Source organism: Eumetopias jubatus, unplaced genomic scaffold, assembly GCF_037043125.1.
Source record: "Eumetopias jubatus isolate StellerSeaLion01/CBP00866 unplaced genomic scaffold, mEumJub1_p1.0 scaffold_4, whole genome shotgun sequence".
NCBI classification, from domain to species: domain Eukaryota; kingdom Metazoa; phylum Chordata; class Mammalia; order Carnivora; family Otariidae; genus Eumetopias; species Eumetopias jubatus.
The window spans coordinates 89231641-89284403 of record NW_028274810.1 but is presented as its reverse complement, the minus strand read 5'-3'; the positions used below and the strand labels follow the sequence as shown (position 1 = coordinate 89284403).

The window sequence follows — 52763 nt, the reverse complement described above, 5'->3', positions numbered from 1 at the left end:
AGGCATGCTCTCACACAGAGAAAAGGCCATGTGAGGACAGAGAGAGAAGGTGACCATCTGCAAGCCAAGGAGAGAGGCCTCAGGAGAAAGCAAACCTGCTGATGCCTTGATCTTGGACTTCCAGCCTCTGAAAGTGTGAGAAGTACATGTCTGTTGTTTAAGGCCCCCAGGCTACGGTATTTTGTCATGGTGGCCCTGGCTGATTAAGACAGATTTTGGTACCATAAATGGGGTGCTAATGTAAGAAATAGCTAAAAATGTGAAAGTGGCTTTGCAACTGGGGAATGGCTAGAGGCGGAAAGAGTTTTTGGATGCATGCTAGAAATACCCAGAGTGCCCTGAAGAGACTGTTGATAGGAATATGGAGTCAAAGGTGGTTCTGGGAAGAGCTTGGATGCAAAGGAAGAATATCTTACTGGAAACTGGGGGAAAGGTGATCCTTGTTATAAAGTGGCAAAGAACTTGGCTGAATTGTGTTTTGGTGTTTTGTGGGGACTAGAAGTTAAAAGTGATGAACTTGGATATGTAGCTGAGGAGATGTCTAGGCAAAATGTTGAAGATGTGACCTGGTTTCCCCTTACTGCTTACGGTAAAAGGAGAGAGGAGAGAGGCATGTAGAAAGCACTGTTAGGCAAAAAGGAACCAGAACTGGAAAATTCTCAGCCTATGCCTATGGCAAAAAAGGGAGAAAGTAAGTTCTAGAAGGAACACCAAGGGTCAGGGTGTGGCTGGGAAATCATTTGATAAGGAGATCATGGATGGGGCTCATGGACTTAATTAGCCATCTCAGTAGAAGCCAGGAACAGAGGTGGGATTAGAATTATCTTTCTACCTACCTACCTACCTACCCTACCTACCTACCTACCTACCTACCTACCTACCTACCTACCTACCTATCTCACCCTGTTTAACTGAAAAGATCAAAGTAATAGCTAAGTAGTGATCAGCACAGCTGGCCACACTGTGTTCTTTAAAACCATTTTCTACTAAATGGAGAAATGGCTGATTCAGGTTTTAGGTCAGGGATTGTACAAATGAGCCTGAAACATCTTGGTATAACAGCAGTAAAATAATCAAAACTACTAGCATCAAATTAAAAGGACTCAGGAGCTAACTTGAAAGGATTTTCACTGGCCAAAGATGGGACAATTCAAGCTTTAATGAGTAGACAAGTTGCAATGGATTGAAACCATCAGATGTGTTTAAGTACTTGAGTTCATAAGGATAATAAAAAAAAAATCAAATCAATTGCCTTTGGGAGATGACAGGGAACCAATTCATGATCTTGAAAACTTGCACAAAAAAATCAAGCATTTGTCCTGTTTTGCCTATCTGAATAGTACACTGAATATCAAATACCACAAGAGAGGAAGCATCTCTTTGTAAAAGAATTCCACCTAATAAGTGAAAAAAATAATACAAGTAGAATATCATCATTTTAGAATCCTCACAGATAATTGAAAAAGTATAAAAGAGAAAGACATATAATATCATAAAGGTCTGGAGGATGGACTTTCAACTCTAATCAATCTAGCCCGCCCCACTATTCCCAGCTATGTGACTTTGAGCAAAATATACTCTGGGTGCCTCCATCTTCTGCCCTGCAGGGGGCAGGTACCACGCCCCTCCTCCCGGGGCTGTGTGAGAATAAGGACAGTTAATGTGTGGACACAGTGCCTGACACACAGCAAGCACACAGTACATGTTAGGTGTTTCCTGCCTCCTGATACATTTCTGTACAGTTCTTTCTTTTGAAAGCTCTCTGGCAATCTGCCCTTTTCCAAGGTAGGCCCCCCTCACTCACATCTGGATGCTACAGAAGGAGGGACCATGAAAGAACAGGAAGCACATAAGCTTCAGGGTCAGACAGACTGGGGTTTTTCTTCTGGCTCCATCCCTGGTTTCCTTGGGCAAATCATAGCACCTCTCTGAGCTCAGGTTCCTTGTCTCTAAAATGGGGGAAGTGCAGCGCTCAGTCCATTAAGTGTTCGAGTCTTGATTTCGGTTCAGGTCCTGATCTCAGGGTCGTGGGGTTGAGTCCCGGGTCGGGCTCCATGCTCCCTCTGCTCCTCCCCCTACTCACACCCTCTCTCCCTCAAATAAATAAACAAATAAAATAAAAATAAAAAATAAATATAAGTAGGGGAAGTGCAGTGCCAGCCTGGGTATACAGGGAGGAAGAAGTGAAACATTCATGCAAGACGTTAGCACTGGAATAGGTGGGTCCTGCGTACTCGACACTTACCTCCCCTTCCTGCTTCCTCCTCCTCACCCATCCTAGATGAGTCCTCTTGACTATCTGCTTTCATCATCTTACTCTCCTGCTAAAGAACCTCAAGTGCTTCCTATTTAGGTGCAAAGATCAGCAAATCTGCTTCCACTTTCAGATTTCTCTGGATTAGTCACGGCTGTCCGGACTGGACTGCGGGGTTGAGAAGGATCTCAAGGCTCCGGAGGGAAAAGGGTGATCCTCTAGCGACGCCTACCACAGGCCCTGCAGGAGATACATCTGCCCTCCCTTGTCAGCTGGAACAACTCCAAGCACCTCATCCAGGCCCTGGAGAATTCCACCCTTGGGCCCTTGTAGCTCTAATCGAGCCCTGTTTGACTCTTCTCAAAGATTCTCCCGAGCCCCGGCAGACCCAACACCTGTGCACTGTCCCCTAATCAACACCACTCCCACCTCCAGATCTTTAACAGCGCTCTCTCCAAACACCTGCCACATGCTGTCTCCCATGGGACACAGAGAACCAGGAAGCTGACCACACACCCTCCCAGACAAGTCCCTCCAGCCTCTGCCATCCTCCTCAGGCTCCCAAACACCAGACCGGAGGCTCCCCTCTACCTTTGATAGGCCACAAAATAGGTCACATTCTGGGAGTAGCCAGGCCCTGGGAGCCACGTCAGGTACACGCTGAAGTCCCGGGAGAGCAGCGTCACGTTCTGGGGAGGGGCCAGATGGGGCTTCCCTGTGGGAGAGAAAGAGGTCATGAAGCCTGGAGCTCCTGGCTGGTCTTGACATGGGCCATTTGGAGCTGAAGAGCGGTGTGGTGGGCCGTCAGGTGCCCGGTGAGTTTGAGAACCAGGAGTCATCTGGGGTAGCTAAAGCAAAGGCGACATGATGTAGGCTGGGCACCCAGGGTCAGGAGTCCAGTCACAGCTGGGCCACCGATAGCCTGCACCGCAGCCCCTTCCCCTCCCCAGGCCTCTGCGGTCCATCTGACAGCTGAGGGTTTCCGTGGAACACCTCCGAACAGGAACCATCTACCATCTACTGGATTTGCCGGACTCCAGGAGGGAACAGCCCTGAGGGTCTCAGGAGCAGGTGCTCTGTTCTTTTCTTAGCCATGTCCCCGGAGCTTGCCTGCCATGGTCCCTGGCACAGAGTAGATGCACAATACTTGTTGAATGAATGAATATTGTGATAATTTGGATTATTCCAAAGGCCTCCCAACTGGTCTCCCTGCTTCCAACCTTGTCCCTTCAGTCCATTCTCCACATAGCAGCAAGGGCTAAAATGAAGTCAGATCAAGTCACTCTTCTGCTTTAAACCTTCTAATGGCTTTCACTTCATTCAAGGTTAAATCCAAAATCTTTATAATCTGCCCCCCCCCACCAAGACCTACCTAATCGCACTCACTGCTCTCCCCCCGGGCTCCCTGCTCTCCAGCTACACTGGTCCTTCTGCTGTTTCTAGAGCATGCCAGGCACGCTCCACTTCCACCCCTTTTCAGGAGCTGTTCCCTCTGCCTAGACTGGTCCCCTTCTCTGGATCTCTATCAGACTCACGCCTTTGCTTCCTTCACATCTCTGCTCAGACGTCACTGTCTCAGTGGACTTCCCCTAACAGCGAGGATCCAGTGTCATATTAATGCAGGGGACAGTGCCTTTAGGAAACCTTAAGCAGGACTTTATAAATCAGCGCAGGGGCTTTTTAAACTGCCACTGTCTTTCCCTGTTCACCGGGAGTTGCATTGGCCCTAGGAAACTGGATCAGTTTCGTCCGGGAAAGGAATTTCAAAGACTCTTGTCTCTTTCGTCCCAAGTCCCAGTTTCAAAGACAACCGGTGGTGGCTGGGCGGGGACGATCGCGCCTGGTTGGCTGGCTGCGGGCAGGTTGCGGCCACCGCCCTCCTTCCAGGAGCTCCGCTACCCGGGGTAGGCGCCCCCGCGGCTCCCGGCCGCCCCGCGAGCCCCGCGCTTACCTCGAGTGGACTGCAGCAGGCACAGCAGCAGGGAGACCCACCGCCCGACCCCCGCCAGGCCGGCTCCAGCGCGGCCCGCCGCGCGCCGCCAGGTGCCACCTCCGCGAGCCTCCGGGCTCAGAGGCCCGCAGGTTGCGGCGGCTGGCAGCCAATGGGAGGCCGAGTCGCGGGCCCGGGGCGGGGCCCGGCGGGGGCTATTCCTGGGGCATTCCCCCGGCTGCGAGCGAGCCTGGCCGCCGGCTCCCCGCGCCACCCCCGCTCCGAGACCGCTGGTGGCTCCTCAGGGCCTGCGCTGCGCTTTGTCCGGCCCGACCCCGGGCGCTGGGGGGGTGGGGGGGTGGAGCCGGGAATCAGTAAATCCGTATATGGGGGGAGGGAAGGGAAGGAAAACTGCTTATTACCAATAACCGCAGTTTGGAATTCCAATATGGGACTTTCAAACAGGACTAAGGGAAGTGTTCGGAGCCAGTTTAACAACACAGCCTCAGACACCATCGGCGGTGTTTGAGCGTGGTCTATGTACCAGACACTAAGCCAAGCACTTCCCACACGTTATCTACTTTAATCTCTCTGAAAATCTGGTGCGTCCGTCCTGTTATTCTGTACATTCTTCACCCGGGGAGTGGCAGCCTCCAGAGCTAACGGACTCGTTCTGGGGAAAGTTGGTGCCTCCGACACCAAAGCCTTGGTGCATTACCAGGCACCTGAAGAGTAATCACTTCCAAGCAATGGAAACAGCCTCACCGCGGAATAGTCTACTCTCATTAAAAAGGATGTTGCCCAGGGATATGTAATGACTCGGGGATGTTTGCAACATACTCAGTAGGAGAAAAGCAAGTAGCAAAATATGGCCCCATTAAAAAAAATCTGTATGTTCGTAGGCATGGATAACAGATCGAGGATCTATACCAATATGTTTGTGGTTGTTAATTTCTGGGTGGTGAGGAGATACATATCATATATATGAGATATAGATATATATATATATATTTAAATTTCTTCTTTCTGCTCATGTTTGATTCCTAAGTTTTTCAATAATTTATATGTATTGCTTTTCCAACAAGATTCTAAAAGCAATCATTGCTCTCCTTTATTAAATGTTATTTTTTCTCTTTCCACCACTCTCCAAGGAGGTATGGCCTCCTCTTTACAGATGAGGATGCTGCCATTCTGAGGCCCAGAAAGCTGATGCAGGTGCTGGATTCTGGGTTCAGGCCCAGGCCAGACTCCATGACCACAGCAACTCTGGGTAACTGCTTTGTCCACTCTCTGGGTATCAGTGACAGATGGGGTAACCGTTGGTCAGCGTGACCATGCCCACGAACTAGGAGTAGACCCAGAGCAGAGAGAATCCTGGGCTCATCTCTGTGGCAGATGCTGGCTCTCAACTTGTAGCCCAGCAGTTCTTGGTCGAGAGAATGCGTTTTCACAGAACTTGGTAGATCTAAAAGTTGCCTTGAGTTTGGTCCTGGGTGAAAACATTCAGAAATTTCTGGATGGTTCTGAGATTTGCCTCATGACTTCGGCTCAATTGGCACGTCTTAACAGGGTCTCACAGGGACCATATTTGGACCTCAAAGGCAAGGAAGATGAAAGGATCCCTACGTATCTTTGAATCTCCTTTTGAGTCAGAGATTCTGTCTTCATCCAACCCACTGCAGCTCTTTCAGGCCCAGAATCCCACTGAACTGGGAGTACCTTGGCAGTGGGGACAGGGTGGTGGGGAAATGTTTTCATCTGCCACCTGTTCCCCCCACTTGGCTTGTCTGAATCTGGCACCTGTTCTTTTTGACGAAATCTGCCACATGCTTGTTCTCCGCTGTTCCCTCTGATAAGGAAAATCTGTGTCCTAAGATGGCCAGCCGAGCCAGCGGGAGAGTCCTAGTCCTTGCTCTGGGGCTCTTCCAGGTTCTTCTCCCTGCTCCGCTTCCCGCGCACACCAGTCCGGGCTCTTCTCCCTGCCCCGCTTTGTGCACGTGCCAAAAGTGCCAAGTATGTGGAAGTAGAAGTGTATAAATTGCCCCCTTTGTTTGTGCTCCGTGCTCAGACCTTTGGAGACCACTTTCCTCTGAGCCCAGCAGAGTTAAATAAACCTCCTGTCCTCCAAGATCTCCTAGTGCCCCTTGGTTCTTCCGTTGGGGGAGCCAGTCCAGGTTCTATAACACCCCCCACCCCAATCTCAGGTTAGGAAATCGTGTGTCTGGTTGCCTTGCTGTATCAACGTGAAAGGACATTTTGAGACCACAAAGGTCAGGCTCGTTGCATTTCTCAAAACCTTCAAAGAAGTCATCTTGGTTGTGGGCCAGAAAATCTCAGCCAGTGACCACAACCTAGCCTCTACACAGGTCCTCAAAGTGCTGCTTCAGTTTCTTTCCACTCTCTCAAATACTGAAAATGAGGCCATTCTGGAATAAAATGAGCATATTTCTATTGAGATCTCTTTATCAAAAACAGCATTTGAAGGGCACCTGGGTGGCTCAGTTGTTAAGCGTCTGCCTTCGGCTCAGGTCATGGTCCCAGGGTCCTGGGATCAAGCCCCGCATCGGGCTCCCTGCTTGGCAAGAAGCCTGCTTCGCCCGCTCCCTCTGCCTCTGCTTGTGTTCCCTCTCTCGCTGTGTCTCTCTCTGTCAAATAAATAAATAAAATCTTTAAAAAAAACCAGCATTTGATAGCATTAAAATTTATTTGAATCCTTGTTACACAGCAGGTACCACAGTTTAAGTATGTTTTAGTATTTGATCCTCACAACAACCCCATGAGGTGGGTGTTAGTACCCTTTGAACGGATGAAACTCTGGGAGGTTCCACTGCTTACCCAAGGTCACACAGCTAATTAGTCACAGGGCTGGAATTTGGACCTTGGTCTGGCTGTCCTCAAAGCCTGTGGGTTTGAACTTCTGCTATTCCTCCTCCAGATGGTTAAGGGCAGACAAAAATAAAATTCCCCAAGCTTGATCACTTTCTGATTTGCAAAGATCACAGCATTAAACTCTCATGAGCGCTGGGATGTTGGCTTCCTCCTTGGATTAGATTATCAGGTAGAAGGGGTGGTGGCAAGGTGGAGGTTGGGAAATGTTTCACAACGGGGCTTGGCAGGTGGGAGGAAGCCCTGCTTGGTAGCTTTTGTGGAGGCATGAATACCTCTGCCATAGTCCATTTCAGTGTGAGGTCACTGAACAGAGTTGTGAAGAAATGCTCCCAATTGGTTCTTCTGGGACTATGTAAGCCGGCTTTTCCTCAGGGTGGAAGAACTCTCACAGAGCTTCTCCACGTTTAGAACAAAGCATATCCCAAACCCTAAGTGGCAATGTGGGGCTTATGGTCCACAGCTGGGGGCTCAAGATCTCTTACACAAAGTCTAAGTTTACAACATGGCCTCCATGTCCGCTTTGAACCTCTCCTCTAGTTCTCCAGACTCCAGCCTCACAGACAGTCCTGCTGGTTTTTTTCTCTCTCCTTTTCTCCCTCCCTCCCTACCCCCCCCTTTTCTCTTTCTCTCTCTCCTTCCCTCCCTCCCTCTCTCTCACATCTCCCAGCCTTTGCCCTTCCCAGGTTTTTCTCCCCCCCTTACTCTTCCAGCCAACTCCTAATCCTGCTTCCAGTCTCAGCTCCTATGTCACTTTCTCAGGGTGCTTTCCTTACTTCCTGACTTTGATTTGTTCTCAATCCCCATATATGTCTCCTTTGTAGTACTTAATCACCATTTCATAGAAATCATCTTTGCGCCTTTAATCTCTCTCTTCCTGAATCCTCATCCTCAGAGCCTGGCACGTGATAGGTAAGAGCAACAGACCTTCAGCATCTAGGGCTCAAACAAATTCTGTATGCCCCAGACAACTCAGCCTCACTCCTGGCTCTTAGGTGGCACTCGGTAGCCACTCACTAAATGTTTACTAAGCTGAACTTGACATTGACTCAGACTTAAAAGACCTCAGTATCTCTTCTGAAAGTATGACTTCACAGTCATGCCTCCCTTCATAGGTGAGATTTTATAATCACACCTCTTCCACTGACTCTGAGAATAAAGTGTATAAAACCACATTGATGAGGATTCACAACCTCTCCCTCTCCTGTCTGGGCCAGCAAGGGGTCCAGCAAGACTGAATCAATAAATGCTGAAAGAGGCAGGACAGGAAAAAGTTAAGAACCAACTGGGGCTTGGACATTTGGAGAAGAAAGGAGCAAGTTTCGGGGCCAGCTGCTGAGAATATGAGAGGTATGAAGGGAGAGGTGGAGAAAATGGATTTTGGAACTTTTTGCTCTGTGTTAGGACTGGAATCCCTTGTGGCATTTCCCCCCCCAAAAGAATAAAGATTATAAATGTCTTTAAACTACTGGGATTTTTTTGTTAGTTTGTCTTGATCTCTAACCCCAACGTGGGGCTCAAACTGGGGGCCTGAGATCAAGAGTGAAAAGAAAAGAAATAACACTCAGAACAATAGGGGTCGCCTGGCTGCCTTGTTTTGAGTGTTATTTCTTCTCTTTTCTGTTCTTTTCTTTCCTTCTCTTTCTCTTTCTCTCTCTCTCTTTCCCTCCCTCCCTCCCTCCCTCCCTTCAAGATTTTATCTATTTATTCATGAGAGATGGTGAGAGTGTGGCAGAGGCAGAGGGAGAAGCAGGCTCACCCTGGAACAGGGAGCCAGGTGGAACTCCATCCCAGGACCCCAGGATCAAAATTTGAGCCAAAGGCAGACGCTTAACCCACTGAGCCACCCAGGTGCCCTTGAGTGTTGTTTTTCTTATTATTGTTTTAATGCAATGCTGGAGGAAGACATGCTCCAACACCAGAGGGCCCCTTTCTATATGGTATATTTAAGACTTCTATCAGTGGCAAGGACAGAGACCCCAGAATGACCTAAGCAAAAAAGCAAGTCTACAAGCTCACCAGACTGGGAAATTCAAGGGTGGGTGTGGCTATGGGAGGCTCTAGCAAAAAAAAAAAAAAAGATTCTGATTGACCTCGTTTGGATCACATGCCCTCCCTGAACCAATCAGTGTGTTCAGGGAGGATGAGATGCTCTAGTTGGCCAGTCTGGGTAATATGCCCTCCCCTGGGGTGGGAGGGATGAATAGAGCATCCTGATTGACAGCTCTTCTTACCAATTCCACAGGAGGGTGGCTCTCCAAAAGTGGATGCCGCAGAGACAAACAGCTCGTGTCTACTACAGCCGGTTACATACCAGGAGACCTTAGAGATCACCCCTGCCAACTTCCTACCCTGAGAGTCTCTCCTGTCCAACATGCTGGAAAGATGGGCATCTAGGTGCTGCTTGGGATCTTCCACCGATGAGCTCTCACTATCCTTTGGAGCTGCGAATGCTGTTTCTGAACCATTTTAGTCAGGAACATCTCGCTTCAATTGACCTACTCCCTTGTAACATCCCGCAATAACCCAGCTCTTCATTTTGGGGCCTCACGGAATAATACAAAACCCTCCTCTCCATGTGACCCTTCCAGATGTTAAGTTTTCTGGATTCTTCTGACCAGGTGGTGTAGGGGTGACTACCAGTTTCCTGGGGGATAAAAGACCAGCTTGGAAATCAGGAGGCTTGAGCTCCAGCCCTCATTCTGCCTTTAATGCAGAGTAGGCCACCCTGGGAGTAATTGTACACTGTTCCCATTTTACAGATGAGGCTACTGTAGCCCCGCAAATTCAAATGTTGAAATCCTAACCAACGCCCCAAAAGATAGTATTCTGGGGTGGAGCCTTTGGGAGGCAATAAGGTCATGAGGGTGGGGCCCACATGAATGGGATTAGTGCCTTTATAAGAAGAGACATAAGGGATTATTTTTTTCTCTGACATGGGATACAAGGAGAAGACATCTGCCATCTCTAAACCAGGAAGAGTGCTCTCAGCTGGAACAGAATCGGCTGACACCTTGATATTGGCCTTCCCAGCTTCCAGAACTGTGAGAAATAAATGTTTAAGCCACCCAGTCTATGGTATTCTACTATAGCAGCCCCCACGAAGACAGATACTGTAGTAAAGGGAGGTTAAGAGACATGCCCAAGGTCACACAGCCAGAAATGGGGAAGGTGGAATTTGCATCCCGGACCACATCATTCCAAAGTTTCTGTTCTTTTCACTTTATGTCCTCGAGCAAGTTACCTCATTTTGATAAGGAAAATCTGTGTCCTAAGATGGCCGACCAAGCCAGTGAGAGAGTCCCAGTCCTCGACCCAGGGCTCTTCCGGGTTCTTCTCCCTGCCCCGCTTCGCGCATGTGCCAAAAGTGCCAGTACGCGGAAGTAGAAGTGTATAAATTGCCCCCTTTGTTTGTGCTCGGCGCTCAGACCTTTGGAGATCACTCTCCTCTGAGCCCACCGGAGTTAAATAAACCTCCTATCCTCCAAGATCTCTGATTGCCGCTTGGTTCTTGAACTGGTCGGGCGACCCAGTTCAGGTTTTATAACATTTGGTTCCCTGACCGGGGAAACCCAACCGCGCTGGCCCGTTGTGGCCACTGGTTTGGGGGCAACGGTGGGGCGGTGACAGAACGAGAGATCATAACGGAGAAGGCGTGCCCTGCTTATCTTCGGCAGTCTCCCACCCCGGTCACCTCACTCCGCTCTGCTGTTCCCGCTGGACTCAAGGAGACTTGGCAGGTGAGGACCTGGTCCCGATGTCAGATTCCGGTAAGCCCTGGGGCCCCAGGACCCAGACAGGCCCACCCCCATTGGGGTGGAAGGGGAGCCTGATCACCTCCCAGAGACCCCTTAGAGGTCTCCCAGGTAGGGATTCCCAGGGAGGGAATGTAATAACTTCTGGAGTGTGAATGTGTGAGTGAATGTGCAGTCTGACCTGGCCTGCTCAAGTGGACTGATTCTGTGACTCCACGGGCGGGCACCCTTAAGGTCCCCAGAAGCCTACGGAGTCTGAGTGGGCCCGTCTGCGATTCTGTGGTGAATGGCCTACCGTCTATGGCGGCATCGGAATAGTTTCCGATCGTAAGTCACAATGCGGAGACCACTACGGCTAAGCCTCACCTAAGCTCCTTTGGGACCTGGCTAGATGGGCATCTGATTGGTTTCCTCACCTACAGCTCCTGTCAGACTCGGGGTACCGAGTCTCATGGAAGAAGGCACACATCTGCCAACAACAGGTCCGATACCTTGGTTTCCTCCTCACCCAAGGGAACAGAGAACTAGGGCCGGAGAGAAAGAAAGTCATTGTCTCCCTGCCACAGCCCCAGACAAAAAGGGGTCTACAAGAATTCCTGGGGGCTGCAGGATTCTGCCGCATCCAGATCCCTGGGTTCTCAGCAATAGCAAGACCCCTCTATGATCTGTTAGCGGGACCAGATCGAGAACCCCCTGCCTGGACTGAGGAAGCAGAAGCTGCCTTCACAGAGATAAAGACCGCCCTGGGGCAGGCTCCAGCCCTGGGCCTACCAGATATAGAAAAACCCTTCAATCTCTTTGTACATGAAAAAGAAAAGATAGCACTCGGGGTACTCACCCAGACTGTTGGGCCCTGGCAATGGCCAGTTGCATATCTGTCAAAGAAGCTGGACCCCGTGGCAGTGGGATGGCCACCGTGCCTCAGGGTGCTGGCAGCCACAGTCCTACTCATCAAGGAAGCAGACAAGCTTACCCTGGGGCAAGGACTTAACGTCAAGGTCCCTCATGCAGTTGTGTCCCTCATGAATGCACAGGGACACCACTTCCTTTCCAACTCTCAGCTAGCACAATACCAAGGGCTCCTCTGCGAAAACCCATGGGTCACCCTTGAAACAGTAAGGACATTAAATCCAGCAACATTTCTCCCCACGGAAGAGGGGGAACCAGACCATGACTGCTCCGAGGTGACTGATGAAGTCTACGCGAGCCATCCAGATCTGCAGGATCAAGCCATAAAGAATCCAGAGCTCACACTGTTCAGCAACGGCAGCAGTTACCTACAGGAGGGTGCCCGGAAAGCGGGTTATGCAGTAACCACAACCACTAAAGTCCTAGAAGCTAAGGCATTACCAGCTGGATGGTCAGCTCAGTGGGCTGAATTATATGCCTTAGTCCGAGCCCTCACCCTCGGTGAAGGCAAGCGAGTCAACATCTATACTGACTCTCAGTATGCCTTTGCTAGTGTACATATACATGGGGCCATCTACAAGGAAAGGGGCCTCCTAACCGCAGCTGGAAAAGTTATCAAGAACAAGGAGGAGATACTGAGACTCCTTGAAGCCGTCTGGCTTCCAAAGGAAGTAGCAATCCTGTACTGTAAGGGACACCAGAAAGGAGATGACCCCACAGCACGGGGAAATCGTCTGGCAGATGAGGCAGCTAAGACCACAGTCAGTGAGGACATGGACAGAGCCGCTTCCCTCACCATGGCCCTAACACCCCGGAAGAAGTCCCTCTGCCCAGTTACACTAAAAATGAAAAGGAATCGGCCATGGCTGAGGGGGCCGCCCCAACTGAAAAGGGATGTGGATGATGCCAGATGGGCGCATCTTTGTTCCAACAGCAACTGGAGGGCATCTAGTCAAGGAACACCACCGACTCACTCATCTGGGAAAAACTGCATTAGAAGCCCTTCTCAAGAAGCACTACTACAGGGGCACCTGGGTGGCTCAGTCGTTAAGCGTCTGCCTTCAGCTCAGGTCATGATCCCGGGGTCCTGGGATCAAGCCCCGCGTTGGGCTCCCTGCTCCGCGGGAAGCCTACTTCTCCCTCTCCCACTCGCCCTACTTGTGTTCCCTCTCTCGCTGTCTCTCTCTGTCAAATAGATAAAATCTTAAAAAAAAAAAAAAAAAAACACTACTACATCAGTCAGCTGCTGGCACTATGCCAAGCAATGAGTGACTGGTGCATAACATGTGCTAAAAATAATACTCGGATGGCACCGCGGTCCCCGCCAGGTGTCCAGAGGGTGGGAGCAACCCTCTTCAAGGATCTAGAGGTAGACTTCACAGATGTGCAGCTGAGCAGAGGGTTCAGATATCTCCTAGTAATAGTATGCACATACTCTGGGTGGGTCGAAGCCTTCCCGACTAGGACAGAGCAAAGCCAGAAGGTAGCTAAAGTCCTCTTGTGGGAGATTGTGTCCCAGTTTGGCCTGCCATTAACAATCCATAGTGACAATGGACCCGCATGTGTAGCAGACATTGTACAGGTCTTGACCAAATCTCTCAACATCACCTGGAGACTGCACACTGCTTACTGGTCCCAAAGTTCAGGGAAAGTAGAGTGAATGAATAGCACCCTCAAGGGAACCTTAGCTAAGTTTTGTCAGGAGACTAACCTCCCATGGCGGGATCTGCTACCCCTAGCTCTCCTGCGTGCTTGCTGCACGCCCGGGACATTAGGTTTCTCCCCATTCGAATTAATATATGGATGGCCTCCCCTGTGCTTGGGAAGCCTTCCAGGAAACTTATATAAGGTTGGAGATAAAGGGATAAAGGAGCAGCTTCAGGCCCTGGGGGCCACCCTACATAAATTACAAAAGTACACCATTGAGAGGGCCCCAATCTCCTTAGGGTCTCAGGTACACTCCTTCCAGACAGGGGACTCAGTTTGGGTCAAAGATTGGAAGAAAGACCCCCTCAAACCACAGTGGACAGGGCCCCACACTGTTGTTCTAACCGCCCCTACTGCCCTCAAGGTCTCAGGTGTCACCCCATGAGTCCACCACTCCAGAGTGAAGAAAGCTCATCATCGGATGAGGAGCCGTGCCAGTGGACAGTCCAGCCAGACTTCACGAACCTGCTCTGGCTTCACCTTTGATGAGACCCCACCGACTGATGGACACCTGCTCACCGTGGTCCCTGGCTCTCATCAGCGTGATTTCCCTCACCTTGGGAGTCGGACTCTACACTGTTGCCCCTCCTGACTGGACTTCCTCCCAGAGGCTTGCTATTGTCATTGCTTATTGGGTGTTCCTAAGGTGTATTACTGCACTTACTTGTCCACGGGTTTCATCTGCTGATGGGTTAGCCATCATGGCTCCCTCTACCTAAGGTCATAGACCCCACTTTTACTGGCCTTCTGCTGTCTACGCCCGAGCGCATTTCACCATGGTTTTCCTGGGCCCAGTCAGTCCCGGTCTTCTACTACCTGGTGTGCTGTTCCTCCTCACTGCCTCTAGCTTGCCCAGCCCAGCAAGAGGGGCAAACTCTCGTATCACCCTTACTGGCAAATGGACTTTCCAGCTTATCCCTCTTAATCCCACACCAGCACCCTCATTGACTTCTTCCACCTGGGATGGGCGCACACCAAAGGTTGACCTCCATTTTGATGGATGCCAGCTTCTTGATACCTCCTGGGAACCTCATAGATGGTGTTCTTACCATGGCCCTCACTCAGGTTACCAGCTGGTATATATCTACATCTGTGGGGGCCCTACGCCTCAACAGCCAAACACCTGCCCTCAGTTCTGCTCACAAGCCTGGGGATGTGAGTCCTGGGTGGCAACTTGGCCGGGAATGGAACAATGGTCCAATGGGTGGTAGCACCTCAAACAGCACAGCGATGTCCAGACTTCCTTGTCACACAGTGCCGCCCCATCTTCTTGCCCTGACAATCACTGTATACTGCTCACTCTCTCAGTCTTAGAACCCAATGCCACATCGTGGGCCACAGGAATCACTCTCCTATTGGGCCAATATCACTCTATAGGGACCAACCCCACGGCCAAGTTTATGGTTAAGTCCATGTTTGCCCCAAGCCTTGCAGTCAACCCTCAGAGTCAGACAGAAAATAACTCACCCTGGTGTATCCCTGGGTCCCCCACACCCACACAGCACGCATCTATAGCACAGCTGTTAGGTATGATTAACGCCTCCCACCAAGTGTTTAACTGCTCAAATCCACCCCTACGGTCTGACTGCTGGATCTGTATGAAGCCCAGTCCCGTCCAATACCTAGGTGTCATCCTCAACCAGTCCACCGTGTCACCACTCACCTCAGCACTGGGGACCTCAGACTATCCCTTTCTGGCTCCGGTCCCACTGTATGGCAACTCCTCCTTTCCCATCACGGGCCACAGTTGCGTCTGTGCGCCTAACAACACTTTTCTGGCTTGTGATCAAGGTGTATACATCTGCATCACCCCACGCGATCCAATCATGCACTTACCTGATCTTCCAGTCCTCCCCGGGAGTGATGCCCCACTCATATGGGGACCTCCTAGCCGCCCTCGGTGCTCCCCTGTGGCCATCCCTCTTATCATGAGCCTGCCAGCCGCATCAGGTGTTGCCCTCAGCGCCACTGGCGTTGGGATGTCTCTGGTTCAGTACCAGGGGTTAACTCAACAACTCACGGTGGATTTTTCCACCCTCACTCAGTTGGCCCTGGCCCTGCAGCACCAACTCAATTCACTGACCTCAGTGGTCCTCCAAAACAGGCACTTGCTCACGGCTGCACAAGGGGGCCTCTGCCTCTTCTTACAGGAGGAATGTTGTTTCTATGCTAATGAGTCGGGGGTGGTCCAAGAAACTCTGACTCAATTACAGGAACGAGTACATCGCCGGTGGGCAACACTCCAGCGGACAACTTGGTGGGATTCCCTCTCACAATGGTTCCCTTGGTTCGCTCCCCTCGTCGGCCCCCTCCTATTGCTTCTCCTCATAGTAGCATTTGGTCCTTACATTCTTAATGCCCTTACTAGGTTTATCACTGCTCAAATTGCTAAAATCAGACTCCAGTTGCTCCTTACTCACTATCGCCCCTTAGAGAATGAAAAGGATGCCCACTAAACTAGGTGTTTAAAGGGGCATCAAAGTGGGGGACGATAAGGAAAATCTGTCCTAAGATGGCCAACTGAGCCAGCGGGAGAGTCCCAGTCCTTGCCCCGGGGCTCTTCCGGGTTCTTCTCCCTGCTCTGTTCCCGCACGCACCAATCCGGGTTTGGCGCATGCGCCCAAAGTGCCAAGTACGTGGACGTAGAAGTGTATAAATTGACCTCTTCATCTGTGCTCGGTGCTCAGACCTTTGGAGACCGCTCTCTTCTGAGCCCGCCCGCGTTAAATAAACCTCCTGTCCTCCAAGATCTCCGGGTGCCGCTTGGTTCTTCGTCGGGTGATCCAGGCCAGGTTCCGTAACAATTTCTCTGTGCCTCAGTTTCCTCCTTCACAATTTGGGAACTTTAGTGTGTATTAGAATCACCACAGGTCGCTGGGGCTCATCCCCAGTGTCCCTGGATTCAGTGTTTCTATAGGTCGGGATCTGAGGATTTGCATTTTAACAACTTCCCAGGTGCTGCTGGTCTGGGTCCCACACTTTGAGAACCACCGTGGTTATGGATTCCAGCTCTAACATACCATGATGTGGGGTGGGGGAGGGGAGATTTGACCTTTCCATTTAGCTTGAGCTTAGGTCCCTATTAAATGGTGTGCGTGTGTGCATGGTGTGTGTGTGTGTGCACGCGCGCGTGACGGAGAGAGAGCACGTGAGCCCATGCGCAAGTGAGCAGGCACCAGAAATTGTGCTTCGCAGTAGAGTTAGTTCAAGGAAATTTCAAGAAATAAGTAAAATAAGTGGACATAATGAAGAGTAGATGCCGAGTCAGATTTGAAGGGAAGCAGAAGGAACAGGCTCAGAGTCCTATAGGTTTTGTAATTATAATAATTCCACTTATTGAATACCTACTATATGCTAACTGTTTTTGATACTTTAGCTCATCCAATTCTTACAGCCAGTCTGTAAGGTTAAGTATCAATACTGAAGCTTTGCCAATGAGAAACTGAGGTTCAGGGAGGATAAGAAATGGGGCCGGTGGGAATGTAATAGGAGGAAAGGTTGACAGTGTCTCAAAAAGTTAAACCTCGAGTTACCACATGACTCAGCAATTCCACTGGTAGGCATAGCCCTAAGAGAATGGAAAACATGTCTGCTTAAAAACTGTACATGAATGTTCATAACAGCATTATTCATAATAGCCCCAAAGTGGAAGTAACCCCATTGTCCATCAACTAATGAGAGGATAAACAAAATGTGGTAGGTCCATGCAATGGACTACTATTTAGCAGTAAAAGGCATGAAGGACTGACACAGGCTACCTCATGAATAAACTCTGAAAGCATTATGCTAAGTGAAAGAAGCCAGACACAAAAAGCCACATACTGTACCATTCCATCGATATGAAATGTCCAGAATGGGCAGATCTACAGAGATAGGAAAGTTGAGTCATGGTTGCCAGGGGCCTGGGGAAGAGGAGTGACTGTTGCTATGGTTTTCTCTTCCTGGTGATGAAAATGTTCTGGGATTAGATGGTGGTGATGGTGGCATGATTTTATGACTATATTAAACATTGCATACTTCAAAAAGGTGAATTCTGTGGTAGGTGAATTCTAGCTCGATTAAAGAGAGGGGGTTGCTAAGGGCACAGACGGAGAGGTGGAGCAGGGATTTGAACCTAGGGGCATATGGGAGCCTGGAAAGAGCCTATGATTATGGGCCTTGGCACAGCCCTTCTTCACCTTGGGCAAGCCCCCTCTTTCTTCCTCGCCGGCCTCAGCTCCCCCCCCGCCCCCCGCTGCTCCCTCGGGCCCTGATGGGAGGAGTACATGGGCGAGGCGCTGCTACCCGAGCGGGGCGGGGACCCCAGGGAGGGTTGCGGGGTAGGGGGAGGCAGGGCGGCGGGTTCTCCCTTTCCGGTAAGAACAGCCGGGCTCCTTCCAAACCTGCCTCTGTCTGCTCCTTCCAGGCCTGGGAAGGCCCCTGGGCGCTTGACAGCGTTTCCCAGGTGTGCTGACCGCCAGGCGTGCAGGAACCGCCGGGCACCTGCCAGGACCCAGCCCAGCGCCCCAGGCCAGCCCGCCCGCCTGCTCCTTCTGGGAAAGCGGGGGCGGCCCCGGAGCCGCGCACCTCTGCGCCCCAGTCTCTGCTCCCGCCGGATTCTTCTGTCTCAGTGGGGTCTCAGTTCCTGTCGCCTGTCCTTGCGGGCCTGCTGCAAACCGCAACCTCCTGGGGCCTCCTGCCTCCCTCCCTTTCCTCCTTTGGGTCTTTCTCTTATCACTTTCTTTTTAATAATGAATTTTTGATGACACAAGCAGTAGATGGATACACTTTCCTCTTCACACGTTAAAAGAGCACAGATTCACCGTTCTCCCATCTACTGCCAATCACACCCAAACCATAGGTCACTGCTGTTATCAGTTTGGGGGGGGATTTTCCAAGTGTTTTTCTATGGATCCATGGAAAACAGATGATACTGTGCATCTGTCTGTGTGGTTTTATATCAATTGTTAAATACTCTATCATTCTGCGACTTGCTTCTGGCATTTCTCACTCCACAAAACTCCATGGAGAACTTTCCACATTGTACACATTGTACATGGAGACCTTTTTTTTTCACTGTTCAAACTATTCCAACAAGTCAGATGTGTCATATTTTATTTAACCCTTCTCCAGTTGATAGATATTTAGAATGGTTTTAATTTTTCAAGATGACAAAACACCTCAATGATCACCTCTGCATACACTGAGGTGGGTGTTTTTCTGGGGTAGATAATACTGAGGTGTGGATCTGCAGGGTCATACGATGCATTTAAAAATTTCACAGGTACTGCAAATTGCTCCGCACAGTGGCTAAACCAATCTAACTCCTACCAGTAGCATACATGAACATATCCTTTCCCCAACATCCTTATCAACCTTCCATCTCGTCAAACTTAAAATTTGCTGCCTATAGTGTTTTCTCACTGTTGTGCTAATTTGCATCTCTGTGGGAGTTTCCTGAAAGTACCAGGTTGCTGGTGCGTGGAAAGAACTCAGGAATTGGAGGAAGGTGGTCTGAACACCAGACATACCCTGTCCCCATCTGCTGTGTGACCTTGGGCATATCTAGTCACTTCTCTGGTCCTGGGCACACATACGTGATCTCTCTGCAGCCCGTATTCCTCTCTGCCTGAGAATCTTGGTCGTCAACTCTCTCTTGAGTCCTTCTTTCTGAGATCTGAGTTTTCCTGGTCCCCAGGGAATCTCTTCTGTCCCTTCTATCACCATCCCCTCCCCCACTGGGACTCTGACATGCTTGGGTAAGGCACCATGTCCAGAAGCCCCCCACCGGAATGCACACATGTGCCCACATGTGGACAAATCTTCCGCTTGCCCTTTGATTACTGAATAAGTTTCGAAGGGGGCATTCTGACCAGCTCTCAGTAGGCAACAGGGGCAGGATACCAAGTGGAAAGGGCTTTATTTATGAATTTTTTCCTTTATAAAACTTGACTTTAAGAAAAGTGAAACCTGTTGTGCAGAAAATGTAAGAAATTGTAACGAAAAGAAAAATAAAACCTAATCCTAATCCAGAGAGAATCATTGGTGTTGTGTGTCTACCTTTCATAGATGTGTACATAGATAGCATTTTTATATGCATTTTTGTACTAATTTTTCATTTAGCAGTATATAAGGGCACATCATTTAAAACCTTTTTTAAAAATCTTGACTTTTTTTTTTTTTTAATAACTGCTTTCGGAAAAGCTTTTTTCGGAACTGCTTTTCGGAAAAGGTGTACCAATTTGGGTTCCTGTGAGGTGTGGATGAGTAAGCTTTAGAAGGAACAGCATGACCCTCACCCATCTGGACACAAACTCTGGCTTTTAAGAGACAAAGACCTCTGCTGGGAGGGAGCATGGTCAGAGTCCCAGGCACCTCCATCGCCTTCAAAGCCTGTCCCCTACCCGAAAGCTTTCTTAGATAATCAACTGCATTTTCTAAGAGTGAAGCCCAGGGGGCATCACACACAAAAGAAAAGTGATTGACCCACATTTCCCCAGCTACTCCAAGGCAGAGAGAAGACCATCTCTCCTGGGCTCCTTGACCTCCGCCTTACCTGACCTCCTGCATCCTCTGGGTGGGGTGGAGTGTGTGTGTGTCTGTGTGTGTGTGTGTGTGTGTGTGTGTGTGTGTGTAATTCTCAGATGTGCCCATAGGAAATTCTGGGAGTTAGAGGGGTCAAGGAGCGTACAACATCATGGTAAGAGCCCTGGATTGCAGCTTCCCTGGTGTGCATCTTCAGGCTAATTACATCACTGTCCTGGGCCTCCATGTTTCTCATCTGTCAAATGGGAGTGACAATTCCTTGCCCTTTTTTACTGTGTGTGTGTATGTGTGTGTAACTTATGCAAAAGTACTTTGAAAACCAAGAAGTCCTAAGAACTCTGCCTGCAGTGTGGAGACCAAGCACAGAGGGTAAGGATGCATGTTGCAAGACTCAGTAGATGGTTGCTATGTGAGTCCAGGGTAGATAATGGTGGGAGCAGCTGGGGAGGTGATGAGCAGTAGTTGGATTCTGGATACATTTTGATGGTAGAATCAGTGAGATTTGTTGGAAGATTGGATGTGGGGTGTGGGAGGTAAGAGGGTCAAGGATGATACCAAGGCTTGTGGCTGAGCAAACACAGACCAGGAATGCCTTGTGCCTGGATGGGGAAGATGGCAGCAGGCTGGCTCTGGAGGTGCCAAGCAAGGGTTCGTATTTGGACCTGACAAGTCTGAGATGTGTTTTAGTCACTGAGTGAACAAGTAAAGACAGGTCAGAGGCTTGGGCCTTGATCCCTTTCTCAGGGAACCTAAAGCCAGTAGGTTGGACTAGTTCAGAGACGAAGACATACCTGATGTACACGCTGCCACATCCCGCCAGCACCCCTGACAGACATCATTAATTCATCGGGGCACTCAGAATCCTCAGCAGAGGTCGGGGCCGCCACTACCAACCGAGTGGAGGTGACAGAAAGATGAAAGACCTCCATCATCCTTGGACTTGACAGGAGGCCCAAGAAGGCAGTTAAAACCATGGGCTTTTGAGTCAGAGGGACCTGGGCTGGGAGGCTAATCTTGCTACAAACTAATCTGAGACCTCAGAAGAAATAATGTGTCCTTCCTGCTTCAGGTGGTCCCCATCTGACAAATGGGGTTAATAAGAGTTCCTATCTCATACGGTCACTGGGGAGATTAAATGAGACAACCCAGGAAAATTACTTAGCACAGTGACTGGGACACAGTAAGCTCTTAATAAAAGCAGCAGCAGTAGTAGCTGTTGAACTGTGTTATTCCAGCTAGAACATTCCAGAACGTATCTCCCTTCGGTTTCTCACGTCTAAGACAGAGGTGCTGTAATGCAGGGGCTGTCCAGCAGGAGGCACTGTTGACATTTACATCTCTATTGCTCACAGAGATTCAGGAAGTGGAGAGCAATTTTGCCTGGAGTAATGACCTCCCATGATTGTCCTGGCGGACGCCCAGACCCTTTTTTCCTGGTACAGTAAACCCAGCTCCTGGCTCCCCCCAAACTACAGTGCTCAGCTTCTTTCACTGGGCCTGGTCACATCTTCTCAGACACTGTGGCTGGCCTCCTCCTACAAACTCAAGCCAAACCACTGAACCCGGTGTTCCAGGCCCCCAGCCTCCCACGGTCCAGCCTCCCAGCTGCTACGGATTTCCCAAAGTGACCAGGCATGTGTCTTCTGGACTTGGCATGTTGTGCCCCTTTGGAATTTGGGTTCCCCTCAGCCCTGGGAAGCCCTTGTCCCAATTCCTCATCTTCAGAACAGGAAGAAGATGGAGGTGGGCTCTACTCACCCACTGGGCACACGGAACAAAAGGAAGGCACATGCTCCATAACACACCCCAGCTCGGGGTCACAGGCAAGCTAAAGGGGAAACCAGAACCTGGGTGTCCCCAGCCTCAGGCGTGGGTGAGTCACTCGCCACCCAGACCGCATTCATTGTCAGACTCAGGCATTCATTTGGCATGTGTTGAGCACCTGTGATTTGCCAGGCGCTGTGCCAGTGCTGGGCCAGACCAAAATGGAGTAAGGCCCTGTGCCGGGCCTCCGGAGGGTGACGCAGTGCTCGGATGGGTGATAACAGTGGCGAGCAAAGGTGCCGTAATGGAAGGAGGGGTGCTGGTCAGGGGGCTAATTTCTGGATACCTGTGGTAACCCTTGAAACCACAGCCTCACTTGAGCAAGTGCGTTTTTTAAAGGGTCCATCTTGGGTCCATCTTTCCCCATGCCCAACGTCCAACATGGACTCCTCCTCAGCCTCCACATCCCTTTCTTGGCTAAATATCACCTCTTCCCTGCCTCCCTCGCACCCCCTAGACACACACACACACACACACACACACACACACACATCTCTATGCACGAACACACATGTGCATAGACACACACCTCTATACAGGTGCAAGCGCTCACACACACGCACACACGCTGCTGCTCAGAATGAGATGGCGTCATGTGAAGGCCCTGGACAAGGACCAGTCAGCTGGGAAACAGCCTCTGAACAACCTCCTTTCCTTCCCCACCCTTGCTGCACTCCCTTCCACGGAACCCCGCCCCCACTTCGCTCCCCTTCTTGGTCTGACATCAGAGGCCTAGAGAACATCTGTCCCCAACCTTTATCACTTTCCACTCCCAAGCCCAGTTTTGTACACAGGAGATGCCAAGACTTATCAGTTGATAAACTCTGGCATGCCTTGGCCACCCTCCCTCCGTTCTGTATGAGAAATCTGCGATCTTTGGCATGTATTTGTTCCACAAAGAGCTACCAGTAGGTCATCAGCTGTCACTATGAACAAGCAAGAAAACAAAAATCAGGCTGCTTCTTGGGTGCCCCAAGCCACAGTGACACACATGGTAGTTTTCATGGAAGGCAGCGTGGGGTCAGCCCACTCACCAGCCCGGGACGGCACATGGCCAGTTGGGGTGGGTGGTAGTTATTATACAGGTTGATAAAAATAACCTCATTTTTTTTCTGCACAAAAAAACAATACACATTAGCTGTACAAAAATTAGGAACTAGCCGTTTCAGATACAACAAGAAAAGCAAACGTGTCCCTGTCACCCCACCTCCTAGAAACAGTCAATCCCTGGGAATGCCCTAGGACCGTGCCCACAGATAACACAACTTTCTTTTTGCTTTTATAGAATGAGTTCATACCGTGTGTGTGTGTGTGTATAACATATATAATTGTATATAAATATGTGTGTGTGTATATATGTATTTAGAACCTGTTTTTTTCTTTTCTTTTTTTTTTAAGTTTCTTTATTTTTATTTATTTGACAGAGGGAGAGAGAGAGCAAGAGAGGAACACAAGCAGCAGGGTGGGAGAGGGAGAAGCAGACTCCCCACTGAGCAGGGAGCTGGATGCAGGGCTCCATCCCAGGACCCTGGGATCATGACCTGAGCCGAAGGCAGACGCTTAACCGACTGAGCCACTCAGGGGTCCCAGAACCTGTTTTTTCTTGAACAATATATTTTGAGTAAAAACAGCTCACGTTTATAGAGACTGTATGTCAGGCACAGCACTCAGCCCTTCGCGTGCAGGGTCTCATTCAGTCAACCCCCTGAGGTAGATGTTTGCTGTCCCCATTTTACAGACGGGAAAGCCAAATAGTCAAGGGCCGTCTCTCGCCTAAGGGGCAGCAAGAGACAGAGTGGAGCCCCGGCCTGGGAGGCAACAGCCCAGCCTCCAGCCCAGCCTCTCCCTGGTTCAGGGCATCAGTTTTCCCAGCTGAGGAATCAGGGGGCTGGGTCAGAACCACCTTCCCCACTGGGGCGGGGGCGGCAGACCCCTTTCCCACCTACAGAGCCACCTCCTCCAGGACCTTGCTTGGTCCACCTTCTGAGGCAGACAGGAATCACTGATGCTCACTGAGCTGCCTGCCGGGCTGTTCTAAATGGTTCATTGGACAAGGTAGGGGTTATTTCCATCCCTCTTTCCAGGCGAGGAAACTGAGGCACAGAGCGCTCAAGTCACTTGCCTGACGTCACTCCATTAGTGAGGGGCAGAGTCACCACGCAAACCCAGACTCACTCCGTGCAGAGCCTGTATCCTGTCGCTCTCCAGTGCTATGTTGCACATCCTGACTCAGGAAACGTGCCTAAGTCAATATTTACCGGGAAGAAAAGTTTCATGGGCTGAAGACATACCATGACATATTCTCTAATATGATTTCTTCTAGTCTATTTTGGGAAATTTCTGGCTGCAGCTACTGCATTGCTTTCAAGGCTCATACTATCTTGTGACCTGCAGTTTGAAAATCGTAGCTCCTGCCCTTTCTCCTCTGCCCCAGGGAAGCCCTTTGTAATGTGAGCAGAGTCTCTCCATTTGATCCTAGGAAGTGGCCAGCACAGTCACTGTGACCCCACTTCAGAGGGGAGAAAACTGAGGACCAGGTCCTGCTGGGGTCACTGAGAGAGCACTGGGATTTGCGTTCTAGAGACCAGCTAAGGACAGACCCAGGAACAGCCGGCCTTCTGTGAAAGAATCGCCAGTCTACACGGTGCTTTGACTGATCGCCATCCCTTGCAGGCTGTCACATACCTCACAGCATGAAAGTTTAGGTCAAACTTCATGGGCATTGGGGAGTTAGGAGCCCTCTTGTTATAGATAAGGCAGCTAAGGCTCAGAGAGGTCGAGTGACTTGGCCAGGGCCACCCAGCCTGTAAGAAGCCAGGTCTGGTTTGGGTCCGCATTGTGTTCCCAGAACCAAACTCAGGGTCTGCAACATAACAGGTGCTCAGTAAACATGTCCGTCTGGTCGACCCCAAAGCCCTCTCCCTCTGCCATTGCTCTGTGGTTTCCTCATTAGCCCCCTCCCTGGGAAGCATGGTCCTGGGGCTGGGCAGGCTCTAGGGTAGTTTGGGGCTTGCTTGGGTCCTGCCTGGGCAAGGGTCCCTGGGGTGGGTACTCTGCTGAGTTTCGGTTCCAGGTCCCTGCATGCTAGCCAGGCCCTGCCCTGTCAGCTGAGAGGGAGGGAGGGAGGGATCCAGACCGCTCCCCTGGGCTGGGGTGGAGGAGTCTGGCCGGCGCCTGTGCTCATACAGCCTCTCCCACCCCTTGCCACTCCTGGCTCAGGCCTCTGGTGGGGCCCGAGATCTCTGGTCCTACCTCCAGCCTGAGTCGGGTTCTCATTCCTGGGGCTCCCTCCCTTGGCAACAGGCACCAGATTCCTGCATCTCTGCTAGGGAAGTGGTTGGCGGTGAGAGAGCTGAGCCTCAGGTGGAAAAGAACAGACACAGAGCCTTACACTCTCTGTTCTTTTTGGAAGGTGCATTATCTTTGACCCAGAGAAAGGAGGTAGTGACCCTGGAGTCTTAATGCTAACCCTCTCTTTCCTGAGCAGAAAAGGATCTGACCCCCAGCAGGAAGCCCAAAGCTGACTCAGGAGATGGTTCTGGACCTGGGAGGGGAGGAGGGGAAGTACGAAGGGCTAGAAGCCAGGGCAGCGAGCCAACAGCTGGCTTTGACAAGGCACCACATGGTTCAGAGGGTGCCAAGTGTTCCAGGGGTGTGGCATTTTCACCTCCACCCTCCTCCCTGCCCATCTGGGCCCCACCCCTCCTAAAGAGCTGGTTCACCACCCCCTTCCTCCAGGAAGCCTTCCCGGATTGATTCTATCTTACCTTGTCGGGCATCACTTTGCATCCTCTGGGAGGGAAGGAGGTGAGACTGAGACCCAGCTTGGTGTAAACCCACAGTCCAGGCATGAGCCGCCACATCACAGGAATGAAGATGCACATTGCAGGGGACCCCACCTGTCTTCCGTCTCATGCTCAGATGTTGGGTCCCTCTTTGGAAATGGCCATTAGCACGAATTTGCTGATGAAACACACACACACACACACACACACACACACACACACACACACACACACACACACTACTTGATCATCCTATCTTGTATTTTGCCAGGAACTGCAGATGTTTCCAAAGTGAATTCTAGTGGATGCCTATTGATGTTAGCCCACCCACCTGACTCTCCCACAGGAACAAGGGAGTCCCGTGGTCAAATAGATTTGAGACTGTGGGATTATGGAGTGGCAGTTTCCCACAGTTTCCCAAATTTACTTGAACTCACAACTTTTTTTTTTTTTTTACGGTGGAGACTCTCATGGGCCTAGACTGCTACTGAGTACCCTTTGGGAAATGCTAGGACAAAGAATATTTTAGAGAGGGCAGACCCAGCTTAGCAATAACTTATCACAACAACACAATGTACTTCCATGGACTGAGGGCTAACTTTATGTGTTAAGCCTTTCTGTGCTAGGTCTCCGCAAATTCTCAAAACAATTGGTGAGATGATTCTGGAAGAAAGGATATCTAGGTCATTTGGTGGGCTAATTCATGAGAAACTCCCAAGCCAGGGGGTTTACATTACCTGGAGTGATGTTCAAAATAGTTATCAACTGGGGCGCCTGGGTGGCTCAGATGGTTAAGCGTCTGCCTTCGGCTCAGGTCATGATCCCGAGGTCCTGGGATTGAGTCCCGCATCGGGCTCCCTGCTCCTTGGGAGCCTGCTTCTCCCTCTGCTTCTCTCTCTCTCTCTCTCTCCCCCCCCCGTCTCTCATGAATAAATAAATAAAATCTTAAAAAAAAAAACAAAATAGTTATTGACTCACATGGCACAGGCATACGCGGGCATACCTTGCTTTAGAGCACTTTGCTTTATTACACTTCATAGATATTGCATTTTTAAAATTTTATTTATTTGTTTTCAAATTGAAGGTTTGTGGCAACCCTGCATCAAGCAAGTCTATTTATCGTTGCTATTTTCCTGAAAACTGTTGCTCACTTCGTGCCCCTGTGTCACATTTTGGTAATTCTCACAATATTTCAAACTTTTTCATCATTATTATATTTGTTATGGGGAACTGTGTTCAGTCATTATACCTCGCTGAAGATCAGATGATAGGTAACATTGTTTAGCAATAAGATATTTTTTTAAAGACATGCACATTGTTGTTATAGATATAATGCTATTGCAGCCTTAATAGACTACAGTATAGTATAACCATAACTTTTATATGCACTTGGGAAACCCCCATATTCACTCGACTTGCTTCATTGTGGTGTTTGGAACAGGACCTGCAGTATCCCCGAGGTTGCCTGTGTTAGAGGTCTAGATGTAGTGAGATCCCCTGGTGAGCTGGGCTTGAGTCCTTTACTCGCTGAACTGTGGGGAGACCTGGAAGACTGGAGGGTAGGAGACAGGATCTCTCAGGTGTTGAGTGGGAGTGGCTAGAGGCTTTTGGGGGGTTTGGGACAGCAGCTGTTTATCAACCAGATTGGAAGTGTCTCGCTATTTTGACAATTTTGTGGATTCACTCGAGCTGAGTGTAGGCCCTGACTGGACCACAGTAAACACTCTTCCCATCTGCAGGGAGAAAACAGGACACTGGCCACTGCCCGGGATCACATTTTGGTTTTATTTGCAAATTGAGAAACAGCCTAAGGTAAAGATCAGAACACGGACTTTGAAATCAGGCGGTTCTGAGTGTGAATCCCAACTGACTGTAACTTGCTGCATATCTTTGGCCAAGGCTTTTGCTCTCTCTAAATCTGTTTCTTCATCTGTGAAATGGGGATAACCAGACAGTTCACCTCATAGGGTTGTTAGGAGGATCAAATGAGAAAAATGCGTGTCAGGCGCAGCCCCTGGCCTCTGGTAAGTGCCCCAACAAATGGGAGCCCTCATCAATAAGGGCAGTGGTGTTTATTATCAACAAAACTATGGGCTATTTCAGTCTTGTTTTGAGGGAGACAATACAGGTTTGGAACTTTCTATGCACAAAATCTAGCTTTTTTTCTGGATGTTGTCAGACATTAATTAGAACAGTGAAACTGGGTACATACCATGAGAAATATAACTGTGAGCAGCTTCAAATTGACAACGGATGGGTTTTCTGCAACGTGCCACCCAGCGCAGGTGTCTCAGGACTCGTACTGGGACATCCCGGCAGAAGTACATTCAGCCAATCGGAATATAGCAATGCACTCTTCCTGGACAGGACATCCAATTAAAAATCAGCGAAGCCCCGATCTCTACTTACCAACCAATCAGAACTCAATAATTACCTACTCCCTAGCTGCTGTTCAATCAGAACTTGGCAGTATCCAGATCCTCAGCTGTTACCCAATGAGGACTCAGCAATGTCCTGATCCCGTGCGAATTGCTCAGTAAGAACCCGGATCTGTCTCAGGCTGGCCAGGCATGCATACAGAGCTCGTGGTTTGATCTCCACCAGAGCTGAGTTATTATGGTGAATTAAGAGAACTCTTTAAAAGACTTATAGAAAATAAATTAAAATTAACACTAAAATTATGCTGTTTATAACAAATATTATTTGTTTTATTATCTTGTTTAAAAAAGGTGTTCTTAAATGGCTATGCTTGTTGTAGGAAGGTCTCTGGAAAAGACATGCACAGAATAGTAAATTGGAAGCATGATTTCAAGTGACAGAAACAGGCACTACTCCTCATGGGTGACTTTTGCCGAGGTCCTCACCAGCCAGGAACCGCCCCTGTCGCATCGGTGGGTTGACCTAGTACCTTCTCAGTAAAAATGGCCTTGGTCACTGGTGAATGAGCTGGCTACCCACTGCCCACCAGTCCAGGGGAGGCCTGCGTCTCCAGTCCAGAACAGCACCCCCTCAGAGCCAGTCACCTGGAAGTGGGGGCCGGGCTGCCCCGAGTTATGCTTATGGCTGCCCAGATGAGGCCTGGTTAATTACTGACCAGGGAGCGAAGGTGACTGAATCCTTGGTGTAAACGCCTGCCTCTCAACGGTCCGGGGGTCCTTGCAGCCTGGAGGCCAGTTTCTTGGCCCACCCCACAAAGAGGTGCATTCACCCTTACAGCAAGAGGAGTTGGTTCAATTCTCTAGAGGGTTCAGACCTTGGGATGGAAGTTCTGGGGAGCCCCAGGGTTTCTTCTGTGGGGCTAGGACAAGAAGCAGCGCCTGCCCATCTCAGTCGGCTTGAGGTGTGATCCAGCTGCTGAGGCAGAGGGTTGAGTGCTTGGGCAGTGAACGAGGGGCAGCATGGGTGGCCCAACCCTGACTGTGCTTGCAAGGCTCCCTGGACAAGTCACTTTTCCTCTTTGACCTCAGTCACATGAAGGTGGTCGGAGATGTGATTGCCTCAGCCTGCTTCTCAGCCCTGCCCTCACTGTCTGGCCCTGTCCAGTTCCTTCCTCTGCCCCTCCACCAACAGTCTCTCCCTCAACCAGACAGATGTCTGCTCTGACTCCCGAACACAGTATGTGCAAGTTCTTACTCCCAACTCAGCTCCAGCCACTTTTGCTAGAATGTGTGCAGTAGACTGTCAACTGTCTTCCCATATTCACCCTGCTACTCCCCAAATTTCTTCTTACAATAGCCAGAGGTGCCTTTTCAAAATACCACTCTCCTTATGTCACTACCCCAACCTCTCCCCAAAAAACCCCTTTGAGGTCACACTGCCCTTAGGATAGAGACAGAATCCTTCCCATGTCCTACAGGTCTCCGAAGGATCTGGCCTCTGCCTACCTTGCTGGCCCCTTCTGTGCATGTTCTCCCCACAATCTCTGCAGCCCTATCAATTCTCTTCGGGTGCCCTGCATTCTCTGTGTTCTTTCTCACCTCAGGACCTTTGCACGAACTGTATCCTCTACCTGGAATGCCCTTTCCAGCACTCATCCCACCCTTCACCTATTTAACTCCTGCTTATTCTTCTTCACAACCCAAATGGCACTTCCTCAGGGAGGCCCTCCCTGACCCACCCCCAGGCTAGGCTCTCAGAGGAAGCCACCCACCCCCCAGTGCACTCCTCACTACTGGTGAGTGCACTTTTATATGATTATCCTTCTCCTTGGGGGCAAGGGCCGCTCCACATGCCCACCACTAGCGCAACGTCCGCAAACCCCAGTGCAATGTCCGGCTCTCAGACACTCAGTAAAGTTTTGTTGGAATTTTTTTTATTTAACACATACTTGTTCATAAAGCGTTGACCTATATAACGTGTTCTTGTTTGACCCTCCCTCCCTGTGACCTTGCAAAGTGAGCAGGGCTTGGAGTGTCATAATCTTTTTACAGCGGAGGAAACTGAAGCTTCGAGGAGAAGTGGCTTTGTCTAAGATGACTGAGCAAGGAAATGGCCAGGGTGTAAGACTCAAACCCAGCTCTCTCACTGACACTTCTCACACCTGATCTCTTTCTTCTGGGACCCCAACCTTTCCTTTACCATTTGCAGAAAATTACATTTTTATTATTTGTTCTTTTGCATCCACTGCTAAATCTTCCATCTGGCCTTTTATGGTTCTGGAAGTAACCATAAAATCCTTGGTGTAAACGCCTGCCTGGTCACAGGCAAGGTTAGAGGTAGACAAGGCCTTGCAGGAGAGGGTCAGGTGCCTCGGTTACACAAGAGAGAACCGGGGTACAGAGCATGCCCCCACAAAGCATACTCATCACCGAGTGAACAAAAGTACCCTGAGCACCGGCCGTGTGTTGACCACTGTTCTTAGTGCTGAGGTCACAGCAGGGAATAAGACAGACTCAGTCCCTGATCGCCAGTTGCCAACATTCTCCCAGAGAAAAATAAGAAATAAATCTGACAATTTCAGAATATGATATGTCTTATAAAGAAAAGAAATTTTAACAGAAAAGGGATAGAGAGTGATTGTCCGTGGTGGTCATGGAGGGCCTCTCTGAGGAGGTGACATTTGAACTGAGACCTGGTTGATGGGAAGGAGGGAGTCGCAGGATGTTCTGGCAGAGGAGAACATTCCAGGAAGAGGAGACAGTTAACGCAGAAGGCCCAGACAGCAGGCCCAAGTGCCCAGTGCCCGGCAAGCAAGGGCGACGGTGGGGGCTGGTGCAGAAGGAGAGGGGAGCAGGGACCAATCACAGGGCATCTTGAGGTCATGTTGAGGAAAGTGACTTTTAGTTCTAATGTGACTGGAAGCCAGCTGGAAGTTCTGAGCAGGAGAGTCCTGCAGTCTGATGCACATTCGCAAAATACCGCTCTGTCCACCACGTGCCGATGGACTATGGCAGGGTGGACGGGACGGCTGACGAGAAGTGGCTGGTCATGCGGACCAGGCTGCAGGGTGGGGAGAAGTGATCAGATGGGGTAAATCTCGACAGCAGACCCGGAGGAGGTGCTGACAAATAGGATGTGGGGCGTGCGGGATATAGAGGAAGCCAGGATGACGCCTGGGTTTTGGATCTGAGCGATATTTATTTATTCATTCATTCATTCATTCATTCATTCATTCATTCATTCATTTATAGGAGGTGGGGAGTGCCAGTGCTCACGAGGTTGGAGGAGGAGCAGAGGGAGAGGGAGAGAGAGAGAATCTTAAGCAGGCTCCACGCCCAGAGCAGAGCCCCAAATGGGGCTTCCCGTGGGGCTCGATCTCACAACCCTGAGATCATGACCTGAACCAAAATCAAGAGTCTGACGCTTAACTGACTGAGCCACCCAGGTGCCCCAGCTTTGAACAACTTTTATTGGGCTGGGGAGTCTGGGGGTGAACAGGGCTGGGGGGGTGATGATCAGGGTTAAGTATGGGGACATATTAAGTTTGAGATGTCAATGAGACATCCCAATGGCCCAGTGGAGTGGGCAGGTGGATTTAGGAAGCCTGGGGTGGGGGTCATCAGTGTAGAAATGTGACCAGGGAGGTCACCCACCTCCTGGCTCGAGTGCTCTTCTTGCCATTTGTCTCTCTGTCCCGCCCTTTCTTGCTGCCTCGGTGGCTCTCCTCTGGGAGCAGGCGGCAGAGGCGGGCCTCTGGGGTGATGCAGAGCCCTGCCCTCTGCTTTCCCCACCTGCCCTGGCCCCGTTCCCTCGGCAAACAGCCCCAGGCCTCCTAGGCCGCTCTATTTCAGCAAAGCGTTCCAGTTTGGCAAAGCAAATATAGCCGAGGAGAAAGGCAACACCTTGCAAAATAGCACCAGGCCCCCAAAGGAGATTTTCTTGGCCTTGCCTTTAACTTTCTCAGCTGGCCACAAGCCAAGAATGTGTCCTGTATTTTCTTCCTTGGTCCCTCCCCACCGCCCACCCCATCCCTGGTGTCTGCAGTTTCCCAGAGTGTTAATCTCCCATCACGGGAGTGGGAGACCTCAGAAATGGCCCGGGGGTGCACAGCTGGCCTGGGCCATTCTCCTCCCTCCCGCCGAGCCCTGGGCTTCCGGCAGAGGGGTGGGAAAGAGTGTGGGCTCTGGAGCAGAACCACCAGGATGGGAGTCCTAGCTTGGCCGCTGTGTGACCTCAGGCAAGTTATTTCCCTTTCTGTGCCTCAGTCTCCTAGGATGATAACAGTACTGCCGACAGGTCTGTGGTGAGGCTGGAACGAGTTATTAATATGTGTAGGGCTTAGAAGGCTGCTTGGACACAGTAAGTGCTCAATAAGTGTTGCTGAGTATTATGATTTTCCTGGGCTTGGTCAAGATAGAGAGCACAGGCCCCTGAGGGGCACCGCCTGCATTCGGGTACCAGTGCCACGACTTGTCACCTAACCCCTGGGTGCCTTGGACTTCTCTCTGGCACAATCGTCCTCACTAGCTTGTCGGGCTCATGGAGGGGCTACAGTGCAGCCCTTACCGGTGCCTGGCACAGGGGCCTGCATGCTGTGTGAATGCTGAATGGGGGGAAAGCAGGGCACCTCCATCCCCGGGCTTCCCACGTGCAGCGCAGGCCCCTCACCTGCACGGGCCGGGCTGCAAATCACTCCCTGGCAGACTTCCTGCTGCTGCTGGGAATATGCCACCACGATGGCCTCACTTCTGTGGCTTAGCACATTGCATGATTGAAACACAGCTAGCTCAGGAAGGGGTCCCCATGTGGTCTTCGGTCCTGTGAGGACCTCAGTGTGAAGATGTTTATGAGCTGTTTTCCTGAGAGGGATATGGGAAGGGAAAGCGTGCTCTCCCATCATGCCTCTCCACCGGACTCAGACCCGTGGGCCCTCCTGGTGCCTGTTGCAGGGGTTCTGGCCCCTCGACCCGAGCCTGCCAGCCTGGCCCAATGCACCTCTCAACACACATAACCTGCACGATCCCGAGACCCACCTGGACTTCTTGGGCTTTCTGACGCCAGGGCCTTTGCTCATTCTAGTCCCCTTACCAGAATCAGATCCCTCTTCCCTGTCCCCGTTCACACTGCTCCTCGCCTCTCTCCGGTGGTCTCTGTCAGGGTTTCTGAGCCTCGGCACACCTGACACGGGCGGTCGAATGTTTCTTTGTGGTGGAGATTGTCCTGCACATTGTAGGATGTTTATCAGCATCCCCGGCTTCTACTCACTACCCATCTGTGACAGCCAAAAATGCCTCCAGACATCGCCAGATGTCCCCCAGGGTGCGGTGGAGTTGAGAGCTGCTGGTGTATAGTATAAGCAAGGCGTCTGGGGTTGGCTGGACCTTGGCTTTCCACCCTGGCTCTGCCCCTGCTAACTGTGGGGCTGGCTGGGCCAGAGCTGCAGGGGCCTCGGTGTGCTCGGCTATAGAATGGGCACAAGAAAGCCTGTCCTGCAGATGACATTTTAAGACCATCCCGGGAATAGGTGTCTGAAAAACTGAAGCTAAAATGCCGTTGACAACAATGCCATTTGACTCGGGCTACGTTCCTCCTCCCAGGCTCCTCATTTCAGGGGGTTGTGCCCCTGTCCCTCCACCCACTTCAGGCGGGTCCCAAACTCTGGAGTCATCTTTGATTTTGACAGCCCACATTGCCCATCAGCAAATGCTTTTGCTACCTCCCAAACCACCCCGAAGTAGCCTTTCTCCCCACTTCTACTCTGTACCCCAAATCCCCCTGTGGACACTGTAGCAGCCTCCTCCACCCCTGGCCTCCCCTCCCCCCCCACCCTCCTGGTCTAATCCGCGGTCAACACAGCAGCCTGGGGGTCTCCTTACAACGAACTCAGTCAAACTTGAGTCAGTCACAGACTCGGAAGCAGGGCCTCTACGGCCTGCCCCCCCCCCCACCTTGCCCAGCGGCCACCATCCGCCCTGGCCTCTTCCTCAGATGGAATGGTGATCACCCTGCCACGGGCCTCTGGCCTCGGCGCTCGCCTGGTGGGTGTCGCCACACTAGTCACACTTCCACTCCCGTGCGGTCCTGGGGGGCGGGGGGGCTGCCTGACTCCCCCCTACAGCACCCTCCCCCACCCCAGTTACTCTCGGCCCCTTTATCCTACTTTATTCTCTTCGTGGCCTTTATCACAATCAAAACTCTGCTCTTTATTTGTTTACAATCTTGCCTCTTCATAGCATTCCCCAACCAGCATGGTCAGCTTCTTGGGAGGGGGGCCCTGTCCTGCCTGCTGTGCATCCTCACGGCCACAGACAGCCATCCAGCAAGTGCTCGGTGAATATGGAACTGCAGCTGTAAGGTGTTGTCCATCTTTAAAACACAGTTCAGGGGCACCCGGGTGGCTCAGTCGTTGGGCATCTGCCTTTGGCTCAGGTCACGATCCCAGGGTCCTGGGATCGAGCCCCGCATCGGGGTCCCTGCTCCACGGGAAGCCTGCTTCTCCCTCTCCCACTCCCCCTGCTCTCGATATGTCTCTCTCTGTCAAATGCATAAATAAAATCATTTAAAAATAAAATAAAATAAAACTCAGTTCAAATGTCATCCAGCCCCCCTCCTTTCCCAAATGGAAGCCTTGTGTCCCTCCTCGGGGCCTCCGAAGCATCTGTATTTCTCTCCCTGGTTGAGTCCCTTGGCCCTGATTTTCCCAGCTCCGCAGTGAGCTCCAGGACAGCAGCGACCCAAGCCCACTTATTTCTGTGCTCTGCACAGAGCTTGGCACAAAGAAGTTTCTGCATAAACACAGAGAGGGACAGTGAGTACCTAAGGAGGGCTGAGAAGGACCCTGTGGTTTGCTGATGGTCTCAGACGCTTGGCAGACAAGTTTCACGTCTCCTGCTATAGCAGATTAGAGATGGCTGTGAATTCTGCGACCTTCCTCTTATGGAGAGGCAGGGTTTAAGTCCCCTTGAACCCTGGGTGGGCTCACGTCTGCTCTGACCAACAGAATATAGCAAAAGTGATGCCCTTCCAGGTCCTGGGTTGGGCCTTGAGAGACGGCAGCTTCTACGTGCTGTCATGGGGAGCCTGGAGCTGCTGCAGGGGTGGCCCTCATGACCTGGGCTGGTGAAACCCGGCGTGGGGGCCCCAAAGCCATGTGGAGGGGCGGTGCCGCCCACCTGAGCCCTGCCTCACCGCCGCCCGCACAGAACTGCCAGGAATGTGGGTGAAGCTTCAAAGGAGCCCAGCTGCCTGCTGAGCCATGCAACCTCAGGCATGCCATCTAGAGCTAAATCGTTGCCCCGCCGACCCCTGCCTGGATGCCCAGCCCACAGAAGCATGAGATGCAATGAAATGTTTGTTTTTAATCACCAACTTTGTAATAGGTTATCAGGACACATGTCAGCTCCATGGGAGGCAGCTGCCCGGGCAAGAGTCTGAAGCTGTGACCGGTGGGGAAGGTTCTGTGATCTACGAGCGAGGTCAGGATCGGAGGGAAGATGGGGCATTATCCGGGGCTTCCCTTTCCACTTTCCCGGCGAATTGTGCCGAATGCAGTAGGACGTGATTTTATTTAGTCCCCACAGGTAGGGCTTATCCTCTCCATTCAATAAATGAAGAGACTGAGGAACAGAGTGATTGTAAAGCTTGCCCGAGGTTACTCAGCTCACAGGGGGCAGAGTGGGTTCTGTGGCTCCAAAGTCCACACTTTTCCCACTCAACAAGTCAAGAACACAAAGCTCTCCCCCATCAGAGGTTTTCAAACCTCCCCTCTGTCCTGATGGATTGCTGACCCCTTGCTCTGCCCTCTTTTTTTTTTTTTTTTTTTAAGATTTTATTTATTTGACAGAGACACAGCGAGAGAGGGAACACAAGCAGGGGGAGTGGGAGAGGGAGAAGCAGGCTTCCTGCAGGGAACCCGATGCGGGGCTCGATCCCAGGACCCCGGGATCATGACCTGAGCCGAAGGCAGACGCTTAATGCCTAAGCCACCCAGGCGCCCCCTTGCCTTCTGTTTTTTTTGCCAGCCCTCAGTCCTCACGGCCAGGCCTTGACTCCAGGGAGGGAGACAGATGGCACGGGGCCAGCATCCCCAGGGCCCCAGATCTGCTGGGTTTCCCCTCTGTCATGGGAGGCTGGCGCTTAGGTATCTCTCAAGGGTGGAACCAGGCAGGTTTGTAAAGGGCTTAACAAAATGCCCGTTTCACAGCTCCGAGAGCCCAGCAAAGCCAAGCACTCCATGCAAGGTTCTTAGAGAGCAGTCGGACCACACTTTCTTGGGGGAGTCGGAAGCCTTGGGTGGGGAGGGGGCGGAGCGGGGGGCTGCAAGCTCAGGCCCCGCTCTACCCCTTCCTGGAGGTGTGATCTTGAACCAGTGACTTAATTTTCTCGTCTGTCAAGTATTAGACCTTCCTTGCATGGTAATTTTGGAAGATAAAAGGATTTAAGTTTAGTGAATTTCTAGAACAATGCCTGGCATACATTGGGGCTTATTAAATATTTCTTTTTTTTTAAGATTTTATTTATTTATTTGACAGAGAGAGAGCGAGAGAGGGAACACAAGCAGGGAGAGTGGGAGAGGGAGAAGCAGGCTTCCTGCGGAGCAGGGAACCCAACACGGGGCTCGATCCCAGGACCCTGGGATCATGACCTGAGCCGAAGGCAGACGCTTAACGCCTGAGCCACCCCGGTGCCCTTATTAAATATTTCTTGATGAATTAACGAAATGTTGGATAAGTCTTTGCGACGTTGAGGTGCATGCTCAGGTCTGGATCCCATGCTGGCTGGCTGGCTCTCAGTACTCACTGTGCTTGGCATGGAGTAGGTGCCTAATATGTATTTGCTGAAAAAAATTCTTCTAAGTCCAACCTAAGGTAGTCATTTTAAGGCGCAATAAAAAATGATATAATACATTCCAAAGCAGACAGAATTTATTCAGGTGACGATAATACTTCTGCTCTTCAGACCCCATATCAGGCAGCCTTATCTGTGAACCAGGAAGTAAGAAAAAAAAAAAGGCCTCTGGACACATGGAACAGGCAGTATAAAGTTCACGCACCAATACCTATGACTTTTCTCCTGGAAGTACCCTCTGATCCTCATTTTTAACCTAGTTACTCTTGGTTTACAAACAAATCCAACAAGCATCACATGGTGGTTTCAAAGCCCACGCCAGACCGGAAAGAGCGAGCTGAAGATGGAGAAGTCCCTGCAGATGGAGAAGTGAGGGCTCAGGTGGACGTGATTCCAGTGGGAAATTGGGCTTCACATCCATAAAATAGGAGCGATAACAAAATTCAGTACAACCCCATGATAATGTGAATTCTAGTAAACCAAGATGGGCAATGGGCTCCTGGTGCCCCTAGAAGTTATGGCCAGCTAGCTGGGCAGGCTACTCTAACTTTGCAACACACCATCTTACATTTTGTGTGGTTGGAATCTTCGGGCTCCACTTTGTGCTCTGCTTCAAGCTCCGTTGTTATGGCGGGTTTTGGTGAGGCAACAACGTTGCTTACCGAGGACTTCGTGTAAGCCAGGAGTTTCTACGCACTTCCTCTCTTGATCCCCACAACCAGCCCATGAGATCGGTGTTATTATCCCCTTATGAGACAGCAGGGTTTCTCAGCCTTGGAACTGTTGACTTTTGGGGATGGATAATTCCTTCTTGTGTATTGTAGGATGTGAACAGTATCGCTGGCCCCTAACCACTAGAAGCCGGGAACACCCCTGCCCCCCAGTTGTGATGACCAAAAATGTCTCTAGACAAAGCCCAATGCCCCTGCGGCTGAATCACCCCCAGTTGAGAACCTTGGTTAGAGGCCTAGAAACTGAGGCTCAGAGACAGTGAGGGTTGTCCAAGGTCAAACAACTCGGGAGTGCTGAGCATAAGCTCTGAGCTCCCAAGAGGATGCCCACAGAGACTGTTGTGAGGCTCAGATAGGATTATATTCTGGAATAAAGGTCACAACTTGCTATTCTGAAGCCTCTAGTAACCAAGCTGGGCCCCTTGGGGATGACCTTTGTTCTTGGGGACAAATTCCCCTGAACTTTACCCTTGACCTTCCTGACCCTTTCCCCTTCTGCCCTTTCTTGAGGGTTTCTTCCCAGTTTCCTCTCCACAAGGTGGAGGTAGCAAGGAAAGGCAGTATCTGAGACCTTGTACTCCATTTTTGATAGGCTCCTGGTTTCTTCAAAGAGTGATTTCCTAGGAAGAAATAACACTGCCCCTCCTTTCCCCCAGTCTTGGTTGCTAGGGTTATTACCTGAGCTGGTTGCCTTGTCGAGGGCACAAGTCAAGGATGGCAGTTAGGTTGTCTGGAACCCAACAACCCCAGTGAATTTGGTGGGGCATTGTGTTGAGAAGGATTCTGAGCTCGTATCTGGGCTTAGTGGGGAAGCAGATTGTGCTGCATAATGGGCACAAGGAGTAGGGGTGTACTGAGCCATTTCTGTCCCTGCCTTAGGGTTAGAGGGAGCTGATTCTCCCAGGCATGTCCTGGGTCAAGAAGACAGGCTCTAGAAGGCAGGCCTTCGACAAAGGGATGGATCATCTGTATCCCTCTGGGCCTCGTTCCCTGTGATCGGGATGTGCAAGACTCTAGGCATTCTAGGTGGAGCGTTCTCTTGAGGGTAGGGGAGACGGCACCTCTCACGCACAGAGGTAGACAGGGAGCTGGGCATTTGCTGAGCTCACTGGATCCAGCACTGAGGTTGTGTGGCGTGTGACACAGAGAACTTAGCTGTGTGACACCATCTGTGCCTCTTTCCTTTATATCCTCCCTGGCCTTAGTAGTGTCTGGTTTCAAGAGTCTCAGCTACGCTGTGGGGCATGAAGGTTAAAACTCCAAGGCCACACTTGAAGCCGACTACGGAAGGGGGCGCTGTGCTCCTCTCCCCAGGACAGTAGGGATCAGTGGGAGGCCCCCAAAGAGAAGGGGAATCTCGAAGGACAAGATTTGGAACCACCCCACTCTGCTGCCCACCTTGGAGGCTGTGGCTCTGGATGACAGATTCCCTGTAAAACACTGCCCTCCCCAAGACTAGGGGCCAGTTCAGGTCTTGAGTTGGAGGGATCTGGGAAATATCTGAAACCATTTCACCAGTATCCAAAAGGATGGCTGCATACACATGTCACAGCCCGACTGCCGGTGGGTACGGGGGTCACAGGCCCTGGCTTTTCATGGCAGTGGCTTTCAAATAGATCTTTTTAAAAGATTATTTGTTTATTTATTTGAGAGAGAGAGCAAGCGAGAGAGCATGAGCAGGAGGGAGGAGCAGAGGGAGAGGGAGAAGCAGACTCCCCACTGAGCAGGGAGCCGGATGCGGGGCTTGATCTCAGGACCTCAAGATCATGATGTGAGCTGAAGGCAGACAGCCTCTTACCCGACTAAGCCCCCTAGGTGCCCCAATAGTTAGTTCTTTTATTCCAAACTGTGAAGTGATAAATTTTCAAAACAGTGGAAAGCATGAACTTTTCTGGATGTGAATTAATTCATTCAATAGATATTTATCGAGCACACCTGTGTGACCGGTCCAGTATCAGAACAGACAAAAACCCCAGCCCTCATGTAGGTGACACTCTGGTGAGAGAGACAATGAGGAGCAAGAAAGTAAAGTGGAGGACGTGTTCGGTAGTGATAAGTGTTAAGGAGAAAAAATAAAGTGGAGGAGAACAGGTGAAGGGGGAAGTAAAATTTTCAATCAGATTGGCCAGTGGAGATGAGAGGGTGAATGTTGAGTCCAACGCTGAAGGAAATGAGGCTGCCAGCCACAGGTGATCAGGGAAGAGCATTCCAGGCTGAGGAAATAGCAAGTGCAAAGCCCTGAGGTGGGGGCGTGTCAGCCTATTATGACGAACCTCTAGGAGCAGAAGCAGCATGAAATGAGGGGGGGGGGGAGGAGGGGGTACCGGGAGGTGACAGATCCAGGCCATGTAGGATGTACAAGGCGTGATAACGAATGTGAATTTTCCTCTCAATACAGAGGCCATGCCAAACAATGTTAATGGTGGTTTTCTCTGGGGAGTAGAATTTTAAATAATTTATCTTTACTTTTTTGTTGTATGTTTGTGTGTTTGCTTGTTAATACAATGTAGACATATTGCTTTTAGAATAAGAAAAAGACCACATATCTTTTTAGCTTTAAAAACGCATGTTTTGGGGCGCCTGGGTGGCTCAGTCGTTAAGTGTCTGCCTTCGGTTCAGGTCAGGATCCCAGGGTCCTGGGATTAAGCCCTGCATGGGGCTCCCTGCTTCTCGGGAAGCCTGCTTCTCCCTCTTCCTCTCCCCCTGCTTGTGTTCCCTCTCTTGCTGTGTCTCTCTGTCAAATAAATAAATAAAATCTTAAAAAACAAAACAAAACAAAACAAAAAGTATGTGTTTTTGCTGAGTTTTGCATTCTCCCCGCCCCCTATATTTTAAGGCAATTCTTAAGCACATCACAAAATTGGATTGGATTTGTCTTTTGGAAGATTTTTTTCGTAGAAGTAAAAAGCACCTGAAATCTTTTATGGGATGAAGTGGGTAAAAGAAATCATCATATTGAAAACACAAAGTAGAGTACATTTATAAAGTGGGAAGTAATGTTTTCTTCCACTCCAATGATTGAGGACATTGCCCAGCGGAAGGAACACTGAGCAGGGTGTGGGGTGCTGTCAACAGCGGGGGGCAGAGTGAAGGGCACAGCTGGAAGCTGACTGTCCCCTGCCCAATCTGTCCCTGTGCTAGGTCTCGTAACCACCTGGGCTCAGTTTTCTACTCTATAAAAAGGGAATAATAATTATGCCGGTGTTAGTGCAGGAAACGAGCCGTTCAAGGCATGTTGAACAAGAGAGATTTAACATGGGGAATTACGAGATTACAGAATCACTGGAAGGGAATCAGCTCTAGGCAGGTCCTCTGGGAACCATGAGAAATGCTGCACTGAGGAGCTACTACAACTTTGAGGTCAGGCTCAAGACATACCCCTAACTGCTAATCACGGCTCATCAGGAAGGCAGATCCAGAAGCCACCAGCACAACTGCCTCTTGGCACCTGTGTTTAAAGGGCACTCCAAATCTGCTGCAGAAAAATGTCCTATGTCCCTGCCTTTGCTGGCCAGCAGAACGACTAAAAGGAAAAGGGGGTTCTGCCTCTCCTCCACCTATAAACATCTCACTAGGATATAACTCCTAGCCAGAACCCTAGGTGCAAGGGAGTCTGGGAAATGTAGTTTTTCACTTTCTAACCTTCTCACCAAGATAGTCTGGGTCCTTTGGGAGCAGATGCAGGGACAGAATTAAACATGCAAGGATCTTACTAGGGGAGCTGCCTGAATAGGAGAAAATAGGTAGGGAGCCAGACAAAACTGGAGACTGCAAAGCAGGTCTGATTCCAAGTGAGGGGGAGATGGAGAAAAGGTTGGGTGGGAGCATCTAAGGAAGTTTTGGCAAAGCCAAAGTCGATAAAGGACTCCCTGTCTCCAAGGGCCGAGTCTGTGTTGGCATCCCAGTCTTTCACTGAGCCGTTCCATGGGGATGGATTTCAAAGCTCGGCAATAACCTTGGGGGCGCCTGGGTGGCTCAGACGTTAAGTGTCTGCCGTCGGCTCAGGTCATGATCCCAGGGTCCTGGGATCGAGCCCTGCTGCATTGTGCTCCCTGCTCCGTGGGAAGACTGCTTCTCCCTCTCCCACTCCGCCTGCTTGTGTTCCCTCTCTCCCTCTGTCTCTCTCTGTCAAATAAATAAAATCTTAAAAAAAAAAAAAAAACCTTGGGCAATAACCTTGGGCAATAACAGCCTCCCCCGTTGTAGCAAATTTTCGAGGCATGTTCTCGCACCTGCTTCAGGAGGGTGGGATGGAGGTGGAGTGAATCAATCCCCTGTGGGGTGGCTGACTCACATGTCCCACAGCACCCCGCGAGAGGGCCGAGAATCCTGCCCTCACTCTGTGGGCCTTCAAAACCATGTGGGACAGGCAACCCTCTGTCCTTATCAGCAAGCCCACAATGGCTTGTGTGTCGCTAGGACTTCTTAAGTCTTGGGACCCCTTGACGTTCGTAAGTATTATTGAGGGTTTTTGTAGGTTATATCTGTTGCTAATTTTCACGAGAGAAAGGAAACCTGAGAAATTGTAGAAATAATTCATTCAAAGCAGTTGTCCTCAGCCGGGGGCAATTTTGCCTTCCAGGGGACACTCGGCAATGTCTAGACATTTTTGTTCATCACGACTGGGGGTTAGCGAGCGCTGCTGGTGACAAGCGAGCGGAGGTCAGCGATGGTACCAATACCCTTCATGCACAGGACGGGCCCACAACAGAATTATTCAGGCCGAAATGGCAATAGTGCCGAGGTTGAGAAACCCTGATTTAAAGTAAGGGTAATAAACTCATTAGATGCGGACATTAAAACATATTGTTATAAGAAATAATATTTTGCAGGGGCACCTGGGTGGCTCAGTCGGTGAAGCATCCGACTCTTGGTTTCGGCTCAGGTCATGATCTCAGGGTCGTGAGACTGAGCCCGGAGTCACGTCCTGCGCTCTGCGGAGAGGCTGCTGGAGATTCTCTCTCCCTGCCCCTCCCCCACTCATTCCTCATTCTCTCTCTCTCTCTCTCTCTCTCTCTCTCTCTCAAATAATAAATAAAATAAAAGTCTTTAAAAAAAGAGGGGTGCCTGGGTGGCTCAGATGGTTAAGTGTCTGTTTGCGGCTCAGGCCATGATCCTGGAGTCCTGGGATCAAGCCTCACATTGGGCTCCTTGCTCAGCGGGGAGTCTGCTTCTCCCTCTCCCTCTGCCTCTCCCTGCTTGTGCTCTCATTCTCTCTCTCAAATGAATAAATAAAATCCTTAAAAAGAAATTAAAAAATTTTAAAATATTAAAAAAACTTAAAAAAGGAAATCATATTTTCCAAATAAGAAAAAAGCCAGAAGAGTGGCATTGTTTCCCGATTTTTTGCAGACCTCTTCAATGTCTGTTTTCTTGTGGCTGCTACTGCATTCAATCTGTTGCAAGACCACATGTCATGTACCTTCTGGAAAACTCCAGAGGATGAGTTTTGTCAGGGAATAAGAATGAAAGAGACAAAGAACGTCTCAATACTATTAGGAAAATTGTTTTGACCTGTGGACCCCCCAAAGTGTCTCTGGGACCCCAAGGAATCCACCTTTGGAGAATGGCTGCTGTAGGAAGACCCTCCCAGACTATTTCCAGAAACAACTGTTGTGTTTTAGGTGTGAACACGTCTGGCCCCTGCTGTCCCCCATAGGAGGGCAGCTGGGGACAGGGGAGGGAGGGATTGGTGAAAAGCCAAATGTGTGTGGTGCCCCGAGCCCAGCCCTCCTTCTCCTCACTCTCTGGTATTACTTCTGTCAGCCCCTAGACAATTTCTAAGGACAGATCTCACATTTCACCTCTGCGAGAAAACAACAGGCCAGACAAGTGGGAATAAAAGGAAAGAGGAGAAAGGGGTGGGGGAGGTGGGCTTCCTTGGCTGTTCTGAGAGGGAGGAAGGGGTGCCCCCAGCTGCTTTGGGGTCCCGTGGCCCTGGGTGTGTGCGGACGGCCCATGGCTTGGCCTTGCCCATGAGCCCGGCCCTGGCAGCAGCAAGCAAGGTGGCCTGCCTGGTCTCTGAGTCACCCACCTGAGTTTCACAGGGTGAGATAGGCTAATTTTTGGCAAGGAGAGAGGGAGCCCCAGGCTTTGAGGCCCAGGAGGGGTGAGCCAGGGTGTTGCCTTTTCTCTCAGAAGGAGCCCTGAATCCAGGTCAGGAAGCCAACCACTCAGGAGGCCTGGCTCCCTGGGTCCCCCTCTGGGTGAGCCCATCATTGTCCCCATGCCCCTGAGCGGGTGGAGAGTTCTGTCCGCCATATTATGGCGGCTGAGGAGCCAGGAGCACCAGGGCACTTATGGAGTACCTGCTGTGTGCAGCAGGCTCTGAGCCAATTCCTTTCGGTGACGTTTGCATTTAATCCTGGCCACAACCCGCACTGCGGGGATTGTTATTACCCCCCTTTTATCCACGAGGACGACAGAGCCCAAGGAGAAAATTACTTATCCATGGTCCAGGGAGACTAGAACTGGAACTGGGTCTGGGTTTGTCGGGATCCACAGCCCAGACTCATAACCTTTCTCCTATAAATCGTTGTGCTAAGAGGCGGGCGTGTACTAAAGTACCCGATTACGAGGGCACACTCTGAGCCCTGCACCACATGCCCAAGATACAGACAATAAAGACCCACTCCTGCCTTCCACCCCACTCTTTCTGGGGTGGGAAGGGGCGGGGGCAGGGGGAGGGGGGAGGGCTGGCCAAGGAAACAGGTGATTATACTGGATTGTGCCAAGTTCTGTGATGAGGTAAGCAGGGTGCAAGGGAGCCCCAGAGGCCCCTGACCCAGACTGGGAAGAGGGTAGACAAGGACGGCTTCCTGGAGGAGACGATGCATTAGCTAGAGGCAAGTTGGGGGTCGCCAAACAAAGAGGAGGAAGAGCATCCCAGCTGGAGGAATGGCAACTTAGGGGCATGCACCCAGTGACCCTACTCCCCCTTTTGACTCGTTACCGGGACACTACTTCTAGCTAGGAGTTCTGGGGCTCTGGGATTTCTACCACAAGCCCCCTACCCTGTTTACATTCTATTTCTAGGTGAGAAACAGACTGGGCTCTTATCCGGGGAATAACAGTCCCTGCATGGAAGCCAGGGACAGTAGTGGTGGATGGGGACTCAGGGTGGCTCCAGGCCCGGCGGTGCGGGGGTGGGGGTGAGGTTTGGAAGTGGGGGGTGCGGGAAATCACGCTGCTCCTGAAAATAGATATTTATATATCGCTGAGTATGGTTTCCATTCTGGGCACAAACCTGGATGCTGGACATAAAGTACTTCTCTGGAATTTTACAGTTGTGAACCTCGGGATGAACCCAAGACCTTACACAATTCCACACCCACATACAAGACCAATCCTGACAAAGGGGTCTCGTGTTTTCCTTTACCAGCCAAAGCCTACAACCGTGTGGCTGTGGGGTGCAGAGGTTACAATTTGCTTGCTTGGCCTACTGTGAAATGATATGCGTCTGGATGACTTTTTCGGGGGTGGGGGGCAGAATGTATACTCTTTCTAATTAATATGTCTTTCTATCACACAACTTCCTTATTGGTACCATCATGACGCCACTTTGCAGAGGAGGTAAAGGGGGCCCTGAGGAGTGAAGGCACCAGCTTGGGGGAAATAGTGGGGCCGGAATTAGAGCTCAGACAGCCTGGCGCCCAAACTCCCGGATTCTCACCCAGCTTCTCTGATGCCAGAAAAATCCATGAATCTGGGAAGGCCCCCTCCTCCCTTCGGCCTGTCTGAGCCTGGCCTAGCCTAACTCCTGATGGCTGGCTCTTTCAAGCCTTTCTCTCCCCCGGGGGGAGCGCAGGGAGGGAGAGAGAGTAAAGTGTCCAGAGTGTGTGTTTAAGGTTTTCCCAAGTGACTCAGGGGCTGGGCCCCAAAAGAAAGTCAGCCCAGCATGCCTGGGCAAGCCCCCTGTCCTGGTTCCCCTCTTTACCCAAACAAGGCTATGAGTGTGGGGCCACTTGGGGCCAAGAGGAGCTGTAAGGGGGCGGGGGGGGGGGAATTGGTGCCAGTTGAGGGGGTAGAAAAAAAGGTCTTAAAATCGACCACCAGGAGGGAAGAGATTTCTTGCTTCAAAATAACTTCAAAATAGGAACTCCTGATAAATCCAAAGAAGAAAGTGTAAAACCCACGACCCCATCACTCAGGCATAAACACTGTTCATATTTTGGGTGTGGTTCCCTCCAGTGCCTGGTGTATGCACCTGACTATATACATATTTATATTTATAATAATAAATGTATTCATAATAACATTTTATTATTGCCAAAATAGTGTGTCTTCACTGTAGAATATTTAGAGAGTAGAAATGAAGACAAGAAGGTAAAAAATGATCTCAGCTAGGATGACTTTCTAGGTTTTCCTGTTTTCTTGTGAATTATCTTATAATGAATATATTAATACAAATCACATGCCACTTCTGCCTGCTAGAGTCTTCAGCATGGAGGTGGGCTCGCTGAAATCATTTCTCCAAACAGAACTTAAAGATAAAGTCATGGACTTTAGCCTCTTTTACATGGCAGACCCTCTTGAGAATCCGGTAAGAGCTACAGACACACAAAAACAGACACACAAAAATGCACACAGAAACGTCTTCCTAAAATGTCAGGGGGTCCACAGACTCCCTGCAATCCCCCTTTACATAGGAGCCAAGGGCCCCAGGCTCAAACTCCTCCCGGTTCCTGAATTATCAAGTGAAAACGGGCTTCTGATCCCGGAGCCCAGAGGAAAGTCACACCCAGCAACCCCTTCCTCCCCCCCACTCCTGCCCACACTCCCCTTTTTTCACCTGAATATTTTTATCGGGGATGGTTCAGTGTAGTTGACAGTTTAGGAGGGGGTTTCTCCCGGTTTAGTATTTCATTCCTTGGAAGAAAACCTTCATTGTCCTCATTATGTTTTGCTTCTAAATACTTCAGTTTTTTTTTATTTTGATGTGATTTCCAACATACAGGAAAGTAGTATGGCTAATACAAGGAACTACTATATACTCTGTTCTGTTTTGTTACAAAAATAACACATGCCAATGGTAACACGTCAAATGACGCCAAGGTGTGTGGAAAAAAAAGTTAATAGGCTTCCATTTCCCCTCCCAACACACAGAACATAAACCTTCTCTAAGCCCCTGGGAATATACATACGTACATACGTATGTATGTATTTACATGAATATGTTCTTTTTGCTTTAAAAAAATTCCCTTATTTTATACATACAGAATAGTTTCTATGTCTGAGATTTATGTTTTCTGTTAACTGAAACTATATACAGGGGCTCCTAGCGGGCTGTCTGCAGAGCGTGCCACTATTGATCTTGGGGGTGTGGTTTTGAACCCCATGTTGCATGTAGACATTACTTTAAAAAAAATAAAAACGCTAAATACAGCTATCCAGGGCTGGCTGGCTGACTTCCACCCAATAGGGAAAATGTTCAGAAAAACATGAGGGAAAAGGAAAATATAAGTAGAAAATCAAGGGGATGGTTGAGCAGCTTTCAAGGAGCATGCGTGAGGATCTCGTGGTGGTCCAGAACACAGCCCTCTACAGTTTGCTTCTTTCATTTAATATTCTGTCTGACATCCTCTAGGTCAACTTCATTCCTGTTAGTACTCCATACTTTTTCATTGTATTGTTGGGCGGTACTTTCTTCAACCCATCCCCTATAAGTGCACATCCAGGTTGTTTCTGCTTTGCGGAAGTGGATAATCATCCTGAGGTAATAGTCATCCTGTGACATCTTTAACTGGGCTGTACCTAGACCATATAAAACTTTTGTGCGAATCAGCGAAAGGTGCCTCCCCAGGCAGACATGGGCTTGTAACAGGGCACTCCCTTGGCTTGGCAAGTAGAGTGTACGCTGGATTCCAGCCCCACATGCCCCTCAGCCTGGTGTCCTTGTGCAGTGAACAACCTGCGCATCTATACATGGCAGTCTCACCTTGCACACTCATTTTTCCTCATGTACGAGGGATCTCTGAAAGTTAAGACTGCTCGGACAAAGGGTATGTGTGCATTTTTAACTATAAAAGATTCTGCTAGATTCATGTGTGTGTGAGTGTGTGTGTGTGTGTGTATGCACATGTGTGTGCTTACAAAATTGGTATCATATTATATTTGCTATAACATATTTATATGAACTGTAACATCTTTCAGTCCTAACATATTTTGACTCCCTTTTCTGTCACTACCAATTCTATGTTTGCACCTTGATTTTTTAAACACCTTTTGAGGTATAACTGACATACAATAAACTATAATTTTTTTGAGTGGGAGGCAACAGAAAAGGCTTTATTAGAAAATTCTCACCCTGGGGCGCCTGGGTGGCTCAGTGGTTTTGGTATCCGACTTTTGGTTCTGGCTCAGGTCGTGATCATGGTCGTGGGATCCAGCCCCAAGTTGGGCTCTGCACCCAGTGTGGAGTCTGCTTGGAGATTTGGGGATTCTTTCTCCTCTCCCGCTGCCCCTTCTCCCACTCATGCACACATTGTCTCTCTCTCTCTCCCTCTAAAATAAATAAACAAATCTTTAAAAAAAGAAAAAAAAAGAAAATTCTCACCCTGGACCGGTGAAGCGTAAATTATACCTATTTAAAATGTATAATTTCTGGGGCTCCTGGGTGGCTCAGTCGTTAAGCGTTTGCCTTCGGCTCAGGTCCTGGGGTCCTGGGATTGAGCCCGCATTAGGCTCCCTGCTCCGCGGAAAGCCTGCTTCCCCCTCTACCACTCCCCCTGCTTGTGTTCCCTCTCTGTCTGTTTGTGTCTCTCTCTGTCAAATAAATAAAATCTTTAAAAAAAATAAAATAAAATGTACAATTGCTTACAAATATCGCCCCATTATATTGTATAACTGAAACTAATACAACATTATACGTCAATTATATCTCAATAAAAAATAGATAAACCCATAAATAGGCCAATAAAAAATGTAAAGCTTCGCAAGTTTTGACATATGGATACACTGTTAAAACCATAACCAAAATCAAGACAATGAACATATCCATCACGCCCAATAGCCCCTTTGAAATCCCTCCCTCCCACCCCCTCCCGCACACTCTCCAACCCCCAGGCAACCACTGCTTTGCGTTCTTCACTATAGATTAGTTTATCCTCCCTACAATTGTAAAAAAAATGGAATTACACAGTATGTATTCTCTTTTGTCTAACTTCTTTCACTCAGCAAAATTATTTTGCGATTCCTCTATGTTGTTGCATGTATCCATAGCTCGTTCATTTGTATGGCTATAGGATGTACCACAATGAATTGTTTATCCACTCACCTGTTAATGGACATTTGGATTGTTTCACATGTGGGCCTCTGACAAATAATACTGGTGTGACAATTCATGCACAAATCTTAGTATAGATATAAGTTTTCATTTTTCTTGGGGAAAAACCTCAGAGTAGAATGGCTAGATCATATGGCTGGTGTGTGTTCAGCTTTTTAAGGAAATGCCCAACTGTTTTCCAGAGCGATTGTACTATTTTACCTTCCTACCAACAAGAATTCCGTTATCCCACATGCTCATCAACGCGATATAGCTGGTCTTTTTAATTTTTACAATTTTATGCGGGACAATTTTTTCATGCTCACTTTCCATCTGTGCACCTTATTTGTGAAGTATCTGTTCAAATCTTTTGCCCGTTTGTAGATTCGGTTGGCTATTTTCTTATTATTAGGTTTTGAGCATTGATAAATTCTGGACAAAAAGTTCCTTATCAGATGCCTGATTTGCAAACATTGTATTGCTTGCATTTTATTTTTTTCTATTTTATAACTCTGTTTTTATTTACTTTGATTATATTTCATTTATTTTTTTAACAATTTAATTTTTTGTTGTTGTTTGCAAACATTTTATTTAATTTTGTGGCTTGTATTTTCATTCTCTTAATGGTGCTTTTTGAAGAGCAAAAGTCTTTAATATTAATGAAATCTAATTGATCAATTTTTCCTTTATGGTTTGGGGTTTTTGTACCTAAGAAATCTTTCACTGATTCAAGATCATACAGGATTTTTCCTAATGTTTTCTTCAAGAAGTCTTATAGTTTTGGGGCACCGGAGTGGGTTGATTAAGCAACTGACTCTTGATTTCGGCTCAGGTTATGATCTCAGGGTCATGAGATCGAGCCCTGCATTGGGCTCTGTGCTCAGCACTGAGTCGGCTTGGGATTCTCTCTCTCTCCCTCTCCCTCTGCCCCTCCCCCACCTCAAATAAATAAATAAGTCTTTTTTTTAAAGATTTTATTTATTTATTTGACACAGAGAGAGAGCACGAACAGAGGGAGCAGCAGAGGGAGAGGGAGAAGGAGAAGCAGGCTCCCCGCTGAGCAAGGAGCCTGATGCAGGACTCGATCCCAGGACCCTGGGATCATGACCTGAGCCGAAGGCAGATGCTTAACCAACTGCGTCACCCAGGCACCCTAAATAAATAAATCTTAAAAAAAAAAGAATTCTTACAGTTTTAAGTTTTACATTTAGGTCTCTGATCCAGTATGAGTTAATTTTTATTTTGATATGGGATTTTGTTTTTAATTATCTAAAACCTTATCACATAATTTACAAATTTGTGCTGATATATCTCCTCCAATCCTTCTTTTATTATTTTTTTAAAGATTTTTATTTATTTATTTGACAGAGAGAGACACAGTGAGAGAGGGAACACAAGCAGGGGGAGTGGGAGAGGGAGAAGCAGGCCTCCCGTCGAGCGGGGAGCCTGATGCAGGGCTCGATCCCAGGACCCTGGGATCATGACCTGAGCTGAAGGCAGTCACTTAACCGACTGAGCCACCCAGGTGCCCCTCTCCTCCAATCCTTCTAACGAGTTGGCAGAAGCACCATTACCAATCATACGTATATGGTAATTTTACAGTTGTGTCTTTGAATAGCTGTTTAGAAGACAATCCTGAATTATGACCTAGTCTGACTTAGTAAAAAATTCACAAGCCAAATTTGCTGCCATGTCTTGTCACACTGAATTTTAAAAGCATCTGACCTTATAGATCATCTACAAAATGTGAGAAGTGCTAAATAGTCTTTATTTAATACGATACATAAACCTCACTAAAATGCCATTCATGAGGCAAAAGGCAACATTTTTGATGCAGGGTATGTTAATTAAATTGGTGTAGTTAAGACCACAAAAAGAAAGTGGACATAGCCAGCTAATCTTTAGCCCTTGTGGTTAACAGGCCAATGAACACAACTTGAAACACAGTGAGTGGAGTCTTGCTGTTCTCTACAGCAGTGATATATGAAATATATTATATATATATAAACATATTAATATAACTAGTTATATAAATCTAATATAAAACCAATCTTCTACAGGTTTAGAGCTGGCATTTACCATCTCTGGGAAAAGCTGAACGTTACGGGGTGCCTGGGTGGCTCAGTTGTTAAGCGTCTGCCTTCGGCTCAGGTCATGATCCCAGGGTCCTGGGATCGAGCCCCGCATCGCACTCCCTGCTCAGCGAAGAGCCTGTTCCCCCTCTCCCTCTGCCTGCCGCTCTGTCTACTTGTGCTCTCTCTCTCTCTGTCAAATAAATAAATAAAATATTTTTTAAAAAGCTGAACGTTACTAATCAATTCCAATCGTATCTTTAGACGGGAAAAACATGATAGTACTTGCTGAACCAGAATTCCTAGCAAAGTTCAGAAAGTTGATCACATGCATTTAACCACAAGCCAATCTTATTTAAATCAGGACTGTCCAAAAGAAATATTCTATCAGCCAGTCATGATCTGAATTCTAGTGTATGAGATCAATTTAAATACGGTACACATTTAAAAAGTCATGAGACATTTTTGTTTTCTAATAAGTAAGGCTGTGGCCAACTATTACTCCTTAGTAGCTTTTTTTTTTTTAAGATTTTATTTATTTATTTGACAGAGAGAAAGAGAGAACACAAGTAGGGGGAGTGGCAGGCAGAGGGAGAGGGAGAAGCAGCCTCCCCAAAGAGCAGAGAACCAGATGTGGGGCTCGATCCCAGGACCCCGGGATCATGACCTGAGCTGAAGGCAGACACCCAACCAACTGAGCCACCCAGATGCCCCTCCTTAGTAGCTTTTTTGAGATAAGCTATCAAGTCTGCACTGTCCCCTGTCTTCTTAATGCCAGCCAAGATCATTTTTATTCCAGGGATGTACTTCTTGGGATTCTCCAAATACTCCATCAGTGTCTCCTCTCCCCAGGTGATACCTTTGTTCTTGTTAACATCCATGTAAGAAAATTCAGGTGCCGGACCTGTCTTTTGCCCAAACAGACCACGGCGATTTGGCCCAGTCTTGTGCTCACCTCCCTTTGTCAGGGTCTGGCACTGGGCACACTTCTGAACAAAAACCTTCTTGCCCTTCTCAACATCACTCATTTTTAAATTGCTCTTTCATCAGGTGCGAAACGAAGATGCCCACTCGCAAGCCAGATGTCTGCTCTCTTCAATAGTCCGGTGGCAGCTCCCAAAGACCTGCAAATAGAAGGGCAGAGGAGCCCCTGTACTGGGCCAAGGTGAGGCTGAGCAGAAGTGAGAAGGGACCAAAGAGGAAGAGCAACCAAGACAAGAGGCCGCGAGGCTGCCCGCCTGCCCCAGTTTCCACAAAGAAGGATAAAACCTTAGCCTGACCCCTTGGACCCTCCAAAGGATCTTCAAAAGGTGAGGAAAAATTACATGCTCAGATACACTCTCATTCACAAATGGCTTCTCACAGAATTCTTGAGATTCACAGAACACTTACAATGTGAAGACCAGAGGGTATGGTGTGGGGATCCCCTGTTGCCTGTTTTCTGAGAATGATGGAGAATGCGTTTGAAGGTGTTGGTCCAGGCCATCATGAAACTATAGCTTCAGGCTTAGGAGAGATCTCAGAGGCTGTTGTCCACTCTTTCTCACTCCCTTCCCTCTTCCCCATTCCAAGGAGGCAAGACAACCCTACAGGTAAACACAGGCTTCAGCGCCCACCGTGGGTTGGGATCCGGCCTCTTCTGGCAGCTTTGCAGATAAATCATGTGCTCTCTTACTCACCTCTGGGCCTTTGCACACGCTGATCTGTCTGCCTAAGCCCTCTCTCTCAACCTTTCGTCAGATCAATGCCTCCTCCTTTCTTGGGACTTAGCTTAGACATCACTTCCTCTGGGGAGCCTTTTTTGACCACTGCCTACCCCATTTTGCCCTGAGTTAAAGATTTTCAAAACATTTTCAGTTTCGTCCAACACATACATGTCATGCTGTGTTCAAAGGA

At 49.5% G+C, this 52763-nt stretch overlaps 1 protein-coding gene and 1 pseudogene across 1 annotated transcript in view; both read right to left on the bottom strand.

The window, feature by feature from the left end:
- IFNLR1 (interferon lambda receptor 1) overlaps positions 1–5520 on the bottom strand; it is a 14450-nt gene extending 8930 nt beyond the window's left edge. Inside the window, exons 1-3 of the mRNA XM_088022858.1 lie at positions 5502–5520; positions 4206–4346; positions 2846–2969 (exon numbers count right to left, since the gene is read on the bottom strand). Coding sequence (XP_087878984.1) covers positions 2846–2969; positions 4206–4346; positions 5502–5520 — 284 coding nt within the window. The remainder of the gene's footprint in view (positions 1–2845; positions 2970–4205; positions 4347–5501) is intronic.
- A 6429-nt stretch (positions 5521–11949) lies between these two features.
- On the bottom strand, positions 11950–51895 carry LOC114217058 (cytochrome c pseudogene; annotated as a pseudogene).
- Between the last annotated feature and the right edge of the window lie 868 nt (positions 51896–52763).